Source organism: Nelusetta ayraudi, unplaced genomic scaffold (genome assembly GCF_046127955.1).
Source record: "Nelusetta ayraudi isolate G7.1 ecotype Tasmania unplaced genomic scaffold, CSIRO-AGI_Nayr_v1 ptg000190l, whole genome shotgun sequence".
Classification (NCBI taxonomy): Eukaryota; Metazoa; Chordata; class Actinopteri; order Tetraodontiformes; family Monacanthidae; genus Nelusetta; species Nelusetta ayraudi.
Window position 1 is genome coordinate 257370 of NW_027466239.1, and position 60948 is coordinate 318317.

At 45.9% G+C, this 60948-nt stretch overlaps 4 protein-coding genes across 46 annotated transcripts in view; 1 reads left to right on the forward strand and 3 right to left on the reverse strand.

Moving 5' to 3' along the window:
• Nucleotides 1-7446, reverse strand: part of LOC142881295 (uncharacterized) — a 9450-nt gene extending 2004 nt beyond the window's left edge. For 2 of the 3 annotated variants that reach the window (XM_076015473.1, XM_076015472.1), the window contains exons 1-5: nt 7282-7441; nt 4280-5431; nt 1564-1778; nt 479-688; nt 1-74 (exon numbers count right to left, since the gene is read on the reverse strand). The exon at nt 1-74 is cut by the window's left edge and continues 483 nt beyond it. In XM_076015473.1, the coding sequence (XP_075871588.1) occupies nt 1-74; nt 479-688; nt 1564-1778; nt 4280-5431; nt 7282-7419 (1789 nt within the window). In that variant the 5' untranslated portion in view covers nt 7420-7441. Of the gene's footprint in view, nt 75-478; nt 689-1563; nt 1779-4279; nt 5432-7281 lie in introns of all 3 variants that reach the window. The other variant, XM_076015474.1, reaches the window with a different exon arrangement.
• Nucleotides 7447-13419: 5973 nt separating this feature from the next.
• frrs1a (ferric-chelate reductase 1a) lies at nt 13420-25718 on the reverse strand. 2 transcript variants are annotated; one of them, XM_076015449.1, is made up of 17 exons: nt 25607-25718; nt 21765-21969; nt 21136-21278; nt 20938-21032; nt 19892-20036; nt 19080-19199; nt 18798-18869; nt 18110-18208; nt 17001-17151; nt 16701-16814; nt 16228-16343; nt 16041-16127; nt 15813-15910; nt 14683-14741; nt 14245-14388; nt 14102-14154; nt 13420-13759 (listed from the first exon to the last, which is right to left on the reverse strand). In XM_076015449.1, exons 2-17 carry the CDS (start codon nt 21967-21969, stop codon nt 13667-13669), a joined length of 1794 nt encoding a protein of 597 aa, XP_075871564.1. In that variant the 5' UTR covers nt 25607-25718; the 3' UTR covers nt 13420-13666. The 2 variants fall into 2 exon arrangements, with proteins under 2 accessions (XP_075871564.1, XP_075871565.1); XM_076015450.1 differs by lacking the exon at nt 25607-25718 and adding an exon at nt 23363-23506.
• A 4758-nt stretch (nt 25719-30476) lies between these two features.
• Nucleotides 30477-57517, forward strand: agla (amylo-alpha-1, 6-glucosidase, 4-alpha-glucanotransferase a). Of its 39 annotated transcripts, none has more exons than XM_076015592.1 (37): nt 31671-31941; nt 33897-34066; nt 35077-35280; nt 36860-37041; nt 37725-37836; nt 38724-38850; nt 39311-39413; nt 40388-40485; nt 41179-41318; nt 41878-42065; nt 43995-44118; nt 45324-45487; nt 45578-45679; nt 46232-46387; nt 46591-46741; nt 46847-46971; nt 47064-47176; nt 47618-47752; nt 48129-48259; nt 48388-48524; nt 49250-49383; nt 49491-49666; nt 50038-50140; nt 50667-50790; nt 51411-51512; nt 51942-52053; nt 52175-52310; nt 53377-53489; nt 53576-53787; nt 53870-53967; nt 54051-54138; nt 55099-55232; nt 55383-56057; nt 56117-56144; nt 56226-56282; nt 56382-56400; nt 56498-57517. In XM_076015592.1, exons 1-33 carry the CDS (start codon nt 31715-31717, stop codon nt 55498-55500), a joined length of 4539 nt encoding a protein of 1512 aa, XP_075871707.1. In that variant the 5' UTR covers nt 31671-31714; the 3' UTR covers nt 55501-56057; nt 56117-56144; nt 56226-56282; nt 56382-56400; nt 56498-57517. The 39 variants fall into 39 exon arrangements, with proteins under 39 accessions (XP_075871718.1, XP_075871717.1, XP_075871707.1 ...); XM_076015593.1 differs by having other exon boundaries at nt 56117-56135; XM_076015582.1 differs by having other exon boundaries at nt 55383-55930; nt 56068-56144.
• LOC142881337 (putative ferric-chelate reductase 1) lies at nt 57122-60240 on the reverse strand. Of its 2 annotated transcripts, XM_076015605.1 has the most exons (6): nt 59631-60240; nt 59459-59536; nt 58573-58649; nt 58138-58235; nt 57951-58041; nt 57122-57840 (listed from the first exon to the last, which is right to left on the reverse strand). In XM_076015605.1, exons 1-6 carry the CDS (start codon nt 59857-59859, stop codon nt 57781-57783), a joined length of 633 nt encoding a protein of 210 aa, XP_075871720.1. In that variant the 5' UTR covers nt 59860-60240; the 3' UTR covers nt 57122-57780. The 2 variants fall into 2 exon arrangements, with proteins under 2 accessions (XP_075871720.1, XP_075871719.1); XM_076015604.1 differs by having other exon boundaries at nt 57122-58041.
• Nucleotides 60241-60948: the final 708 nt, after the last annotated feature.

Below are 60948 nucleotides of genomic sequence, written 5' to 3' on the forward strand. Positions count from 1 at the left end.
GGGAGATGGACAAGGTGGGAGTGCGGCAGGCCGGGGGTCTCGGTGGAGATCGTCCTGTGGGCAAGTTGGTTGGTCTACACAGAGAAGAGTGAAAACAGTTTGGTTTCAGCTCATTTTAAGGTTCAATATTTGTAGATTTTGAGAAGAAACAGCGACATCAAGAGGTTATATTTCAGATTGCAGCGTCTTTCACTCTCCCTCCTCCTCCCGAGCTTGCCAGTGAACTACGGTGACCTGCGCACCCAAAAAATAATTTAACAACTTTCCAAGCGCAGGTAATCCAACTCATTCAGAAACCACAGGCGCACCACCTTTTGACATCTTAGAAATATTTATATCCTATAATCCTATAAATATCTGTCAAGTGTCCAAAAACAAGGTACCACAGAGACTGCAGTGCAGCAAGTCACCCAGTGAGCTTCCAGAGGGAATACGGAGCACCTGCTAGTGCTAATACCGCTGACTGCAGTGCAGTTACCTGGGTATAGTCAGGCCCTGCGCTATCATCCCCCTCTCTCTGCGATGTCGCTCTTCTCTCTCCAGCGTCAGTCGGATCTCTCGCTCCACCGCAGTCTCTGGTTCCTCCAGTGGGCTGCGGTAGGATGAGTCATCCAGACCCGAGTCCTCCGAACTGGGAGACATGGTGAAGGACAGTGGGGGCTCCCGAGGCACTGGTTGATGGATCTCCCTGTGGGAGGGACCGTGAGAAAGCCCACCTTAGAGAGACCCGACTTCCCACGGCTGTGTCGTATACATTGTCACGCGTGTGAATTCGTATTCTGAAGAACAGATGATGACAAAACGCAGGTATTTAAAGTATTCTTGCATTTTGCTTAATCTAGTTAAGATTTAAAGTGAAATCTGCTTTATTATTTGACAGCCAAATTGAACACTGATGAATTCATGGCGGCGTTTCACAGTAAATTACAGCACATTTTCTTTTATGATGAAAATCAAACGCGTCAGTTATGTTTTCCAATCGTTGACTTCCTGCCTGAAAGATTCTATGCACTTTGATCGAGGCAGCTGTCATGTGTCAAGCATTACAAGAAGAACAGTCGTAGATTTTTTACAAAGCAGCGCAGTTTCACACTTCTGGGACGTTTCTTAAAACGCGCCGAGGCGGATCTGGTGGAAACATGCACACTGACTTCAATTGCCGGAGTTAGATTTCCTCTTTGTCTTGCCTTCAGAGCAGTGATTCTAATTCCAACATTATTTAGTCGTGTTCAAACTAGGCCATGGAAAGTAGCCTCACATGAAAGAAGATGGAACCAGAAATTGTGCATTGTTACCATATTTACTTTGGGTTAAAGTGTAAGAAAAGATAATGCAATCATAAAACAAGTGACTTAACACTTGTTGGAGACTTCATACCATCATGTCATCATACTAAACAAACTAATAATTCAAGTTTATTTTGTTATGAGTGAGGGACGTGATCTAATTCTATCTAAAAAAAAGCCACCAAAAAGCATGACTGTCCAGTGGGAAAGCAGCCCGATGATTTGCTCTTTGGGATTTGGTCAGATGAGTGAGTCAGTCGCCTCGGGGACGTCCTACCTGTGTTTGAGTCGTGGACTACGAGTCGGGGGGTAAAGGGACGTGTGGGTGCCTTGAAAGCTCCCCTGAGCTCTGAGCCCTGGTTTGGGGATCGGTCGTCCTTTGACCTCCCCCTCCATCTTCTTCCACTGCTGGCGGGCCAACAAAAAGTCGACATGCTCAGTGGAGACATTATCGCTGAGATTGTCCTGGTGTACAGAGAAATCTGCGGGAACCTGGGGAGACGGTGAGGGGCAGTGATGTTGCTGCGTCAAATACACAAATTATTTCAAAGAAATGCATGAAATGAATAAACCTTTTGTCCAATTTCAAAACATTCAACAGATAAAAAAAAAAACAACCCGACAGCACACGCTATACCAGTCATGGACAAACTACCAGCCGGAGACCTTTTGTGGCCCATTAAGCATTTTAATCTGGCCCACTGAACTTGAAGAAATCATATTAGTAGTACGTAATGAAATTGATTTTTTTTTTTGTGTTTTAAGAGCCATTTAAATAAAGAGCTAAACAATGTGAGGCTTCAAAGGCACTGATTTTGTTGAGACTTTGCTTTTGTTGATTTTCCTTTGACATTAAGGCATCATCTACATATCCCATGATATATTTTTTTCCTCCTATGAGCTTATCACCAAAACACTCCCTCCATCTGCTGCTGCTCCGGCCCCTCTGTTACATTTTACAACCCACTGTGCCCCCATCAGTCACAAAGTTTGCCCACTCCTGCCCTATACACATCATTCACACTGTGTAGGGCCAGGCAGGGGGAACGTCTCCCCATGTCAACTTTTGAACAACAACTTTAATGAAATGTCTGGATGGAAGTGCAGCTGTTCCTAATGACATGTAAGGAGGAACAAATCCTCCGTGTAAATGAAGCGTGAGAGCAGAAATCTGGCCGTCTGAGCGTGTCTTACTCTGCTCTTCAAATTCTATGTCATCAGCAACGTTGACTTGACAAACCAAATGCAGAGTCTTGTCTGCCCCGCTAACCTCGAACCTAGAAAAATCAAACTGCTTTTGGGGTGGCTGCCCTTCATTCTTCTCCTTTCCGAGACATTCCTGTGGCTCTCTAGATTTCCCTCCAACTGTTCCCTGCTCTCATTACAGATCACAATGTCATCAGCAAACACCGTAGCCCGTGGAGAATCCTGTCTGAATCCTCTGTCACACCTCACCACTGTCTCACAGCTCTTACCCATGTCCTGCCCCATTCTAACATACTGCCACTCAAGACTTACCCATGCAATACTACAGATACTAATCTTTTCATTTGTTTGGTTATGTATCCTTAATCATCCTAACCTTCTGCACATCCACCTCTGCCTGGAAACCCTGGGTCCTACTCAGTGTCCAACCTGTCATACACGTCACTGTCCCCCTTTGCCAATGATACCTTTACCTGACGGTAAAGATGGCAAATGTCAGCGTCTCACTTGTTAGCGAACATCTTTCTGTGTACGCTTCTGTACTTCCTCATTCCACCACCAGGTCTCCTTAAGCGCATTAGCTGCAGTTGTCCAGTCATCTAGAAGCACCTCCTCACCAACCTGAACCTGTCTCAGCTTCTCCCTGAAACCCACACAGCAATCCTCCTTTTTCAGCTTCCGCCTCTTCATCCTCTGCTATTTTAAATCTTCTACACAAGCTGTAGTCCACCCATGTACTCTTGCCTCCGCTCTTCAAGTCATCCTATGTTCAGCACTCTTCTGGAAGCAAGTAATCATTTCAAGACTTTATGCAAAGTCTACCAGTCTCCTTCTTTGTTCCTCTCCTGGATACTAAACCTCTCCATCATTTCATCTTCACCAATCACCACACTCTCACCTCTGGGGAGACTGTGTCAATTTATCTAACTCCCTCAAGAATTTCTCCTTCTATTCTAACTCAACTTACCTGTTGGGCATAACCACTAAAAATACAACTTCAATTTCTAGCTTCAGACGAACTCCATCCAACACTCTTCACCAAACTCAATTCATCCTGCCAGCCACATCACTGATGATAACACTCTTGCACCCAGCTCCAGGACGTTGCTACCTTTCCACTTGGTCCCCTGAACAAAGTATATCCTTCTTCTCTGTATCAAATGAACCAACTCCCTATTGTAGTACCAACATTCAAAGTCCCTTCTCCCAGTCCTAGAGTCTCGTCAGTCTTCTCTGCCTTTGGCCACACATTCTTATGATCTTCCTTCAGTCAGCATTAGTGCGATTACCCCGGGCACAGCTCTGATGTTGAGATGTTGTTACCCTGGGCTGCACCCAACACAGTGTAACAGAAAAACTGATTCGCAATTTAGCTTAGATTTTCACATTCAATGTCCTTCCTGACACAACCCTCTGCAAAGGGTCTTGCGACTGTTTAAAAAGACGAGCATTTGCGAATGTTAATGCGTGACAGCTTTGCAACAAAAGGACTGAATGGTTTTTAGGACTGTACATCTAATCGTAATGCATCTGACTGTGACTGATTGTCTGTGGTGAGGCATAAAGTATTACTGTCCATTCAAGGCTGAAATAGTTCAATTTTAAGGCGCATAATGATATCACCACAGATTGTTTTAACATCTGGCTTTGTGTGCAGATGAAGAAAAGTCCAGAGGGACATTTTCTTCTAATTATAGACATATGAAAAGTGTTACTCTCGATGCTGAGCTTCCACTTCCAGCTTCAAGTTCCTCACTAAATCACAGAAATGAAGTGACATGTTTTACCCTTCTCTCTGGATCTATGGAACTGGCAGTAGAGCTGACGGAGGGAGACCGCAAGAAAACCTCTCTCCTTGTCCTCATCTGCTCTTCGTCATCATAATTGCGATGCAGGCTTTCTCTCCTCTCCTTTTCTACTTCCTCTTCTCTCTTCTCGTCTGTCCCGTGCGCTTCCTCCAATGTCATTGCATTGTTTTCTCCTCTCTCCTCCTCCTTGCTCTCTCCATCGCAGACGCTGTCGGAAATGGCTTCACAGTTGTCTTTCTGGTGTGTGATGTCACGGGGTGAGAAGCCCGCCCATTGGTCGTCCCCTGCATCGCTGTCTGAGTAGACGATAGCCAGCTCAGCCTGCAGACAGTCGCTGAGGTCATCAGGGTGCGTGGGGTCCTCGGCCCAGTCCTCTGGTAGCTCGGTGGCTGCGGGCGTCTTGGAAGCATCCAGAAGGTTTGAGGCTTCTAAAGGAGATGGATGACACTCTGGACTTTTAGAGAGGCAGGGGAACTCTTCAAGACTATCAGCTTTCGCATCCTCTACCCACTCGTCCGTGTCTTGTCCATCTCCACTCCCTGCATCTTCTTTTGTTCCTTCAATCACTTTGTCCTCGCTAGTATTTTTAGCCACCCATTCATCTTCTCCCTCGCTTTTTCTTGTTTCACAGTGAGGACTTCCTCTGCTTCCATTTTCAGATGCAACTTCATTTCTAATTTCATTTTCTCTGTTTGTTTCTCCCCCCTGATCTGTGTCCTCCTCCTCTTCTCCTTCCGTGCCCTTTTGTCCTCCTTCACTTTCACCCATTTTAATGTCTTCCCTTTGCACTCCGGTCTCAAAAACAAGGTAGTCGCACTCATCGCCATCTCTCTCTCCATCTTCCCCTCCTGCAGTCGTCATATCGTCTTTCTGTTGATCTTTGCCTGACTGCTGTATTTCCAGGCATTCTGGATAATGAAGTTCCTCTACCTCCTGGTCGCGCCAGCTGACCATATTTTCCCTTTCAAGATCTGTAAGTGGAGGCGACGAGCTGATCTCCATGACAACTGGCTCCGTCGGCTGTGGCGGAGTTGAGTCGTCGTTCACTGAGTTATCGCTGCTGGAGACGCAATTATCTTGGCTCGCGTCTGTCAGCTCAGCTGTGGTCCTCCTAAGTCCGGCTGTAGCTCTCTGCAGAAACACACAATGTATCACACACACACACACACACACACACACACACAACAATTTGTTAAACCCCACAGCATTAAACTAAAAGCAGGCACTGTCCTGTCATTAAAGCAGTTATTTATAGCAAGATGATGAGAAAAACTAAACGGTCCATTAGTTCACCCATTTTCAGAACTTTAAAAATGTCATGCCTGACTCCAATGGGCAGGCTTCAACAATGGATCATCTAAAAAAGATTCTGGATCTCCAGATATTTAGTTCTCGATTAAAGCCAGCCTCAGAAATGACAGTGACGATGATGTTTTAACCTCCTTGTCTTCACTGGCTGGTCTCCCTCGAGGCTGCATTGAGTGGTTACCTCAGCTCCTGGCTTGACTTCTCTCTTTCTTTGTTTTTTTTCCCTCCAATCTCCTGGTATATTAATTTAATAGTAATGCCAAATCAAATCAGCTCATTACCACATATGTGCACAGTGTAAATAAAAAGCCCTGTGCCTGCCCCCTTAATATCTGATGTGCTGAGCTGAAGCAGTCATGATGTTGCATGGTAACAGTGCGTTGGCTGTGAGTGGGATGGCAGATTATTATGGTCTGTTGTTCCAAGCATGTGTTGGTGATAGGCAGAGGGTGTTGCTATGGTAGCACTAGGTATAGAAGCGCTGATCTCACACCATGTGACGGAAATGCAAACTAATCACAAGCAAAAATAATTCCCTCTTCATCTTCTTTGCACTTATTGAGCTGCTTGAAAAGACAAATTGGAGAGAAGTACAGTGCATTTCATTTTAAGCCAGACTGCAGTCCTCAAATACTACTGATCTGCCATTAGTGAGATAAAACTAAAGGTCTGCACGAAACACAGTTTAGTTGAATGATGCTCAGGTGCATCTGCTTTCCACACTCCACTCGTAGTGAGTTGAGATCACAACATATGGGAAAGGATTGGAAGGATATCACTTCTGCAGCTCTCACTTCTAATCCTCTAATGTTGCTCACTGCCCTGCCCCCAGATGTGAACCATGTAGTCCAACCGACCCCAAAACCTGTCTCCACTTCAAACTCATTGCAAGCCGGCTGCACGTCTCTGAATAATTTCATTCAGGATGTACGGACGCATGTACGGACGCCTCGGAGAGAAATTTGCACGGCCTGGAACCTGTTTTTCACCTCACCCAATGCATCAACATCTGGAGCCCGAGTCATCAGCATCATTTAACTCAGCTAAGCCCCCCCCACCCTCCTGTGTGTGTGTGTGTGTGTGTGTGTGTGTGTGTGTGTGTGTGTGTGTGTGTGTGTGTGTGTAGGAGGAGGAGGAGGAGGAGGAGGAGGAGGAGGATTACAGAGCAGCTTTAGGCGTCATGTGTTCCATCAACAATGAAGAAGAACTGAATTCCTTCCTCCCCTTCTGTCCACGACATTTAAGCACCTCCTCTTTGTCTGTTTGTTCCACGCAGTGTCAGTGACGCGCTCAATTATCATCCTTCACGGGATAATAATTTTAGTCCAAAAAGAAAAAACAAAATGTATACAATCCATCACACTCACAGTCAGACTGGGCGCCAAACGCATGACTTACATAAGGCAGCGTTCTTAACAAAAAAAACAAAACAAACAAACAAAAAAAAATCGTGACAGATCGGCGTTGCACACCGGGAGCCAAGAAAACCGCGATTCAGCACGAGCTAAGCCAAAGCTTCACGCGAGACAAGAGGGGCCGCGTGAACCGCCGCCAAAACGACCCAAAAAACCCTCCCTAAATCAAATCTCTCTCTCTCTCTCTCACACACACACACACACACACACACACACACACACACACACACACACACACACACACACACACACACCTACCAGCAGCTTCCAGCACAGCAGCCAGAACGAGATCATCTCCAGGCGGCCGCGGCGCGCGCATTCCTCGCCGCCGCTGTTCCCCAACGGCAGCGCGAGCAGCCAGGCGGCCACCCGCTGGCGCGAGGAGGAACGCGGCATGCGAGCGAGGGAGCGTGAGAGCGAGCGAGCGAGCCGACGGTTGGCGGCAAGCGACGGCGCGTGCGAGAGAGAGAGAAGGGGAGAGGGAGAGAGAGGGGGGGCGGGGGGGAGAGTTGCGGATAATATCGACGCGCGCAAACAATATGATGTCGGCGAATTGGAGCAGAAGAGATATAATCTATATTGGCAACAATGCTGTAGTCTCTCTCTCTCTCTCTCTCTCTCTCTCTCTCTCTCTCTCTCTCTCTTTCCCCAACTACCTGCGCGCGTGCGTGCACCTTCTTCCGGTGGCCTATATGGAGGCATGATGACCATTTTAATAAGTGGGCCGTGGGACCAAAGGGAGGTCGTCCTCACCATCACTCAGAGTTTCACTGCAATAGAATCACACAGCTCTTCAGCTTGCATTGCTGTCAGCAAGAACATTGAGAATTTGATTTGGCTGGGCCGACACGGTGGTGCAGTGTTCACTTCACCGCAAGAAGGTTGTGGGTTCCATTCCGGGCCTGGGACCTTTCTGTGTGGTAGTTTGGATGTTCTCCCTGCGTCTGCTGGGTTCTATCCATCTTCTCCCTGTGTCTGCTGGGTTCTCTCCACATTCTCCATGTGTCCGCTGGGTTCTATCCACGTTCTCCCTGTGTCTGCTGGGTTCTCGCCACGTTCTCCCTGTGTCTGCTGGGTTCTCTCCAGGTTCTTCAGCTTCCTCCCACACTCCAATGTGAGGTCAATTGAAAACTCTAAATTGTCCGTAGGTGTGAGTGTGAATGGTTGTTTCTATGTGGCCCTGTGATGAACTGGCGACTGGTCCAGGGTGTCACCCTGCCTTCACTCTAAGACAGCTGGGAGAGGCTCCAGCAGACCCCCAGGACTCTGAGTTTAGGAAGGAGCAGGTATTGAAAATGGATGGATGGGATTTGTATTTCTTTTAGCTGATTTCCATCATCTCTTGGAACCCTCATGTAGGATCTCACGTTGTTCAGAAACATTAATGTGGTGTGATGTGGTCGCTGTACCGATCTGTCGTGGTGAAGAAGGAGCTGAGGCAAGCTGAAAGCTCTCGATTTACTGGTGGATCTACGTTCCCACCCTCACCTCTGGTCAAGACCTTTGGGTAATGACCGAAAGAACGAGAACATGGACACAAGCGGCCGAAATGGGTTTCCTCCGTTGGGTGGCTGGGCGAGGGCACCGTTAGGGACAGGGTGAGGAGCCCAGGGAGGAGCTTGGAGTAGAGCCACTGCTCCTCCACAGCTGAGGAGGCTCGGGCCTCCTGGACGCCTCCCTGGAGAGGAGGTCCAGGCAGGACCCACCAGGAGGAGACCTTGAGGAAGACCCAGGACACCCTGGAGGGCCTAGGTCTCTGGGCTGGCCTGGGAACACCTTGGTGTCCCACTGGATGAGCTGGAGGAGGTGACTGGGTCCAGGGAAGTCTGGGGGTCTCTGCTGCCCCCAATTGCAGCCGTGTTTCACTTTCTATTTCACGGCAACGTCATCCTGGCCCGGGTGGCCCAAAGAGGAATCGATTGAAAAAGACATGAATTCCTGTTGATACGCTAGAGCGTTCCTCACGGATGAGACCGTGACATGTGGAGCAGGCATACATTCCCGATACATTCTTTATGCATATGAAGCGACCGACTCCAAGCGTACACAGCAGCTGGATGGATGGGATATTAATTCCAGACGGCTGCAGATTAACGAAGACGGGATGCGATGATCTATCTGGCACGTCGGGTTAGACGCGGTCCCCAGGCGACGCTCCCTTCACACCAAGAATCAATTTACATCCTGAAACCAAGTGACTCCAACATTACCACGGAACACGTCATTAAACTTTAAGCACTGAACAAATGCAGCTTTTACCCCCTGTTATCTCATGCAACTCCCTTCCTTCTCCTTCCTTTCTCTTTGTCTTCCCTTCATGTTTCCTCTTTTCCCCCAACAAAAGCTTTTGACATGTGTTGTAAAACAGTATTCCAAATATTTTTCCCACCACCATGATTGCGAGCAGCAATGGGCCCTGCTTGCGTGGTGACCTCCAACCTCCAACACTGACTGACAAACCGTGCATCTGTCTTCCACAGACGAGGCTGCTGCCAGGGCCAGCAGATTACAGACAGACAGACAGACAGACAGACAGACTAATAAGAGACGGGATGCAAAGCTGCGAGTTGACCTTCAGATACAGAATCATTATTGAACTGCCACCAAACAGGACTGTTGATGTAATGACTTGGGCTTTAATCTGCTGACAATCTGCTATTAACCCTTCAGACAACTTAAAACTACAAATTGTTTTTTTTTTTTTTTTTTTTTACAGCTTGGGGAAATTTCAACGCAGTTTCATTTGTAACCACACAAATGCAATGCTACAGATTATTGCAAGGTGTATTTCTGTATTGCCTCTGGTAGGACATGCTCGACAATCAAACCTCGAGTCCAGTGGATGTTGTCCCAAGTAACAAGACTCAGCGCTTGAATGGAAAACTGAAATCCAGCATTTCCAGTAAATCATGTTTCAGTGTTTTCCACCGTTGGGCCCCGATGAACATTTGACTTTTGCTTGAGCTGTGTGTGCACGATGTGCTCCTCAGCCTGAACGCCAAAAGCTGAATTGAATCCGTTCAGCGCGGGGAATATGTTAAACTACGAGCGACAACAGTTGCCTCGGACCGAGGCAGTGTGGTTGCAGTGCACATGTTGTGCCACATTCTGACATTTAAACAACACACATTGCACTGGAGGGGCTGTGATTACATGCATTTATTACCGCTGGCTGTAGTCGTCAGAAATGTCAGGACGCAATTCTGTGGGAGGGAGTTAATAGAGCCGGAAAAAGAAAAATGGACTCAAATGTTCTGACGACGGTTCATGCTGTCGATGAAAGCTTTGTTTTCGCTGCATCGCAGGCTCCACTTGGTGAGATGAAGGTCGAAGCTTAACTCCCCCCCCCCATCGTTCATTCAGAGTTGACATCAATTCTATTTCCTGTGCTACGCACTCACCAGTCGATGATGCCACGGGTGGAACTCCCTCAAGGTTAAAAGACTCAACCCAGTCAGTGCCTCTGTAGCCTCGCTCGCACTCACAGAGAGACTTTCTGAACTCTGTCACGGGTCGCTACAACTTTAATATGTTTTAGTGAGATGTTATCTTTTGGATTATCTGTCTTTTCTCTTGCATAACTATCTAGCACATCATTTTCAGAGTGCCAGTATACACTGGAGCAGCATAATGTCACCTCAGTGTCAGAAGCCATCTTCTGGACATTTAGAGCTACAACAGCTCAGTGCTCAGAGAGATCAGAGACACTGGATATCATTCACAGGCCAATTTAGTGGGAGTGGTTTGGTTTATTTTTTTTTTACTTTGTATGTCATTATTATTATCATTAGATTTTCTGTAAGTTATTATTATGTCTTTACGTGTATATCTGTTTTGTATCTCGAGATGATGCTTTTAAAATGATGCTGCTGAAGCGACTCTGCCATTAGCTTCAGTTATGTTGTTTTAATGTAGATGTTGTTATCGCGATAATTATCATAACAATAATAATAACAAGCATTACTTGACTTAGTTTAATAAGTCGATATAAGGAAGCATTACTACGTGGTAGGACAGGCATGGGCAAGCTACGGCCCGGGGGCATTATGTGGCCCGTTAGGCTTTTTAATTTGGCCCACAGAACTTGAAAGAAATGATATTAATATTCAGTAAGTTATAAAATAGCTGTATTCATTTCAATAAAGAGCTATACACCCTGGTGGGGTTTCAGAGACACTGATTTGGTTGCAACTTTGCTCTTGTTCATCATCAATTGACATGAACAACATATCTTAAAGCTCCACATCCCAGGATAGACTGTTTCCTCCTATGAGGAGGCTCACCAAAACACTCCATCCATCTGCTGCTGCTCCGCTACCCCCCCCTCTGGCACATGTTTACAACCCACTGTGGCCCCACCAGTCAAACAGTTTGCCCCCCCCCCTCCCCCCGGGCTAGGAAAAGCCATCAGTTCCATCCCCAAGGTCCTTGTCACCCAATCAGAAGCAGGTAATTCTGGTCCCTCTTGGCAGCAGTGAGTGCAGTGCTGTGGTGGAGCGGCAGGTCTTTACATGCCCCCAACATCCCCGCCTTAGTGGTTAGTTTAGCCTGACCTCAGTAGTCAGCAGGTGAGCTCAGGTGCAGTTCATCGAGACTGTGACGAGGCTGTTTAATAACAACGTGTGAATGGCTTTAAGTTGCTTTATTGACCTTGGGAACTTCTGTTTTTGGTGGCAGCACATTTTACCTTGCTGTGTTGTGATTTCCAGTGACTGTCCCTCTAAAATAATTCAGACTGAATTCATATTGCACTCAACTTTGCACTTTGCACAGCTGGGGGGCACAGATTCCACACCAGCCCAGCGTTCAGCGCAGCATCCATGTTTCTACCTCCGAAACATTTTCAATACTGAGCACAGTTCCATGTTCTTAGTTAGATCTCTGTTCTCTTTGCCAAGCAAACCCATTGGAAAACTGGAAAAGTACAAAATCTGATTTTAGACAACAACAACTGCTACACAATTTCACTTTGCTCTCATGCTGACGAAAGAAGAATTTCAATGCGGCGGCAGAGCAGGTTCACCAGATGTCATAGTCTGGTTAGACATTAAGCCTGCGGGGGTGAAGAACGGTCAACGCACAGAGTTGTGGAACTGGCCGGACACAGAAATACATCAGTATGTAAGCACAGTACAGTAAAGAATGAAAGCGCTTTCTTACCCAGTGAATAATATCAACTGTGAAGGGTCCGCAGCAGAAGAGTGGGAAAACAAGTTTTCTTCCTCCTCATCTACCACTTCTTCATCTTCTGCTGCTGCTGCTGCTGCTTCTTCTGCTGTACAGTATTATGGTCTGTCCCCCCCCTTTATACCCCCTCACTCTCTCTCTCTCTCTCTCCCTCTCGCTCTCTCTCTTTCACGGACACATTGGAGTGTCAGCAGGGTGCATATTGAATCTGTGTGTGTGTGTGTGTGTGTGTGTGTGTGTGCGTGCTGGCAGCGGCGGCAGCCAATCAGAAAACAGCGGCTTTGGTGACATTTGTGGCACCCACATGTTCAGCCTCACCCTCTCATGCTGACACACTTATAGGATGTATGGTTAGTCACAATAGTCTCTCTCTCTCTCTCTCTCTCTCACACACACACACACACACACACACACACATACACACACATGTTAAGCACATCTGTCATCTGCAACCATCTTATCCAACCGTTCAGAGGATTAGCGATTTTTTTTAATTTTTTTTTTCTCCTTTTACATTGAAAGTCAACGAGATCACTTCCTGCTGGCTCCTCGGTCGCCTGCCAGCGTGGTTGCATCACAGGGATTTGGTACGATTGGTTGCAGCGGTTCAACGGTCCTCGTCTTTCACGGCAGTCACGGAGAAGCTGCAATTTGAGATATCATACAAATTTACATGCGGCATCACGTTGGGGTGGGGGGGCCGGGGAGGGGGGGGGGGTGGTTAAGAATGTTATGTAATCTGCCGATGTATAATGTGATGTCACAGCAGTTTAGCCTCTCCACTCGGAACGGCTACAAATAGCAAACAGCGTTGGGTGAAGGCCGATGTTCCCAGGTTTAGACGCTGCTTTCAGGGCGCTGATAGATGACTCCGCCTCCGCCTTTTAAAAAAACATCCAATGTGAACTTTTCACTTTCACTGGAGAGGAACAGCAGAGCGGCAGCTGGACGGAAATAATACACTGGAGCCGATCATCGTCCTCGTCCAGCAAGATCAGCGCTGACAGCTGCGCTGCACGTGCACCTTGAATTGCACTAATTCACGGCGTGTCTGCCAGTGGCCAAACAGCCTAACGTGCACGTTGTTCAGAGGACGTGGGAGTACCTGGAGAAAACAGGTACTCCCACAGAACGTGCAGACAATGACGGCGATGACGCTCCACTGGCACTGCAAAGTCTGATTTGCACACTTTGGATCTGACTTGGCAATCATATGCGGTGTTTATTTAATGCACATTGATGTTCTGTGTAAGTAGATTATCAGTACAGCATTAAGATTGGAATGTAAATTAAAAAAAAAAAAAATACCAACAAAAAAACAGAACAGCAAAACATACAGTAAAATACATTTGATTTCAATAAAAAATAAACAGTTCCTTTTTTTTTACTGGATATAAACGTCAATCATTTTCTATTACTATCAACGATAGGGACATTAAATCACATCAGGTCAATGCTAAATGACAGTGATGGAATGCAGCAGCGCTCCCAGCAGAGCAGTGTTGCCCAGCACCAACACTGCCAAGATGAGAGACTTGATGATGGGCGTCTGAAACAGGAAGTAGACGTCAGGTTAGGAGGGATGCTGTCAATCACTAGCAGGTTCACTAGGTTGGTGGTCAGTGTCACACACACACACACACACACACACATTTGAAATGTCGTATGGTTTGGTCTGTCAAAAATGTTATAATTGTAACAAGTGATTATGATCGTGCTCATAAAGCATGTAACTTAGTGTAGAAGTATTCACCTCATCAAAGTGAAGTAAATGTACTCAAGTACTCAAGTAATCCACTGAAGTAATGTAATCCTACTTTGTTACTTTACACATCTGATACAGATAAATAATGAAAGAACATCAAAGCATTGGTTTGGCGGTGGTACTGACCCACTTGGCCAGGCTGGAGCGGTCAGCACACTGGGAGTCACTCAGTCCGAGCACTGGTGGGTCACAGACAAGGAGCATGGTTCACTCAAGAGTACCATCGCTGCAGACCAACAGCACAACCACCTCGGTTCCAGCAGACTCACATCTGTTGACGCAGACGTGCTTGTGCACGAGGAGGAGGATCCTCAAAGACGCCAGCCAAGCCACGTAGCCAATCAGAACATGCGTGGACCCCGGCTGGGGCAGCAGGAGCGACGCCTGCTTCATCCCCACAAACATGGCGGCAACTGCAGTCAAACGCGAAGAGTCGGCTTAACGATGGATTGATATTGAGTGTGGAGTCTGTTTGCTCAGTGGAGCAGGTGGAGCAGGTGGAGCAGGCTCCAGCCGCTGGCTGTCACTTTATGCCATCATAGAACTTCTCACAACAGAGGTGAGGATGAAAAGTAAAGCAATGCCAGGGAACACAGAGTCTATTTGAGAACCAAAGGGTTCGAAGAGGGAATTGTGTGTGATGAGTGCCAGCAACATGGCTTCATGTCATCTAACTTCATCAACAGTCCACTGCGTGGAGAACCAACCTGCCATGATCTCAGTGCTGTAGCCGACTCCCCAGTGAGCCCAGTTGAAGATGAATCGCCTGGGGAGAAAAAAAAACAACACGTCAGTAATAGGAACACCAAAGACACACATTTCGTGAATATAGTCAAAATTTTGTGAAAAAAAGTCTGTGTATATAAAAGGCAAAATTTCGTGAAAAAAGTCTGTGTATAAAAAGTCAACATTTCGTGAAAAAAGTCAAAATTTCGTGAAAAAAAGTCTATGGAAAAAATATGAAATTTCGTGAAAAAAAAGTCTACGTATAAAAGGCGAAATTTCGTGAATAACGTCTACGTAAAAAAGATGAAATTTCGTGAACAAAAGTCTATGTATTAAAAGACAAAATTTCGTGAATGTCAAAATATCGTGAAAAAAGTCTATGTAAAAAAGATGACATTTCGTGAATAAAGTCAAAATTTCGTGAAAAAAGTCTGCGTATAAAAAGGCAAAATTTCGTGAAAAAAGTCTGTGTATAAAAAGTCAAAATTTCGTGAAAAAAGTCAAAATTTCGTGAAAAAAAGTCAATGGAAAAAATATGAAATTTCGTGAAAAAAAAGTCTATGTATAAAAGGCGAAATTTCGTGAATAACGTCTACGTAAAAAAGATGACATTTCGTGAAAAAAGTTAAAATTTCGTGAAAAAAGTCTACATAAAAAGGACAGAATTTCGTGGAAAAAAGTCTACGGTCGGTATAAAAGAAAATAAAAATGTAACTTCTGAGAAGTGGTGAGTTCTATACAACACAGCCTAGTGTTCCTATGCATTGGCTATGTTGCAATGCAGTTAATAAATGCTGAAATTATGCAACAAACAAGAAATGATTCCTTCACTTGAAATCTAAAGCAGACAAAGCTGTCAAGGTTTAAACGACACCACATGTGCTTCACAGTCGTGCCAGTCCAGAAGTAAATGTTTTATTCATAATATAAATACATGATATATTATTTGCAAATGATATCATTCTTATGTCAGACAAACATTCAACCAGCTCCTCTGAGTAAAGTCTTGCTGTCGCTGGCTTTGGCTCACATGTGACTCGAGGAAAAACCTCAGGTCTTGAGGGGCGAGGGAGGTGCAACAGTCACATGAGGTGTCAGGTGGGCAGCTCACCTGCTCGAGTCAGGTGACGGCCTGAACGCAGCCATGATTGGCTGAGTGAGCGACAACACCAGCACACAGCAGCCGAGGTACGGATGAACATCTGCACGCTGCACACACAAGCAAGTACTTTATATACAAAGTGCAATAAGGACACAAATCTCCCTCTCTCTCTGTCTCACTAAATAAGTGTGTGTGTGTGTGTGTGTGTGTGTGTGTGTGTGTGTGTATTTACTGTACCTTACTCCAACCTCTCCTGTAGAAGAACGGGAGGCAAAAAGCTGCGACAGTTAAAGCCACAGTCAGCGTCATCAGTCCTCGATGAACCTGCACCAAGACAACACGGGGAATTGACAAGCATTCACGTGTGTGTGTGTGTGTGTGTGTGCGCGTGTGCACGAGATATCGTAGTTTGCGTGATATCAACCTGGAACCAGATTTTCTGGCCGAGCAGAGTTTTGTCAGGCCACTCAGGTTTATAGAAGCTGGCGATGAAGGTGCCAACACTTCCTGTTAGCATCCAGGCTATCAGCATTAGCACGCCTTGAGAAAAAGACAAGACAACAATGTTGTGTGTGAAGGTTCTCAACCATGCAGCTCAGTCTACTGGACCAGAAAGGAAGCTATCTTTTGTTTTACCCAACCACACAAACTACTTTCTGCAGAGCTGGCAGCTAAAAAGTGTTTGATGCAAGTTTCTCATCCAGAGCTTTTTAACCTGTAGTCTTCCAATATTTCTTCATTTCAAAGAAAAAAAAAAAAAAAGTTTTCTTCATTCCTTAAAATCACTGCGTCCCCTCGTTGATAACATCGTGTCTTGGCATTTCATTCAAGTAGAAAACTCTCAGTGAGCGTTATGTAAAATATTGTTATGGGAAAATCAAACAACAGCAAACAAACCGTGCATTTTCATGATAATGGGACTGCGGGACCCCAGCAGCACTTCGGGGCTTCCAGTGATGAGCTTCTTCTGTGAGCTGATGAAGGGCTGACGGCCGTGTCTGCTTATTTTACCTGAATGAAAATATTCATGTTAGACAAACCTTTGTGTTGGCAATCTGTCCAACACTTTGTAGTTACCCAGAGGTGTGGAATAATAAACTCTTTTTTTTACATTATTTGATTTGCTTAATCTGTAAATTTAAAAATCCCAGTCCGTCCCTTTTTAGTCAACAACCGTTTTGTTCAAGAAGAACAAACCGTGCTGGGCTTGTCCACTCGCTAGAAACAGGAAGTAGTCCTGGTCCAGATCGAAGCGGCCTGGTTCCTGATGGCTCACTTTGACCCTTCGACTGAACCGGCACTGCATGGCGCCATCTGCCAGGCGCCACGACACTGACGCCAGAGCAGACTGCAAACACACACACACACACACACACACACACACACACACACACACACACACACACACACACACACACACACACACACAGGACGAGTTCAGGGTCTATTTAGAAGCTGTTTAGAAGCTATTTAGAAGTTTCCATGACAGTCTTTTCGCAAAATAAAAGCAATATTTCTAAAATTTCTCAGAGCACAATTGCGACTTGCATTGAATACTGTGACACGCAAAAGCCATAATTACGGGATTGCGATTGCTTTTGTTTGTTTACGTGTGTTTGCTGTCAAGAATGGGTTTTTTTCTCTTTGATTACTTGTAGAAAATTTTCTGTCTACTCCTCTGTTGTCACGAGTCACAAGTGTTTCCATGATACTTTTGCAATATAGCTCTATATGGATACTTCTGAAAAACCACCTCATGAGAGTCAAAACCTTTGAGCCTTGTTTGAGAGGTTTTTCCAAGCGGAGCCGTTCCCCTCACCAGGTTTTATTATGGCCATGTTTAGGTTTGGTGCAGTTCCAGGGGTGCTGGAAACGCAGCTGGTGAGAGTCCGATGGAACACGAGTGTCCACTTTCTTTGTAAGATTAAAATCACATTCTAAAATATCCATTAAAATCCCATTTGTGGTGGGAATGCCTTAAAGATGTCTTTCACAAACAACACTGTTTCATCATAAACATTATCATACATTTTATGCATTGTAAAATTCAGAGGCTCTTTAACAGCCCAAAGCAAAATGCTTTGCTGCACTGTGTCTTTATGAGGTCAACAGCCACATTTCTAAAAGCAATTAAATCCATCCAGTAAGTCGTGCCAGGTGACTTCCTCGTCCTGTTTTACATACAGTGTGTGTAGCATATCCTTCACATACGATGTATGCAACACAACAGACGGGGAAAAAAAGCAGAAAATAAACCATTTCAATAAACCAACATGTATGTTGTGCAGTGACAGAACGTGTTCGACCTGAGTCTGGTTTTCAGGGTGTGTTCGTCCACTGACAGAGGCTGCAGACACTGACACTCTGTCACCATCTTTTAGACAAAGGTAGACATCGTCATTGCCCTACACACAGAGAGAGAGAGGGAGAGAGGGGGGGGGAGAGAGAGGGAGAGAGAGACAGAGTGAGAGCGGGAGAGAGAGAGAGAGAGACAGAGAGAAAGAGAGAGAGAGAGAGGGAGAGAGAGGGGGGAGAGAGAGAGGAAGAGTGAGAGAGACAGAGAGAAAGACAGAGAGAGAGAGGAGAGAGAGGCAGAGAGAGAGAGAGAGAGGAGAGAGCGACACAGAGAGAGAGGGAGAAAGAGTGTGAGAGAGGGAGAGACAGAGAGAAAGAGAGGGAGAGAGGGAGAGACAGAGAGAGAGAGACAGAGACAGTGAGAGAGAGGGAGAGACAGAGATAGAGAGAGAAAGAGAGGGAGAGAGAGAGAGGGAGAGACAGAGAGAGAGACAGAAGGAAAGAGAGTGAGAGAGAGAAAGAGAGAGGGAGATCAATGAATTTCCATTCAATCAATGTTGATTTGAAGAACAGTGAAATGTCTCAAAGCCAGAAGCTAGAACTCAGTTTGGGTGTCGCCCCAACTGACAACATTGTGTTATTTTGCATAATGTTCATGTCAGTTACTGTGAGGGAGCCGTACAGGATGAGCTTCCTTACCATCCACGTGTCCCAGGAAAGTGCAAAAGAGACGTATCCTTCTGCCGGCCCACTCAGCTCAAACACAACAGACTGGGAGAGCAAGGGTTTCACAGTGTTATTGAAAATGTCATCCGAATTAGATGCAATATTTAGCTTGGGCGTGCATTTATGGCAATGAACCTCACAAACCCTCTGGGCAATGGAAGTTATAATTGAAAGTCTTGATTCCTTTTTAAAGTAGAGCCAAGTTCTTTCATCGTTTCATTGAATTCAACAAATGGGATTGGTTAAAACTCAAACTGTTTTGTCTGGTCCCTCTGTGGCCATGGACAGGAAGAAGCAGCGTGGATCAGTTTGTGGGTTACATCCTGGAGGATCTAGCACGCAGGATTTGCTGTGTCCACATCCCTGGGAGGAAAACTGGAAGGAGAATATACAGAAAAAACTTAACTAGCACACAAGAAGATTGCACCCACGCCCCAGTAGTTGACTTTAGCTCGTCTTTAGCTCATCCACCCCCAACCCCCCCCTCACCCCGCCCACGCCACCCCCTTACATGCCAACAGAGGGGAGAATTCTCGGTTATAAATTCACAGCATGGTTTTGGTTGTCTTGTCTTGCTGCTGTTTGACAGGTGTGTAATTACTTAGCTCATAGTTTTAGTTAATGAGGTCAATGAGCTGGACTTGACATGCGTGTCCAGGTGTCTAATGCACTCTGGCTCTAACGACGTGACCAGCTGAAAGCGACAGCTGAGCATCGGGCCACATTATCTGCGTCATGTGACCTGGTTATAATTACGCACGCTAATATTGTGCATATTCAGCTTCAATCTCTAACAGTTTTACAGCACTTAAACCTGCGGCTCATACTATTCACATACAATAAAAGCCATCATATGTGACGTTTTACTTGGTTGACCATGACCAGCTGTGTGGAGCTGTCGGGGTGCTCGTCTCAGAAAGACTTTGAATTAGTAACAGTTAGGTTACTGATGAGTGCAAACGGTCTGTGCCCTGCCCAGGAACCCAACTGTCCGACCACTCGACTTCAGGCACTACAGGCTTCAGTGATAATTGTGTTTGTGAAAAGCAGAGGAAGGGGGAACTCACAGGCCCGGGCAGGATGGACGGCGTGGTGGTTTGGACTGGAGGTGTTGTGTGCGACTGGGTTGTCAAAGGAGGAGCACCGCGCTGACTGATGACTGGTCCAGGCAGCTTCACCCAGTACTGATTAAACTCAGCAACAACACTCACACTGCAGGGTGAGGGGGCAAACACACAGGAGCATTGCAATGACATGGAATAAACCTGTTGTGTTGTTTACGTGTACTAGTGGCCGTAGTGGGCATACAGCTTGGTAGGGAGGTGCAAGCTGAAAGATGTCTGTGATTGATACTGGATGCAGACTGAGGTGCACCTGTTTAATCTGTTAGGTAGTTTACAAAGTGGTATTGTGTTACACTGGAGAAACTATTTTCCATCCGTTCATCTTCTATATCCGCTTCTCCTGCACTCATGGTCGCAGGCGGCGGAGCCTTTCCCAGCAGCACTACAGCAGGTCCACACCTCCAACCTTGGAACCTGACCGTTTATTGCAGAGTCACAAGGAAAGACAAACAATCATTCACACTCCTTCCTAGTTATGGGACAGTGGGAGGCAGTCGGGGATCGAACCCGCAACCGTCTTGCTACTGGCAGCCAGTGCTGACCTCTGTGAAGCGACTTTGTCCCCTTGTAATGTCTAAATGTTAATCCAGGCTCCTCCACTCGTCATGAGAGCACCTACTGTGTGTCCAACAGCTTCTTCTTCCTCTTCTGCCTTTCACACGCACACCAATTATCCATAACCCACGTGCTCAGAAAAAGCTGTGTTTCCATGACCCCCTAGAACTGCTCCAAACCTAAATATGGCCATAATAAAAACTGGTGATGGAAACGGCTCCACTTGGAAAAACCTCTCAATTATGGCCAAAGAGTTTTGACGCTCTCATGAGGAGGTATTTCAGACAGTCGTATCACAACAGTCTCCTAGGAAACACTTTTTTCACATTTAGTGAACTCAGTCGACTTTTCTGACCAAAGGAAAATGGCTGCCAAAAAAGGAAATACTAGCAACTTGTGTTTGAAACCATTCACTGAGAGAGAAGCCAACTCACAAAAACTGAACATAGTCAGGAGCGTCCACAGGAGCGTTCCAGACGACAGCAACCTCGGTCTTCTTGGCGTCGCTCCTGTGGCTCACTGCTGAATCCTAGACACAGACATGGGGTTCATTTTCAGAAAGGGCCCTTTTGTATTCGCTATTTCTTTATTATCACCTCCGAATTAGTTTGGGTTTGGCTGGGAATGTATACCTGGTGTTTATGACAGGTGAGCAGCTGTGTGTTACCCGGTGAGGTGAGTGTGAAGGTTCCAACCGTCGCAACTGAACCCCAATTGGCCGCATCTCTGGCCTCGAGAAGAAATCCCTTAAAGTAGGACTTTCCAGAGAGGATGACTGAAAGCATTAGTCACAAACCAAAAAGCAGGAGTTCAAACAAATATAACTCATTTGATTTCTTTATGTGCCATTCTGTGTGCTAGCTCTGAACATGTCACAGGCTGCGTCTCCATGACCCCTAGAATTGCACAAAACCTAAATATGGCAATAAAAGAAAACTGGCCATGGAAACACGTGAACTTGGAAAACCTCTCAAATATGGCTAAAAGTTTTATTCGCTTTCAAAAGTGTCATGGAAACACATGTTCACATTTAAACCTCACTGGATGTGACGTACGGGGTCACATGATAAGTTCTCTTCAAGTAGCTGCTCCAAAACACAGAATGTTTTGGTACCTCCATCCTCCTCAAAGTCCATATGTGCTTCACACCATTCAATGGAAACACCTGCTAATCACAATTGGACTTTGGCAAAATTTTGGAAGTATCGCTTTTATTTTGCGTAAAAACTGTGATGGAAACGCAGCCAGTGACATCAGTTACCTCTGATGCTGTCCTTTGGCCTGAAAGTGGTGCTGTTTGTCGCTAGCTGGTAGGGGCTTGGGGTGGTTTCCCCTACAGATCCATGGCGGGGCACCATACTGTCACAGGACTTGGTGACCTTGCCATTAGCATAGCCGTCCGCTGGCGCCCAGTTACGCACCAAAATGGAGATAAATAGAAGAGAGGGTAGGCCCACAGGAGACATCTGCAGAGTGTTGGACAAAGTGTTCTGTGGTGATCATGCAGGAAGTTTTGCTTGACAAGGAATCGGTACAGTATGGATTAGGGATGCAACAATATTCTGTATTTTACCAAACCGTTCGGTAGGCCCCGTTCGGTCCGGTACACGACGGCAAACAACGTTATTTCTGGACGTTTCGGCCAGTCACAAAACTTTATCAAAACGCACACATTGTGTAAGTAGATCTACGAAAGAGCCGCCCAGCCACCCTACGGAGGAAGCTCATTTAAGCCGCTTGTATCCGCGATCTCGTTCTTTGGGTCATTACCCAAAGCTCATGACCATAGCTGAGGGTGGGAACGTAGACCGACCGGTAAATGGAGAGCTTTGCCTTTCAGCTTAGCTCCTCACCATAACAGATCGATACAGCACTGCAATCCACCTGTCGATCTCGCGCTCCATCTTTTCTGAAATACTTGAACTCCTCCACCTGAGGCAGGGTCTCTCCACCGACCCGGAGAAGGTAAGCCACCTTAATCTGGTCGAGAACCACGGCCTCGGACTTGGAGGTGCTGATTCTCATCCCAGCCGCTTCACACTCGGATGCAAACCACCACAGCGCACAATGGAGGTCCTGGCTGGATGAAGCCAACATGACCACATCATCCGCAAAAAGCAGAGACACAATCACGTGGTTCCCGAACCGGACCCCCTCGGGCCTCTGGCTGTGCCAACCCAAACATCTCTCTTTGGGAAAACTAAGTAGAATATAGCAGCCCGAGATAATAACCATCGTCCGACTATCGCTAATCTGAAACCTCCTTGTTTGTTGTTGTCTGACGTCTGCGTCAGAACATACACAGGTTACATAATATATGCATTTGCCTAGCATATCAACATCAGATCGCAGAAACCATTTTTCCAATATTAGCGAGTGTAATATAAAATAATAGTGAAAGTGTCTTGACTCGGCTGTGAGTGGGTTAAAATTTTGTTCATTTGTGTTGGATAGTCATAAATCATATTTAATGTATGCGGTTTTATGTTTGTTTAATTTGATATAAAAGGTAGATTAGATATTGAAACCATATTATTACCGTGGCCCAAAAACTGTGATGCATACAGAACCGTGGGAAAATCGTACGGTTGCATTCCTAGTGTGTATTGTTACCCCTCTGAATTCATCAGCACTTATGTTTGATGTGTTATCGGAGTCAGACTGAGATTGTTTGGACATTTGGAGAGGAGGGACAGTGAAAATGGGGAGAGGGATGCTGAGGTTGGAACTGGCCAGAGGACATGGATTTTGTTGGCATGAGAGAAGAGATGGAGGCAGATGATCTGCTGGGATGAACGCTAATGGGAACAACTAATGGGGAAAAGATGATCCCTAAATGTAGTAATCACCCTCTGTCACCTTTTATGCAGCTCCTAACAGCTCCGTCCATTACACTTTGGCATTTGGCCTGGAAAACTGTTGATGTGGTGGCAGGTGCACTGTCACACTGTCTCGAACAATGAGTGGCAGTGTTGTGCAACCTGAGCAGCTGGAATGCTCCAATCTTCCAGGGCTTAGCGATGTACACCCTTTGGTCTCACTGAGAAAAAATTACTCTTATCATTGCATTGTAATTGTAATGAATTATTGAAGAAGGTTGTCAATCATCTTCCTCTCTGGAGTCAAAATAAGATGTCTTTGTTTCTGCCCCTTTCCCCCTTTATTCTGTTGTTATTCTACCTTTACGAAGACATGGAAGATCTGATATTCCTTCTACTTAACTTTTACAACACAATGTTACCAAAGCCACTAGATCTGTTTTCCTGAAAGTATATAAATGTGAGCCTTGATATGGCAGCAGTCCTTACCCCACTCAGGTGACAGTCGCTAACATCCACTTTCACTACATCCAGTAAACGGATGGTCCGTCCGTAGCTCACTCACTCACGACAAAACCATTTCATGAGAAAGATTTCAAAGCCAAACTCTGAAACAGCTGTTTTTTAGTCTCTGTCTTTCTTCTCCTCCTCATTGGTGAATAAGAGCACACAGCAGAGGTGTTAAATTCCCTCCAAGCAGAGTTGCCGGGATTGTTGGCTTCTCGCTCAGGTGCACTGAGCGGAAAGGTGGTTGTAGGCGGGGCAACAATAAACCTCTGAGGAGAGAGACGGGACGTGAAACTACCATCGGAGGAGGTGAAGCTCAGGTTGCAGTCCCGGAGGGGGAGGCGGGGGGAGGACGAGACAAAGAAAGATTCAACAGAGAGAAGTGAAGACTCAAAGCAAAGAAAAATCATTTTGCCCTCAAAGATCCTCTTGGTCGCATCTTCACAGAATGGAGCGCAGCAGTAAGTTGGTAGTTTTTCACGATAAACCAACTACATGCATTCATATACAACAATCTAGGGTGAAAATTGCATGGGGTGCCAAGTATTAAAGTTCCACCACATATTTCTACCTGATATGATTTGAATACACTTTTCTCTGACACGGCTCACTGCTCATCTGTTGCTGCTTCAAGGGGCTTTTTTACGCAAAAGAATTGTCGATAACTTTGTCATTTGCGTGTGTTCTCGACATTTAGCTCTCACGTTTAGATTTGGATTTAACAAGTTTACACCTAACATTGTCATTTAGAACTCATATTTAACATTTCCATCAAGTCTTTACATTTAACACTCACATTTAGCACTCAAATTTCAATTTAACATTTGTTTTTCTCCCACATTTGGTTTCACAGTGATGAGGACTATGAGCTCTCCCCCCCCTCTCTCCACCCCTTCTCTCTCTCTCTCTTTCTCTCTTTCTCTGTCTCTCCCCCCTTCTCTGTCTCTCTCTCTCTCTCTCTCTCTCTCTTGCTATTGTGCCACGACCTTCAACAGCTCCACCCGCCACACGTCCAAAGGCTCGTCGTAAATAAGCATATATCCATACCTAAAATGAGCATTTCAGCCTCATATTTACAACACAGTCAGTACTGCAGTACTCAGTAGTAGTCAGTAGTTTAGTTTAGTGTGTCTATAGTATGGACAGCAGTGACAGATTTTTTTTTTTTTTTTAGTTTGTCTACAGTTTGTGTATTCTGTGTTTGTAGTTTTCTCTGAGTTAATCTGTTCTGCTTGGAGTTAACTTCTGACTTTATTGTTCTGATTCATTTTATCTGAGTCAAGCTTTGCAGAAAGATTGTCCACACACTGCGCTAAGCATCAATCACATCATTCCAAAGGGGCCAATAATCCTGGAAATGATTATTTTGTTGTTTCAATTTCAATTCCAGTTTGTTTTTGCTCAGCCACTAACACGTACACTGACAACTACACATCTGATCAAATCTCACAAGCTTCCCCTTTGTTATGACACCAGAATTGTTCAGCCTGCTAAAAGCAAGAGAATCATGGAGAGCATTTAAAATGAGACTTTTGGTCTTTGGAAAGGAACGCAATCTCAGGTCACCTGGTAGGAAATCTCAGGTTACAGCCTTTGTGTGAAGAGCAAAAGTGAGAGAAAAAAAATACAGCAAGGGAGAGCAGATTAAATGTAAACAACTGACAGCAATCACAGACAATCACAGTAAAACCCTCTTGTGCGAACCACAATAGCCCCAGCTGAAGTAGGAAGACATGGTTTGTGCTCAAAGGTTCAGTGGAGCTCAGGCTGTACTCACCCCTTGACCGCATGGAAGGAAAAACTCACAAACATTTCCAAGTGTGATACATATGGGTGAAGTGTCATGAGTTATTTCCACTGTTCCAATGTCCTCTCTCTCTCTCTCCTTCTCTCTCTCTCTCTCTCTCCTTCTGTTTGTGTGTGTGTGTGTGTGTGTGTGTGTGTGTGTGTGTGTGTGTGTGTGTGTGTGTGTACGCACGCCCACGAGTGTGTGTAAAATGTGGTATTATTGCAGCATTTTACAACCGGATGGATGAACTGAAAAAGCTGATAGGAGTTTTTCCTGGCTGCCTTTCTTTCTTTTTTAGATGAGTAAAATTAGAAGAACAACAACACCTTTATTGGTTCCACAGTGGGGAAATTTACATCAAGAAAGTTAAATTTGCTTAAAGGTGCAACGTGTAAAATTTGGTACTATTTATTAGCCAAAGCTCAATGTAAACATGTTTATGTAAGTTCATAATGACTGTCAAATAAAAGCAGCTCCCAGCCATAGGATTGTTCATTTACATATACATACCCATCCCCCATGGTTGCTGTCGCAGTGCTTACAGTTATAGCTCTCGCTTATACACTTCACTCACACCAGCATGTCCACCTGCATTTTCTTTCTATTTATTAGTAGTTATGAACTACCAGAGAACGAGAGAGAAAGGACTGAGATATGCATTCCAGCCACAGACTAGTTTGAACAAAGAGGACATCCACATTGAAGGCTTGCTGATCTTTTTATAAACATGCGCAATGCATAAAAGAACAGTTATGGATACTGTATAGCCAGCGATCGACTCTACCTACCCCCTTGCCTGCACGAACGTCATCACACTTCACTGTGGCACTAGCTGGTTTGATTGAAATTTTAAAAATGACTCTTGTTTATGAATGAATCACTCAACTTTATTTTTATTTTATTTTTATTTTAGGTAGCCATTCGTGCTCCATCAGTCTCTTTTGTGCTTCTGCCATCACAAACATACAGTTACTGAGGCAACGTGAGCTTTGGTTCATGACCAAAAGGAACCTTCATGTCTGGAGGAAGCAGTGGCTCGGGCGTGTGGTCAGGAGGCCTCCTGGACACCTTCCTGGGGAGGCGTTTCAGGCACACCTGACCGAGACTGAAGAGTGGAACTTCAGATTTTTAGGTTGCTGCCATCTTGTGGTACAGTTTTGAAGATACAAGAACCTTCAGTGACATTGTGTCGTACGAGGCCGGTGGATCATGAATGGCTTATAAAGAAATTTAAGCGTTTCCTGAATAAATAATGTGACGTTTGTACATATTATCTCCTGAAATAGATTAGAGTAATACAAAAAAGAAGCAAAGAAACGAAGTAAAGGTAAAGTGAATGCAAAAAGGATTGAGAAAATAAAGACAGAATTGTTTATAAAAAAAAACAAAACAAAAAAAAAACGATTCAATTGTTCATTCTACAGTTTAATGTGTTTCTAAAAAAAATAAATATTGATGTGTGGTTCAGAAAAATGCTCCATACTTCCGCCGTTTATTGAGAGAAAAGCCTGTGGCCTTCGGGCCTGGCGTGCAGCTCTCTGTGTTGCAGCTGCACTGCGGTGCCAGGTTACGCAACTCCCGTCTGTCACACTGTGTGTACGTGTGCTGAGGTAACGCTCAGAACTTGCGCAAAAGGAATGATGCGCTTAGCCTACAAAAGGTAGCTACATAATACACAAAATATGTTTATAAAATGCATTTTCTCTATAGAATGTTTGTGAATAATATTCACGACGGTGAAGTTAATTAACGCTGTGGTGAAGTTAATAACCAGTGGATATCGGCGCAATAAATAAGCCAACAGTGAAGACGAGTTAGAGATTAAATATAATAAATGGGCTAATAAATGTCACTTAAATGTAAAAAAAAAAAAAATTGTATATATTTTTTTTGTACTACACGAACACAAATGACGTTTTCAACTTTACATCACTGCGGTTGGCTCGCGAGGGAACAAAATGTTGTTTTCATTCGCGGGTCCTCTCTACTCCAATCATTACGGTAACAGATACTGCGTTACTCCACCCCCTCAGCTCCACCGCCACTGTCCATCCAGGAAAAAAAAAATAAAGCTGCAGCCTGTTACAGTTCGCACTGACTGACTGTCCTCCTGTAGCTGTGACTGGGCGCTAACAACATCGAACAGGTGAGTGGAGCTGCGCACGCAAACGTGATTTAGCAGGAAGTATCACCGTCAAAAATAAATAAATAAATAAATAAATAAAAAAGACCCCCGACTGCCTTCATGTTTGCAACGGTTGGTCGGAAGACGGAGTAACGCTGAGGCTACACGCCGGCTAGCTGGCCCCAGCTGTGCGCTGTCTGCTTCACAACATTTAGCCTGACTGTGTAAACAGACACACATTGCACTTGTCAAGGCAGCTTTCAGCGACATCAACGAGGTAAACTGGTGCTGGAGTGTCTTGTGGCAACACGGTGACATGTTCTGCCCCTGCTTGTCTGAGACACGCAAACACGCCAAGTTGTTAAAAGTCAAGACACGTTCAGTGGTGAAAAAAAAGCGAGTTTTCCCAGAAACGTTTCAAAGTTGGAGGGCGCCGCCCACTGCATGGCACCCCGGAGGAAGCGGCTGTTTAAAACACGGTGACCACAAGTTAAACTAAAGTAAACTTCATTAAATACAATTTCTTTGTCAGAAAACGATAACGCCGAATTGTTGTACGGGTTCTTCAGTTTCGATTGAGCGATTGGCATTTTTAATGTGTCATCTGCGGATGGGCGCATTAACGAGAAGAACTTTAAATGTGGCAGATTTCAAACGGAATTCGTAGTGTGACGGAACGGGACGTTAGCTCGGCGGGTTTACTGGCGTTTCACGCTCGCCAGCCTCTCCATGCGAGGGGTTGGTTGGTTATTGTGGAGGTGATGCGTGTCGTGCTCACTTGTTGACATCAATTTGCCCAAAGGACGGAGATGTAAAAATAGAAAGAGTGACATTAAAGGGCTGGATTCCTGACCTTGCTCCCGTCGGGGAGATAAAGCAGTGCGCATGCGCGGAGACTTGACAGGGTTCAGCGACTCAGGATGCAATAACCCCGTGCTTATCTCAGACCTTTTGCTAGAATTCTCCAGATGTATTCACGATTGCAAATTAGAGCTTTGGCACAATGTTAATTTAAAAAATAAACTGCGAACGAGAGGGAAAATACACATTTACTGCTGATTCATCAAATCCCATTTAACTTTATCAATACCAATATCAAGACAGAGACCGTGGTCTGTGCTTGTTCGTTCAAATTTGTTATTCCAAAGGGAATAAATAATCTGTTACAGGTAACGGACGGTGTCCTGTTGCAGCCTTTGAATTTAAAGCCCACTTGCCAATACAACACCAAAGGCAGTTTAACACCAGCAACCACTGCTGTCCGCGCTCATCTACTTACTTCATAAAGTTCCTCTTCATGTGTGTTTTACAACACTTTGCACAATGTGTCTTTAGCACTTGTTGCTAACATTTAGTTCCGCTCAGTTGACCAACACTCTCTACCAGGATGACGAGGCTCTTTCAGTCGGTTTGTGCACTTAAAGTGTGGGATCTCGTTGTGTTGGCTGTTTTTTGTTATTCTTGTTTTTGTTTTTTATTCCATGTTGGACCAGTAGATGGACGCCATATGTATGCAGCTATCACACCACAGACACTGCCATTCAAAAGATAAAAGAAAAGAAATGCATGTATGGAAGCTGACTTGCACGTTTCAGAATATTGTTACTATCAGTCCCTCTAGAAAATACACACACCTTTGTTCCTCAGTTGCAGATCGTTTGATCCCGTCAATCAATAAATCAATCAGTCGGTCGGTCGGTCAGTCAGTCAATCAACTTTCCTAAGGATCCAAGAGAAAGCCAAGTGAACCCTCCAGCAATGTGCACAGGAAGAACTCCTCAGTGGGAAGAAACCTGGAGCAGACCAGGTCTGTGGAGGGCGACCCTCTGCTTTGACCTTTTGAGGTGAAAATGAAATATAAGAGAAGAAGAGAGAGAAGTAGAGTCAGAGTGGCAGCCAGCACAGAGCGAGTTGCAGCGAGAACATCAAAGTGGGATCCAGATGGATTTATTCCTCTGAACTGCACCTCATCTCCGTCACCAAATCCACCCACAAACAGTCTAAACCAGGGGTGGGCAAACTCTCTGACTGCTGGGGCCACACTGGGTTCTATAGAGGGGGGTAGCGGAGCAGCAGCAGATGGATGGAGTGTTGTGGTGAGCCACCTCATAGGAGGAGACAATCCATCCTGGGATATCATGGAGAAAACATGTTGCTGGAATGACAGTTGACATTACAACTAAATCAGTGTCTTTGGAGCCCCACCAGGGTGTGGCGCCGTGGAGCTGTACAGTGCTACCCAGAACATGAGACTCTCCTGAGAAGGTTGTTGTATCTCCCCATGTGTGAACTCTTCTGAGCCAACAACCTGAGACAGACTTGTTAAAGGCTCAGGAGCTTTTTTTTTTTGCAGGTGTTTTGGATTCTTTGGACTCTTTGAAGCTCCAAAACTGAAGCTTTTCACGGTATTCGAATTTTCTGAGTGTGTGGTTTTAATCAGCTGAAAATCTTAAATCAGCAAAGTTACAACAAGGAACTGCTTGAGATGTCAACGTGCGTGGTAATGGCAATTGTTAAATTGTTAAATTGCCAAAACAAAACAACTTTTACTTGGTATTCTAATTTTCTGGGTGGTACCTGTAGTTTGCCCGTGCCTGGCGTAAATACCAGGGTGTAAATACCAACGGTGCACACATCTTATTGGAAGAGATTGCAATGACTTAGGTTGCCCCTACAGTTTGTAACCATGCGGTCTGTATTTTGTCTTTGCAGGAGGTTTGGTTTGAGCTCACTTCTACAGAGACTCTCCTAATATGTTGCCTCAACACCTGAAGCAGATCCGCCTCCTCATGCTCAACGACAAGGAAAACCTACAGAGGACCTTGTTCAGGCTTGAACAAGGCAAGTCCTGGAAACTGATCAAGAACAACCAACCAACGCTGCTGTGCACTTATTATTAGCCCTGTGTTTGATTTGCATAGCAGCATCACTAGCTGCGGTTCCATCACCCTTAGAACTGCACAAAACCTAAATATGGCCATAAAAACTGGCAAAACCTCTCAAATAAAGGTTTTGACACTCTATGTAGACTAGAGCCAGCTCAGGGGTCTGGTGGTAGAGTGTCCTTCCTGTCCTGAGGCTTGGAGGTTGTGGGTTCAATACCCGTCTGAGTCAAACCAAAGACTGTGGAACCCATTGCCTCCCTGCTTGGCACTCAGTGTTCGGGGTTGGGATTGGATGCAGAGGACAAATTTTTCATCCTTCTGGATGAGACAATCAGTGGGACTTTTAAAGTGTCATGGAAAGACTTTTTCCCATTGACACGCACGGGGTCACGTGACCAGTTCACTGACCAGTGAAAACCGTGCGTTATGATTGGACGGAGGAGGAGATGGAATATTTTTTCCAAGTGATTAAAGAGAAAAAATGAACAACCATTCTTGACATCAATGCACATCAAAATGCAGATTTATACGAGGAATTAGAAAGGGAAACGAGGGGGAGGGGCTTTTGAAAAGCCGTGGTCTGGCTGGACGAGATTTGACGAGAATTGCGGCTTCAAGATCGAGATCGAGATAAACGTTATTGTTATTTATTTGTTCCTTGTTCCTTGTTCCTTGTTCCTTGTTCCGGCTTCACACCATTCAATGGAAACGCCTGCAAATCGCAATTGTGCTTTGTCGAAATTTTAGAAATACCTCCTTTATTTTGGGAAAAATTGTCACGCAGTTGCAGCGACTCGTCTGCTGATTTCAGTGCAGCAGCAGCAGCAACAGGTTTTGTTAAAGGGACAAGTGTACCTTCTGACATTTACAGCACACTGAACCCGAGAGGGATTCCGAGGGCTGGCTGTTTAACAGCACTATATATAGCTGGCTGTGTCACGGTCCGCACCCGTCCATCAGGAAGTCTGACATTTTTTTTTGGGGGGGGGGTATTCTTACTATGAGTTGCTATTCTCTCCCAGCAGAGCTGCCGGCCAGGCACAAAGCGTTGGGATTTCACCATGAAATAACACCGTCGGCCCAACCATGTTTGTTTGGCCAGGTTTCGAGCTCCAGTTCCGCCTCGGGCCCAGCCTGCAGGGCAAGAAGGTTCACGTGCACACCAACTACCCGCTTGAAGGGCAGCCGTTCAACAGGAACAAGTTCTACGCTCTGGCGTGGAGCAACCCCACGGGGAAGGAGGACGACTCGGACAAGTTCTGCTCCTTGGACCTGAAGATAGCCGGGTCCTACGAGTACTACTTTGGATATGGGTAAGGAGTCAGCGCTGAGTAATTGTGATCTATGCTAGCAGTCAAAAGGTTGGACACATGCTTCTGATGTCATGGCTTTTTCCTTCATTTTCATGACTGTTGACATTGCAGATTGTCACTCAAGGCATCAACACTACGAACGAACACATATGGAACAAAAAAGTGTGAAATGACTGAAACAAGTTTTATATTTGAGATGATCTGGAATCACCACCCTTCATATAAAATGTATAGAACACAACATGTTTAGGTATTTAACTTTTCTTTTGCCACATTAATCCACATCTCTTGGTCATGTAGTGTGTAGTGTGTATCTACAGTGTAGACAGTAGTCAAGATAGAGAAGAAACGGGTGTGTCCACACTGTTGACTGCTAGTCTATGCCCTTTTTTAATGAGAATGTGCCACTTTTTACAGTGTATTAATTACAGATCAATAGCTGATTAATCAGCTTTTCACACATATTTCCCCCTCAAAAATAAAACACACAAGTCCACGAGGAACACTGCACTAAGTGTGTACGCAGTTCTAAATACTGCTGAGCGCAGCAATGTGATGTGTTCTGCAAAATGGATCAGTCGGCACCAAACGTCAGTCTCCAATCAGTCGCCCCTTTGAAATGATGCTAACCATTGGGAAAAGTCAAGCCAGGAGAATTTGCTTGTAATCCCCACCCCTTGTTTTAAAAAGTAAAGCGTGTAACTGTGAAATTGGGAATATGGCGGTTTGTTCTCTGGGAGCGCCACAGCCAGAATGTTACCAGAGTCACATTTCAAACATGCTTGCAATCCGAGGCCGGGAGCCTGACTGTGGCTCCACCGCCAGAGACAATCGTTGGCCGCTCAGACCAACACAGGAGCAGCGATGGCGGCAACTAAACCTTTCTGTTGGCTTTAAGGCAGGACTGTCAAACACAGGTGTCCAACGATCATAGCCTTAAACAGAGTTGGACGCCTATGATTTAAAGACTAAAAGCCTTGCAGATGCTGAGCATTACTGGGAGGAATATAGCAGTAAGTCCAGGAGTATTCCAGATTGGAAACACAATTTAGGAGGTGGGCTTGGTTGTGTTACATTCTTTCTATTGTTTTATTACACAATCGTATACTTGTGCTCATATACTTCACCTGACGTACTATAATGACCTGAAGAGTGTCGTTCTTTTCCGCTTAGCAACAATGAGATTGTATTTAGTGGAGGTTAGTAGCAGTGTTGCAGTCCTGGAGGTGGGTCCTGGTCTCCAGGAGGCATTTTCACTGGGTCTGGTTTCAGTGTGGGACTGGACGGACTCGGGGGTTTTGATCCAGACCAGTGGAGACTCAGCCAACACTGTAATAACACGATAATAACAGAGAATAATCCAGCTGCTGCTGTTTTTCTCTCTGTTGGTGACACCCAGAGTGACACCCTGCACCCTTATTCCCAGTTCAGTGATTATTTTAATTTTATGAAGCAAAGTTGTTTGAAAATGGTTCAGAATAGTTGGCTTTTGCTGTTATTTTTCTTTGATGTATTCAGTCTTGGTCTGGTCTCCATCTCGATGCTCTCTGGTCTTGATAAGGTCTTGGTCTGGTCTCCATCTCGATGCTCTCTGGTCTTGATAAGGTCTTGGTCTGATCTTGGTCTCGATGCTCTCTGGTCTTGATAAGGTCTTGGTCTGGTCTTGGTCTCGATGCTCTCTGGTCTTGATAAGGTCTTGGTCTGGTCTCCATCTCGATGCTCTCTGGTCTTGATAAGGTCTTGGTCTGGTCTCCATCTCGATGCTCTCTGGTCTTGATAAGGTCTTGGTCTGGTCTTGGTCTCGATGCTCTCTGGTCTTGATCAGGTCTTGGTCTGGTCTTGGTCTCGATGCTCTCTGGTCTTGATCAGGTCTTGGTCTGGGTCGGTGCCGTCTGGACTACAACTCTAGTCGGGAGTGATGAACATCCTCCCCTCTGTCATGTTTTCCTCCCCAGAGACTCGGAGCAGATGGGCAGAGGCTACATTGTGGTGGACCCGGTCCTTCGCGTCGGAGCGGACAACCACGTCCTCCCGTTGGACTGCATCACCATCCAGACGTACCTGTCCAAGTGTCTGGGACACCTGGAGGACTGGCCAGACAGACTCAGAGTGGCTAAAGAAGCCGGTAGGTGGTGCGGCAGTGGCTACCTTACTGGCACTGACATCTACAGACACTGTCTGTAGATTGTAAAATAATGACAACTTGAGAACTTCACACTGCAGGCATTTGAAAGCCAAATTATTAGATCATTATTGAATGAATTAATACATTTATTTGGAACGTGTACAAAATATGTAACCAATTTTACATACAAGAAACATAACTAAACACTGCACATGGTTGGAAAAAGCAGGAGGAAGAAGTAAAAAACTTCTTTTTTTTAAATTTCCTGCCCCTTGTAACTATTCATCAGTTTGTAGCAAAATATTTCTACACAGATATCCATGTAAATACATAATATATGAACACCCATATAAATATATATTAAAACATATAATTATAAAAAATAAAAACATACCACATACATATCCTTATGAATATAAATATAACACAATATTACATAATATAACATGTTATAGTATAATATATATGCACATACTACGCAGATATCCATATAAATACATAAGATATACACATACATACTACATAACTATCCTTGTGTGTATATATATATATATATACCATATACTAAGCTAACTGCAATATAACTATCAACACTGTTCTATGTATAGATTTATAGATTATTCCTCTTATTAATGTTGTAGTATTGTTATTACTATTATGGTATGTACCTGTTGCAGTCAGCTGACTCATTCCCTTGAGCTGTGCACTGGGCTGATAGTACTCGGCTCAGTCGGCTTAAATACCAGACTTCCCTGAAGGTTGCTGGTGCTCGACTATGAGAAGCATCCTGAGGGATGAGGACAACCACACGACTTTTATTGTACTGCGACTTCTATTCATGTATTTATGTGCAGTGTGTTCAGCTTCCAGCAATATAAAAATCATCAATCAAGCCAAATTCTGCACACTGGACCTTTAAAGCCTCATAGGACCAGCTATGCCATCCACCACTATTATCAAACACCATGATGTCATCACTGAGAGCCTCTATGTGGCCATTTCCATCCCAGGATACAACATGATCCACTTCACGCCGCTGCAGACCCTAGGAGAGTCCAGGTCCTGTTACTCCTTGGCCGACCAGCTCACCTTTAACCCAGAGTTCAGTCCTGAGGGGAAGAGCTGCTCCTGGCCCGACGTGGCCGCCCTGGTGGAGAAGCTGAGGGCCGAGTGGAACATGCTGTGTATCACAGACGTGGTGTACAACCACACAGGTGAGTGAGTGCCCCCCCCCCCCACGTCGTCACTGACGCTGAAGCGGTGCTGATGAGTCTGTCCCTCACCCTGCACCCCCGTGTTCCTTATCCCAGCCAGAGTTACCTTGCTCTGTGTCCAGGGTGTTGACACTGTTCCCCAGGTTGGAACTGGTTCCAACCAGTTGGCAGTCACTGGTGTGTTGTCCTCAAACTGGGCCAGTAAGAATGCAACAATGAGGAGAGTGAAGTGGACAACAACTGGTATTTAGTGAAAACTCTTACTCCAGACAGAACAGAGGACCTTTTCATATGGAGCCAAACACTGTGCAATAAATAACTTCATATTGCACACATTTCCAAAGCAAAACTCATTGAAATTAATAAAAATGTAAATCGAAATCGTGTGCCCCTTTTTAATTTGCAGCCTTCTCATTTAAATTTCCACAGTAAACTTTTTCCACCGGCTGATATACAATACATTTCAAAATAAAATAACAACACGTCCTTCAACGAACCTCCTGCCCTGATTGCCCTACCAACATAGCAGCACAGCATTCTGGGACTTGTCGTCTTAACGGTTACATGTGCTGTGTAACACCAGTGGGCCAACATGCTCCAGCAGTGATCTTTGTATTGGCCTCGCGGGCCGAATACAATGCTACTGTTCCCCCTACGCTGTTGTAGAGCTTTTGCTGAGTCTGATCTGGCTGTCATGGTTTCTTCCGAAATTAGAATTTTCTGAGACCAAACGTTTAGAACACGCAGCAGCTCTGTGCCAGTAACTCAGTGACGATGCAATATTTCAAAAGATAGCTCTTGAAAATGAGTTTCTGGTTTTGGCTCCTTCACTTCATTGAGGGCAATGCAGTGCAGTGCAGCCGAGGTAGAATGACTCAGCAGGTTTGTGTTGCAGCACCTGTCTGCTCTCATCCCACATGCCGCCTCTTGCGGAAAAGGTCAATAAAGGTCAATAAAGGTCACCCAAAGGTTAAAGATTGAATGAGGCAAAGATTTTTTGACCACCGGTGAATCTGCTTTTAGTTCTTTGTAAAATGTGGAACTAATAATGAAAATAAACTTGATTAATTCTATTTTTTTATGACTGATAAGAGACATGACATGACTGTTGTGTGTGTGTGGTTCCTCAGGGATGACCTACAGGACCATGGTGGTGGAAAGGTTGCGGTGGTTGGGGATGGAAATAGAAGGATGGGAGAGGCTGGTGGCGGGGGGGGGGGGGGGGGGGGGTTGGTCATTCCCCAGTGCTTCCACTAGGGCAGGGAGAACTGTACTGGAATATAGACCCTCTGGACTTTTATTATTGTATTGGACTTGTATGTTTTGTTCCCCCCAAAAAAGTCACCAATAACAAAACACAGCCTGCAACTTGCTCCACAAAAGCTTTGAATTACACGTTTGTTTCTTCATTTGAATGTCTTTGACCTCTAGTCATATAGTTTTGCAGATGTTTGAGTGAATCAAACCCTCTTGTGTATGCAGTCTGTAGCCCCACCTGTCGGCTCCGGCGCCGATAGAGAGAAGAGGAGTGGACGATGGTTCCTCTGATTCTGTGTTTTCCTCTCTCTCTTCCCTGCAGCTGCCAACAGTGCCTGGATCAGGCAGCACCCCGAGTGCGGCTACAACCTGGTCAACTCTCCTCACCTCAGACCAGCCTGGGTCCTAGACAGAGCCATCTGGCATTTAACCACCAGGGTGGCAGAGGGTCGCTATAAGGAAAAAGGTCTTCCTGTGGACATCACCAATGAGAGCCATCTGAATGTGAGACACGAGTGTGAGATAAGGTTCTTCTGAAGAGGCAGTTGGACTGAATACCCCCCCCCCCCCCAACCACTAACCCAACAGAACAATGCAGTAACTTGATTTGACTTTTTTTTAACAAACATTAACAAGTGTTGCCATATAAGGAGGAGGCCACTGTGATGGCACCAACCGACACCAAGACCTGGTCAAGACCAGCGAGCATCGAGATCCAGTCCAGACCAAGACGTTGTATAACAAAGAAAAATAACAACAAAACAGACAATAGAAAAACAATCAACCAATGAACCAGGAATAAGGGGGCAGGGCGTCGCTCTGGGTGTCACCAACAGCAGCAGCTGGATTCCTTTCTGTTATTATCGTGTTATTACAATGTTGGCTGAGTCTCCACTGGTCTGGATCAAAAATTCTGAGTCAGCCCAGTCCCAGACCGAGACCAGACCCGGTAAAAAATACCCCAGAGTCTGAGACGAAACCCGGACCTTTAAACAGCGGTCTGGAGACCAGGACCAACCCCCTGGACTACAACACTAGCAGCTGTAATAGTGCAAATCCAGAGGATGGGGACTCAGCATTATAAAAGCTTCACCAGCGGGTGACTGATGGGGTTCCCCTGGCTTGTTGAGGAGGGGACCGTGGCGTGATGGTCTGGTGACGCCTCCTTGCTGTGCTCTGTGTTTCAGGCCATCAGGAGCGTGATGTGGCAGGACTTGTTCCCGCAGGTCAAACTGTGGGAGTTCTTCCAGGTCAATGTGGAGAGCACCGTGGAGCACTTCAGAGGCCTGCTGCAGAACGGTGTGTGTGACACACACACACACACACAGTGTTCCAATAGCCGTGCCAACCATTGTCATAGGTGGCGGCAGCAGCAGCAGCAGCAGCAGCAGCAGCAGCAGCAGCAGCAGCAGCTTCACACACTGGCCCGTTGGCAGGGGTGCACAACTGTATTGTATTGTTTGCTTTGGTCATAGAAATATAGAATTAGATAGATAGATAGATAGATAGATAGAATTAGATAGATGGATATAGGTGATATAGATATAAACATGGATGATATAGATATAGAGATAGATATAGACTTACATGGATAGATGGATATAGATATAGACATAGATAGATATAGACTTAGATGGATAGATAGAACTAGATAGATAGATATAGATATAGAAGTAGATAGATTTAGTTGTATTTAGATATAGACATAGATGGATAGATAGATAGATAGATAGGTGGACAGATATAATTAGATAGATGAATATAGATATAGACATAGGTGATATAGATATAGATATATAGATAGATATAGATATACACATAGATATATAGATAGATAGATAGATAGATAGATAGATAGATAGATAGATGTATTTTATTGATCACAAATTGGGAAACTACACTGTTGCAGCACTAAAACAACGGTACAAAAAATAAACTACACAGTAGTTACAGTAGTTCCAAGAACATTTCAATGCATCTATGTACAACAAACAGCCAAAGCAGGAGTGCAGGAGACAGTCGGACTGCAGAAGCAGGGATAAGCAAGGTTCTCTAAACCATGAGTGCAGTGTGAGCCATTGAGTCCATCAGATGTTGGCTGGTCTCATTTTGTTGATGTTTTCAATGGTTGTTACGACAGTCTTATTAATCACATGAGCTGCGTGTTCTTTTCATCTGCGTGTCAGGCACCAAGCCAGACAGCAGCAAAACCGGAGGGAAGAAAGGCGTGAAGATAATCCAGGACCCGCAGTATCGCCGCTATGGTTGCACAGTGGACATGGACTTTGCCCTGGAGACCTTTAGACCACACAGGTCAGTGGCAGAAACCCCAGCAACATTCTGCAGTTATAACAAAGATCAATACTGTCTTTTCAAATGTTGCATTTCAATCATTTGGGAACGTTGTTGATGTTTTTTTTAATAATGTGCAGTAGATGTTAACATGCTCCTTCTGACCTTTGGACTTGTCCAGCTCATGCAGATGAAAAGCACAGCAGAACTCTAGAGACTGTCTCGGGCAACTCTCAAGAAGTCACTCACACATTACAATTTGACATGATCACATCTAGAGAGAAAGTTTGATGTTGAAGAGAGGCAGTGCAGCATTGTATTTGTTGAAAAAGTGAAGCCAACAGCGAGGGTCGAGATTCTCCTTCATATAACAGCGCATTCTTACAAGCAGGAGTAGCAGTGCGGCTTCAGCGCAGTCACGTCGGTCATGGTGTCTTGAAGGGCCTCAGGACGCTGTGGTGTTGTCTCTCCCTCCGTGCAGTTCCTCTCCACAGCACGTAGAGGAGTGCTGCGGCTGGATGAGGGCCAAGCTCAACGACCTGAACAAGGAGCAGCACCACATCGTACATCAGCACCAGGAGCAGGTGAGCTTCACTCTCACCAAACGCCAAGCTGGCTCCCTGCTGAACGGTACCTGCACCTCTCAGTGGAGCTCTGTCTGAGATGAATGGAGAGGATGGATGATAGATAGATAGAGATAAACACAGAGATAGATATAAACATAGAGATAGACATAGACATAGACATAGAGATAGAGATAGATAGATAGAGATAAACATAGAGATAGATAGATAGATAGAGATAAACACAGAGATAGATATAAACATAGAGATAGACATAGAGATAGAGATAGACATAGAGATAGATAGATATAGATAAACATAGAGATAGATAGATAGATAGATAGAGATAAACACAGAGATAGATATAAACATAGAGATAGACATAGACATATAGACAGATAGATAGATAGAGATAAACATAGAGATAGATAGATAGATAGATAGAGATAAACACAGAGATAGATATAAACATAGAGATAGACATAGACATAGACATAGACATGGAGATAGAGATAGATAGATATAGATAAACATAGAGATAGATAGATAGATAGAGATAAACACAGAGATAGATATAAACATAGAGATAGACATAGACATAGAGATAGATAGATATAGATAAACATAGAGATAGATAGAGAGAGAGAGATAAACATAGAGATAGACATAGAGCTAGATATAAACATAGAGATAGAGATGGATATAGAGATAGACAGAGCTAGATATAAACGTAGAGATAGATATAGACATAGAGATAGATAGATATAGATAAACATAGAGCTAGATAGATATAGATAGACATAGATAGATAGACTTAGAGATAGATAGATATATACCTAGAGATAGATAGATAGATAGACATAGATAGATATAGACATGGATATAGACATAGACCTAGATGGATAGATTCATAGATCTCTATAAATAGATATCTACAGATAGAACTTTTTTTCATTCCCTATGGCAAATCCAACCGTCTGTCTTCTTTCCTCAAGGCTGTCAGCTGCATTGTTGCAAACGTGGTGTACGAGCGTCTGGCAGATCACGGCCCTAAGCTCGGCCCCGTGACCACGAAGAACCCAATGGTCACCAGGTAATAAATATAGCCAAGGCAGAACCAGTGTTCAAAGAGGGACGACCAATGCATGAGGAGTAGGTTTAACAAAATAGAAAGTGAGGGGTGAACGTTTCCTGCGTTCATTTTTATAGTTTCACCTGCCCAGTATGACATTACTAAATAGATAGAGAGATAGTGAGATAGATATAGAGACATAGAGGTTGATATAGATAGGTATAGGTAAAAAGATAAATACTATTGTTCCAGGTACTACCACCGAAGATTACAAACCAGACAGATGGATGTATAGATATAGAAAGATAGATGGATGGATGGATATAGTTGGATATAATTAGATAGATGGATATACAGTATATGTCTGGATATATTCCACATTCCCAGTATTTATTGATGGCAGGGTATAGAATTCTCCAAACTGAAAAACCAGCCATTTCTTAATGGTGAACATGTGTTTTCTGAGCTGCACCAACCAGCGCCAGGACACCAGAACACACAGACATTGTTGCACTTCAGTTCTGTTTATTTGGATTGGACCATAAATGTAAATCCGTTGATGCATTGCACCAGGATTACTAAGACTGAGTCAGTGTTAAATTAAAACACCTGAGCTGCGTTTCCATGAGCCCTAGAATTGCTCATGGATGATGTGAGAGTGAAGTTGCGTGAGAAAGGAGGGTGTCAGTATTATTTCTCCCCTTCTGCCCACAGGTATTTCACCTTCCCGTACCAGGACATGACTCTGGAGCAGGAGATGCAGTTGTTGGAACAGCCTGACAAGATGTGCCACTTCCTGGCTCACAACGGCTGGGTGATGGGTGACGATCCACTGCGGAACTTTGCTGAGCCCGGTAAATATCTTTTTTTTTTTTTTTTTTAAGATGTGCCGAACCATAAAGCAAAACCAATAGGGGGCGTTAGAGGGTCCGATTGCTGTGTGTGGACACAACAGAGGAAAAATCACCCAACCAAAGAAAGACCATTTAAATCAAGCACATAGAATATAGAATATAGAATATAATATATAGAACGGCTTTATTAATCCCACAGGGGGGAAATTTGCATAGCAACCGCAATGTTAGAGTGTAAAAAAGATGGAAAATGATATTATAGAAAAAAGAAAAAAGGCAATAAAAAACAAAAATAAAATATTGTAGGGTATAGAAGGAAAAAAACAAAGACATTTACATCTTCTGAACAGTTGGATTTACAGCTGTCTGTATATTGACGTATAACTACGTCTCCATTGCACCTTTATGGAAAATGCAAAGCGGTTTGGAGGATGCCCCTGAATCCCCTCATATCCCCCGAACACTTCATTTATTGCATCTGAAAATATGTCACGTGTCTGCTAGAATGTAAGAGTGTTCTGAAGCGTGACTGGGTGCCGGCTGTTTGCGCCGCCTACAGGCTCTAACGTGTACGTGCGGCGAGAGCTGATCTGCTGGGGCGACAGCGTGAAGCTGCGCTACGGCCAGGGCCCGGAGGACTGCCCCTACCTGTGGGCCCACATGAAGAAGTACTCTGAGATCACAGCGCAGCACTTCCACGGAGTCCGACTGGACAACTGCCACTCCACACCGCTTCATGTGGCCGAGGTATCGACGTTCATGCACTGCGTGGAAACAGAGATGACAAGATTTCCAATTCCAAGGACAAACTTTCATTTGATTTGGCTTGATTTTGAACACCAAAAGATAGAAAAAAAGAAAAAAAAATACAGCAATTTACAAAAAAACCCAATACAAACGTGTTCAAAAAGGAGTGGGAAGAAGTTAAAACTTATTAAATCCCACCCCTTTTCCCCGCACCCAGGTGTCCGACAACATTCCTCCTCTTTCAAAGAGTAATAAATGGAAAAAATACATCTATTAATAATACTGGTAATGATAGAGATAATATAATAGTAATCACCTCAATTATAATAATTTGAATAACTAAATAATAATAATAATAATAATAATAATAATAATAATAATAATAATAATAATAATAATAATAACAATAATTGATTCCTTTCAAATATATACCTAAATGCAACTATATTTCTAGAAAAGAACAAAGAAAAGGACCAAACAATATTAACACAAAATTTTGCTTTAAACTGATCTATGTTTATACATTTTTTTTAACTCAGATTCTCTTCAATCTTGATTTAAAAAAAAAAAAATTTATGGCAGAGCTGGCAAGAGCATCGTGCTCCTCTATTAACAGTCACACAAGAGTTGTTGATTTGCCATTTATTTCTGAACATGTCATCATTTTTTTCACTGCTCCTTTGAGATCTGTTTTCCTCCACCTGAATCATCTCCAGCTGAGAACAGCTGACGCTGAATGTGGTGGTTGGTAGTCAGTGACTCTACATGTTGGAACCTGATCCTGGTTCCTGCCTGCACACCCGGTTGCTGGCAGTTGGTGCTGGTCATGACATACTGTACAGTGACACAGTGAAGAAGTGATTGCATTTCAGACTGCGTTCTGCAGGGCAGGCTTGCACATACATCTCTCGTGTGGCAACATTAGTGGATGACGCAAGTGGGTGTGTCAGAATGGCCCGGGAAGCCATGGAGGAAGTGCATCCACTCTGCAACAGCTGTTACACGACTGGCACATCAGCCACCACCTTCTCAGAAGGTCGACGGTCCAAAGAAACCAGACAAAAAAAGTGAAATCATTTATTTATAATAGTCTCTTTTATGACTTTAAGCAGTATTATAATTTCTGGCCCCCCGGGCCGTAGTTTGCCCACGCCTGGTTCTACATGCTTGTGATGAGTGAGAGCGAAGCTGAGTGTTGCCCTGTCCTCTGTGCTGTGTGCTCCAGGCCATGCTGGATGCAGCCCGGGCAGTCAGACCCAACCTGTACGTCATCGCTGAGCTCTTTACAGGCAGCGAGCTCATAGACAATGTCTTTGTGAACCGGCTGGGGATTAGCAGCCTGGTTCGAGGTGTGTACTCTGACAATCTGTGCATCATCCGTTCATTTGTTTTTCAAAATAAAACCAAAGCCAAGTCCGTCGGGAAGACGATTTGTTATCGTTTTTTCATTTCGGTTGTCGAAACAGATATTGGAAAAACCAGCGGCTACTTTATTATTATTTTTTTTTTACTTTGGTTTTATTTTGAAAAACCAATGAAGGAATGATGCATGGATTCCTGAGGCATGAACTGACTTTGTGTTTTCTGTTGTCTCCTCTCTTTGCCCTCCCCCCATCCCCTCCCCCGCTGCATCCGTGGTTGCATGTTGCGGCCACGCCCACTAACTGGCTGCATCCTTCCTCACTTTACTTTCTCTCCTCCTCCTCTTCCTCCTCCTCTTTCTCCTCTTCCTCATCCTCTTCCTCCTCCTCCTCCTCCTCTTCCTTCTGCTCCTCCTCCTCCTCTTCCTCCTTTTCCTCCTCCTCCTCTTCCTCCTCTTCCTCCTGCCCCTCCTCCTCTTCCTCCTCCTCCATCCTACTGTCCAAACTCTCCTCTCTGGCCAATGCTTGTGTGGTGTGGTGGTGCTGCCCTGCTGTGGCTGTGGCCCAGTTCATGCTGAACGTGGCCAGAGAGATTCGCCCTAACCTGTATGTGGTGGCTGAGCTCTTCACCGGCAGCGAGGAGCTGGACAATGTCTTCGTCACCAAACTAGGGATCACGTCGCTCATACGAGGTACCGTCAACCCTTCACACCCTCAGAGTCCACATGTTGATGCAGGACCCTTGGAACTAATCAAGCACCACCACTAGTGGCGCCCAGTCTCAGCTCTGCTGTGAGCTGCTGGTCCAGGAACCACTGAAGATTACTAACAGAGTAGATGGATGGATGGATATAATTAGATAGATAGATGGATGGATAGATAGATAGATAGATAGATACTAGATAGATACTAGATAGATACTAGATAGATGGATGGAGAGATAGATGGATAGATACTGTACGTAGATGATGGATGGATAAAATTCGATAGATAGATAGATAGATACTAGATAGATGGATAGATAGATAGATGGATACATTGATAGATGGATACATGGATGGATAGATAGATAGAGAGATAGATAGATAGATAGATAGATACTAGATGGATGGATGGATAGATAGATGGATACATTGATAGATGGATACATGGATGGATAGATAGATAGATACTAGACAGATACTAGATAGATGGATGGATAGATAGATGGATGGATAAATAGATGGAGAGATAGATAGATAGATACTAGATAGATGGATGGATGGATAGATGGATGGATACATGGATGGATAGATAGATAGATACTAGATAGATACTAGATAGATGGATACATGGATAGATGGATGGATAGATAGATGGAGAGATAGATAGATAGATACTAGATAGATGGATGGATTGATAGATAGATGGATGGATAGATAGATGGATACATGGATGGATGGATAGATAGATGGATAGATAGATAGATGAAACTGCAGTGTTGCAGCACTAAAACTAAAACAGAAAATAAACTATACAGTAATTACAGTATTAGGAGCAGAGCAGAGAGCTCAGCAGGGGCTCAGAAGGTGGGAAAGTGTCCTAAAGAAGGTAATTATATATGGAATGTTTCAGTCAGTGACTCCAAAATCTGAGATTTGATTCCAACAAACGACAGACACTCCGCTACACAAAGACACACACCTGGACGGGTGGTCACCAGTGACATCTGTTTACGCCCTGGTCGTCCAGTTGCGTGTAGCATTGGAACATATGGAGCCAAACGCCTGCAGCTGCTCTGCCTGTGTGTGTGTGTGTGTGTGTGTGTGTGTGTGTGAGGTGACGTGTGGCTCGGCGCTGCACTGGACTGCGTGCCGGGCCTGGGTTGTCCTGCCTCTCACGGACTCCCTGTGTGCAGAGGCCATGTCGGCGGGCGACAGCCACGAGGAAGGCCGTCTGGTGCACCGCTACGGGGGCGAGCCGGTCGGAGCGTTCGTCCAGCCCAGTCTCCGCCCACTGATGCCCTCCATCGCACACGCCATGTTCCTGGATGTGACCCATGACAACGAGTGCCCCATACAGGTGGGGTCCGGGAATGACGACGCAAGGGAACACATTTTCTTTTGACCGATGATTTTGATTTCCTCTGAATTTCGTGTGTTTCAAACACAGCTGCGCTCAGCTCTGGACTCCCTGCCGAGCTCTGCCATGGTCTCCATGGCCTGCTGTGCCACCGGGTCCACCAGAGGATACGATGAGATGGTGCCACACCAGGTCAGCCATCAACACACACACACACACACACACACACACACACACACACACACACACACACACACACTCGCGTATGTAAATATATGCATACATATATATGTATATATACATACATATACATATACGTTTACACACACACATATGTATATAAATATATGTTTATATACATATATACACATACACACACATATATATAACATATACATATATATGTTTACACACACATACATGCATATGTACAGTATATACATCTATGTATAAATATATGTATGCATATACACATATATACATACACACATGTATATGTATAAAAATATACATATATAAGTTTACACACGCATACGTATATGTATATACATTTATGTATGTATATTTGTATACATATGTAATACATTTACTTATACACATACAGTATATATGTATAAAATATGTGCATATATATATATATGCACACACAAAGCTATATACAGTAGTAGTATACAGTGTGAGTCCTGCTTGTCTGCGTCACCTGTGTGTGTGTGTGTGTGTGTGTGTGTGTGTGGCGGTGTGCAGATCTCGGTGGTGAAGGAGGAGCGTCTCTATCCCAAGTGGAACCCTGCAGCCGTGCCCAGCTCCCTGGGGGAGGTGGGCCCTCGGTCTGGCATCATCGCTGGGAAACTGGCTCTCAACAAGCTGCACCAGGAGCTGGCGGCCATGGGATTCATACAGGTAGCATGATGAGCGTCTGTCCAGTATACAGTGTTCATATCCAAGAGTGTGAAAGCCTGTTTCCTGTACTTTTGCAGCTTGTATGATGTATGAGGTGAAAGTGCTGCAAGGGGCGAGGGGGGAATTCACGTCTTTTCCTTCTTACCTGCATACTGATGTTTGCAACCAGGGAACTCTCTCGTCTTATCGCGTCTTCTTCCCAGGTGTATGTAGACCAGGTGGATGCGGACATTGTGGCAGTGACTCGCCACTGTCCCAGCACACACCAGTCTGTGGTGACGGTGAGCAGGACGGCCTTCTGGAACCCCAAACACCACCAGTATGGCTCCGACGTGCCACCCATGTTCATACCTGGTATGTGGCGACGCGGTCAGCGTGTAGGACGGAGTCCACTCCATTGTTTCTCCTTTGGTCCAAATTTCTGAAGGTGTTTGGTGCGTATTCCTCTGCCGTCCTCAGGGAAGATCGAGGAAGTGGTGCTGGAAGCCAGGACCGTGGCACGGGACGCTGGGAGCTACAAGAAGGACGAGCGCTACATCAACGGCATGCCAGAGTACACTGTGGAGATCAAAGAACACATCCCTGTAAGCACTCCCGCCTCACATTCAGCCATGACCTCAATCGACCGGGCCCTCCATTCATACGCCGCTCCGTGTGCACTCTCACTCCTGCGTAGCTGGAGGAGAGCGCGGTGGTGAAGAGGGCTGGAGTCACCTCCAAAGGCAGATCAGAGTTTGTTCAGGAGATCACCTTCCAGAACCTGACGCCTGGCAGCGTCATCGCCTTCAGGTAGGACACACCGCCTTCTGCACTACGCAAGCGTGTCAGCATCCTCCCCTTTGCTGCAGCACTGCAGTCTCCTTTAAAAAAAATATATATGAGAGAGAGAGAGAGAGAGAGAGAGAGAGAGAGAGAGATCTACCTGTGTTACCAGGTATAACGCATGGTAACACAGGTAACTCGAAACAAGTGTGTATAGATATGTATATATATATATATATATATATATATATTTATATATATATATATATACATAATAAGTAATAACTGAAGAAGAAGAAGGAGAGAAAAGGGGGAAAATACAGTGAAGCTGTTGTCAAGTATGACATCAAGTCATCTGCAATGATTTTCGGAAGCGTCGCCACTTCCTCCTCCTGGTAGGTATCTTTTTTCAGTGGTTGTACAGTCATTGGGAACTACGCCACTGCTTCTGTGTCCTCATCCCCACAGGGTCAGCCTGGACCCCACGGCCCAGAGGATGGTGGGGGTACTGCGCTACTATCTCTCACAGTTCAGCCCAAAGTACAAGAAGGGCAGCGTGGCAGACGACAGCGTCCCGGAGGCACTGCAGAAACCACTGGCGCAGTGAGTCAGCGCCTTTCAACTTCCTGTGGAACTGGACCTCCTGTTTTCAAACATGCACCCAGATCCTCAAGCTGGAGGCAGGCAGGTCAAGATGGTACAGGAAAGCTTTGGAACCACCCAGTAGGTCTGCTGGGCGACCGGCTGACCCACTGTGGAACCAGGCCCACCGTTATAAAAAAAAAAAGCTCCTCAAAGCATCAAGAACCTCTTATTCCCCAAACTCAAACCTTTACACATCAATCAACCAATCAACTCTTCTTTGTACAGTGCGAAATTACAACCACAGGCGTCTCCAGTACTACAACTCCAGCTGGTCGTCTAACAGCTCAGCAATGAACCAGAACAATGTCTGTTGTGGCACCATTCTTCTCCACAGGCTGATGTCCACGCTGACGCTGGCCGACCTCAACGTCCTGCTGTTCCGCTGTGAGTCAGAGGAGCAGGAGGACAGTGGTGGCTGCTACAGCATCCCAGGGTGGGAGACCCTCAAGTACGCTGGACTGCAAGGTAGGAGGTGAAGAATGAGCATCCGGTGGACAGTTTGTTTCACCTGATGGTGGTGCAGGGAAGAGCACCAGTGCACACTGGGCTGCTGAAGAAAAAATAGTCCTTGCCAAAGACTGTTGTGTGTGCAGGTCTGATGTCCGTGCTGGCTGACGTCCGGCCCAACAACGACCTGGGCCACCCGCTGTGTGCCAACCTCAGACAGGGCGACTGGCTCATTGACTTTGTCTCCAGCAGACTGGTCCACAAGGAGGGTCCAGTGGCTCAGGTGAGGTGGTCCACTGGTCACTGTGAGCTGCACCTCTTGAGGGCTGCACAGGCTGCTCATGTTTCCATAAGCAGGCTCAAGACCCTTTGCTGTCTTCATGTTGAGTTTATCATTAGCGGAGCCCCTGTATTCGTCTAGTGCAGGGGTGGGCAAACTACGGCCCGGGGGGCCATATGGGGCCTGTTAAGCTTTATAATTCGTCTGAATTCGCCAACCTTGAAGAAGTTCTATGAATAATCAGTAAATCGTGAAATATCTGTATTTCCTCCATGTTTCCAGTGTTTTCAGAGTCATTTCAATAAAGAGCTCAACACCCTGGTGGGGCTTCAATGACACTGATTTGGCTGTAGCTTTGCTTTGGTTCATTTTCCATTGACATTAAATCACATTTTCTACCCATCCCATGATAGATTTTCCATTGAAACAAAGTCAGTGTCTTTGAAGCCCCATTTGGCTCTTTATTGAAATGACTCTGAAAACACACAAAAAAAAGTGGTTGCAGCTATTTTATGACTTACTGACTATTAATATCATAATTTCTTCAAGTTTGGCGGGCCGGCCGCATATGGCCCCCGGGCCATAGTTTGCCACGCCTGGTATAGATAGACCTGTAAAAAAATAAAAATAAAAAAAACATTTTCTGAGACCTCGACTGTTTACTACTGTTGTTAGCAGCCAATGGTTTGAACTCATGTTGGCCTACGTGTGTCCCTGGGTGTGTGCAGGTGGGCCAGTGGTTGGCAGCCATGTTCACCTACTTGAAGCACACCCCGCGCTACCTCATCCCTTGCTACTTTGACGCCATCCTGGTGTCCACGTACACCACGGCTCTGGAGGCCACCTTCAAGCTCATGTCCAGGTGGGTGAGGAGACCGCGGCCCCGGCGAGCCGTCGGCGGTCCCGCTCAGACCCACTCGCTCGCTCGCTCACTCGCTCACTCGCTCACTCGCGGTCCCGTTCCAACAGCTTCGTGCAGAACGGCTCCAGCTTGGTGCGCCACCTGGCGCTGGGCTCGGTGCAGATGTGCAGCGTGGGCCGCTTCCCCGCCCTCCCTCCTCTCTCCAGCAAGTTGGACGACGTCCCCTATCGCGTCAGTCCAATCACAGACGAGAAGGAGCAGTGCTGCGTGTCGCTGGCTGCAGGTACTTCCTCAATGAATGAGTGAATGATGTTTTATTTGGTGTGAATGACAGACAGACAGACAGACAGACAGACAGACAGCCGAGGCTGATGGTGGTCCTCCCCTTGTGACTATTGCATTGACAATCAGTGGTGGTGTTGGAGGCTGGGACGACATGCTTTTCTCCTGATCCCATCCTTGTACGATTTTTTTGGACCCCGGTTCAATTTAAATTGCGATTCTTCGGTATTGTGTGTGTGTGTGTGTGTGTGTGTCTGTGTGTGTGTGTCTGTGTGTGTGTGTGTGTGTGTGTGTGTGTGTGTTGTGTTGTCAATGACTTGTCAGCTTAAAGTCGAGATGACCATGAGTGAATGTTCTCCTCGACTGTCCAAGGTCTTCCTCACTTCTCGGCTGGGATTTTCCGCTGCTGGGGCAGAGACACGTTCATCGCCCTGCGAGGCCTGATGCTGCTCACCGGGAGGCACACTGAGGCTCGGTGCGTACGTGGCTCTGCAGCTGGCTCAATAACCGTTGGTTTATGTGACGGGATGGAGTGGTTATTATTTGCTTACAGCAGAACAAAGGTGCAGTTTTTTTCCAGACAGCTAAGAGCTGACCTTGTGAACTATGTGTTTAATAACCTGCCTTTCCATCCACTCCACTCTATCATTGGAAACTACATGTTCTCCAAAGGCCTTGTATTGAAACCCAAAGGTCAAGTGTGTAATATTTGGAGATTTTTCGGATAAACAGCGACGTGAAGTGGTTACATTTGAGACTGCAGTGCCTTTCACTCTATCTCCCTCAATGGAGCTTGCCAGTGAACTACAGTGGCCTGCGCACCCAAATCTGAATTCCGTTTTTTGTTTCTTGTCCATCTTCTTCTTTGTTGGTTTATTTTAGGAAGTGAGCGTTCACTCTAACTACCAAACGTGCTGTCAGGCAGCTGGATTGTACGTTTCTATCCTGCTGTCCTCGTCTCTTTGAGCCGCCCTGACTCTGAACTCCTTCTGCCACCACAGGAACATCATCCTGGCCTTCGCCGCCACACTGCGCCACGGCTTGATCCCCAACCTGCTGGGCGAAGGCCGCTGCGCTCGATTCAACTGCCGCGATGCCGTATGGTGGTGGTTGCAGTGCGTCCAGGTGAGAGGCTGCTGGGGAGGAGCCTGTGTACTCTCCCATGGTTGAGAGAACCTGGCTTATCCCTGCTTCTGCACAGTCTGACTGTCTCCTGCACAACTGCTTCGGTTGTTTGTTGTACTTGGATTGCTCTCTGTGTTTTTATAACTGCTGTATAGTTGATGATTGGTGGTTTGCTAGGTTTTTTTTAGTGCTGCAACAGTGTAGTTTCCCATTTTGGGATCAGTAAAGTACATCTATCTATCTACATCAATATCTATCTATCTATATCAATATCTATCTATCTATCTATATCAATATCTATCTGTCTATATATCAATATCTATCTATATCAATATCTATCTATCTATCTATCTATATCAATTTCTATCTATCTATATCAATTATATCTGTCTACCTATTTATCTATCTATATCAATATCTATCTATATCAATATATATATATATGTATATATATATATAGCTATCTATCTATCTCTATATGTCTATATCTATATTTACCTATATCTAATTATATCTATATATCTATACACATATATCTGTATCTATCTATGTACAGTCTATCTGTGCATATATCCAGATGGCTCTGAGTCCTCTGGCTGACTTGTTGTGCTGGTGTGCAGGACTACGCCAACCACGTCCCTCAGGGCCACGACATCCTGCGCTGCCCCGTGTCCCGCATGTACCCAACCGATGACTGTGAACCCTGCAAACCTGGAGAGGTGGTAGGTGCAGCACACACACACATACACACACACACACACACACACACACACACACACACACACACACACACACACCGACACATTTTCAAGCCACCAACACGAATGGATTTTGTGGTTGTATAATTCAAAAAATATATATATAGAACACATGTGCATTATGCACCTGTGGTCCATCATAGGACAAAGCAAGCTGGAAATGAGGTCTGGGTGAGATGTTGGCCAATGGCCAGGATCAGATTTGACCAGAATTCTGCCTTATGTGCTTCACACCGTTCAGTGGAAACTTTAGAAATGTGACTTTTATTTTGCTAAACACTGTCATGGAAACGCAGCTCCTGAGTGGAAGAATGATCTTGCATCCTATCACCACTGGCTCAGGTAAAGTGCATCCACATTTACACAGATTTCTACGATTGTTTGTGGGCACAGGAGCAGCCCCTGTATGATGTGATACAAGAAGCTATGCAGCGCCACCTGGAGGGAATCTGCTTCCGAGAGAGGAACGCAGGACCCAAGATTGACATGCATATGAGAGATGAAGGTAGAAGACCTTCACATTTTCTTTAGGTTTTTTACTTTTCACAAGTTGTGTTGGTCAGTGGAATGCTGCCGGTCTCCAGCCATCAGTTGTTGAGTGCCGACTCCTCTCTGCTCCTCGCCAGGGTTCAGCGTGACGGCCAGAGTGGAGCCCACCACCGGCTTTGTGAGCGGAGGAAACCGCTTCAACTGCGGCACCTGGATGGACAAGATGGGAGAGAGCGAGAGAGCCAGGAACAAGGGCATGCCCGCCACGCCACGGTAGCACACACACACACACACACACACACACACACACACACACACACACACACAGTCACTCTCTCAACAACATAAACCTCCTACGTTATCCGCTCGCACAATCACTGCAGATTATTACACGATAATAACTAATTATTACACTACATTGCTAATCTGACACACAGCGCCGTAACTGTTTGACTGTTGGGTTGTAAAATGTGGCTTGGGGGGGGGGTAGTGGAGCAGCAGCAGATGAATATAAAAAACACATCATGGGACATTTTTTCTGTTTTGTTGTGATTTTCCTCGGATGTACAAAGTCTTGGTCTGGTCTTGGGCTGTTCCTCAGTCTAGTCTCTGCATCCTTGGAAGGCTGCATTTTGAAAGGAAGTTGAGTCACAGCACTGCACGAAGGCTCCTCCCACTTCCCAAAAGTCCGAAGGACGCTCCAAATGCGTACTGGGAATGCGTCCTACTGTTAGCCCATTCCAAGGCTGCACCGCTACTATCCTTCACCTCCTGCTGTATCCCAGGATGCTTTGCGTGCTGCTGCAAAGCATCCTGGGATCCTGGGAAGTCAGCTGAAATTAGCGCCATCTACTGGCAAAGACACCACGTATAAATTGAAGTATTGAAATTTCACATCAAGTATTCAGTTTTTAACGCAGGGTTTTTACGCGTTGGCGCGAACCAATGGTTAGCTTGATGCTATGAAAACGTCACTTCCGGGGTTGGCCAGCAGGAGGGAACGGCGGTGACGCAACCAGGAGATACGCCGGAGGCTAGACCGTCCCAGGTGGTTACCAGAGGAGGCAGGGTTTGGTTGGTCCTTCTGGGCCGGGTCCTTGGGAGGACGCTTCCTTCAGACGGAGGATGCTTCCTTCGAAGGATGCAGACCCTGAATGGAGACACAGCCATGGTCTCCAACCCCAAATGTCTTGGTCTGGTCTCCATCTCGATGCTCTCTAGTCTTGATAAGGTCTTGGTCTGGGTTGGTGCCGTCCTGACTACAGCACTATGTCCCAGACTAAGAGATATTAAAGGGCTCCATCGGTGTGACTGAGTGTGTGTCCTCTGTGCTGTCCAGAGACGGAGCACCGGTGGAAATCGTGGGCCTCAGTAAATCGACCGTGCGCTGGTTGGTGGAGCTCCACGCCAAAGGCCTCTTCCCTTACGACGGAGCTCAGGTTCACAGGGACGGTACGACCGGCTCATAACCACCCAGACACCTCGGGAGAGAATCCGAGCACGCCGTGTGATTAACGCCGCCACCGCCGTCCTTCCAGGTCAGCTGGTGTTCGTCTCCTACTCCCAGTGGGACCAGCAGCTCCAGCAGTCCTTCGAAGCAGGGTTCTGGGTGTCCAGGGACCCTCACGACCCCAATGAGAAACGCCCTGACCTGGTGCACAAGAGAGGCATCTACAAAGACACCCATGGAGCGTCCAGCCCCTGGTGCGACTACCAGCTGAGGCCCAACTTCACCATTGCCATGGTGGTGGTGAGTACTGGTCGGGCCGAGGTCTCCCAGTGTGGATCCAGTGGGCTGTGGCGTGCTGCTCACCCTGCCTCTGTGCTGACAGGCCCCAGAGCTGTTCACCGTGGAGAGAGCCTGGGAAGCCCTGGAGGTGGCTGAGAAGAAGCTCCTGGGACCCCTGGGGATGAAGACCCTCGACCCTGAGTACTGCACTTACACTCGTATACACGCAGATTTGTCTGAGGGTGGCGCTCTCGCTCACCACGGCCTCTGTGTTGTCCCGCCAGCGACATGGTGTACTGCGGCGTCTACGACAACGCCCTGGACAATGACAACTATAACCTGGCCAGGGGCTTCAACTACCACCAAGGACCAGTGAGTGGAACAACTACGCTTCTACTGTAGCAGAGAGACCATTAACAGTACTTCTATCATTAGCACTATTTAGCTCTCTTTCAGTTTGTCATTATGTGGAACATAATGTAAGGGGAACCGTCACATGCAGTCAGGGGAACCAGCAGTTCTAGAAGTTCCTCTGAAGCATTACAGAGCTGCTGCTGCTGTTGGTTTAAAGGGCCAGCGTGTGATATTTGGAGATTTTGAAGAAGAAACTGCGACATCCAGTGGTCACATTTTAGATTGCAGCCTCTTTCACTCCCGGTCCCCCTCCTGAGCTTGCCAGTGAACTACGGTGGCCTGAGCACCCAGACCTGGACACCTCGTCCACCTTCTTCTTCGTTGGTTTATTTGAAGACTGGAGCAGTTGCTCTAAATACGAAACTCTATGCTGTCAGGCAGCTGGATTGTCCACACCAGGCTTCCTTAGAAATATGGCAGTGCAAGATGGCAGCTAACTGGGAGCACTGGGACCCTTATTGGTCTATGGAGAGTCTCATATATATATATGACAACTGTGTAAGGCAAGGAAAACCAAATTACTTCTACTGTACTGCGATTATATACCTATATTAATGTATTTATGGACTGTATGTGAAGTTATTCCAATATAAAAATCAGAAATTAACCAAAATTTTACACAATGGACCTTTAAATGTAATTTCTCATTTCATGCTTTCAAACTCATGACAGCAAACACAGCAATGCAGTTCTAAACATTTTTACATTTTTAAAATGGTGTTTGACATTTAATTGTTATAAAAAAATATATATATATTTTTTTTTATTGGACATCCAGATGTTTTTGCACACACAAAGCACCTTGAAGCACGTGCAGCTTAGTGGACCTTGTAAGTGGACCGGGGTCCATCAGGTCCAAGTCTGTCCTCATGCATGCAGTGCGTGGAACCAGACCCCATCGTCTGCGTGTGTTTGCAGGAGTGGCTGTGGCCGGTCGGCTACTTCCTGCGAGCCAAGCTCTACTTTGCCAAGAAGCTGGGAGACGACGCCTACAACGCAACCATCACCCTGGTCAAGAACATCCTGTCCCGACATTACACCCACCTGGAGAGGTACGACCGCCACACGCAGACTCCTTCACACAGGAGAAAGTCCCGACGAGTCCGGCAACCCCCTAGTGGTTAAATGGAGAATTTATTTCCCTTTGACTGAGACTGAAGTGTGTGAGAGTTGACGTGTGACTGCGCTCTGCTCCCTCTCAGGTCTCCATGGAAGGGTCTCCCAGAGCTGACCAATGAGAACGGCCAGTACTGCCCCTTCAGCTGCGAGACCCAGGCCTGGTCCCTGGCCACGGTGCTGGAGGTCCTCTATGATCTCTGAGTGGCTGCGGACCCTCCAGGAGCCCCCTACCCCACCCCCACCCCCACCCCCTCTGTCCTCTGTCATCACTTGGCTGTTGTCTTGTCTTGAGCTGCCAGCACTCACTCTCCTGCAGTATTAATACAGATACTTGAAATATTATTATTATTATTATTTTTATAGCTCTGAAACAATGGTCAAACCACTGTGGGTGCAAAACTTGAGCATTTTAAACGCTTCAGCAACCCCGACCTGATGCTGGCATGTGCACAGCGTCCATGTCACTGGTCACAGATCTTTTTAATACACTGTACATATCATTAAAAATGGCCCACACGGTGGCGCAGTGGTTAGCAGCACTGCCGCCTCACAGCAAGAAGGTCCTGGCTTCCATTCCCAGGGTAGTTTGCATGTTCTCCCAGTGTCTGCTGGGTTCTCCAGGGTTCTCACTGTGTCTGCTGGGTTCTCCAGTGTCTGCTGGGTTCTCCAGGTGTTCCCAGTGTCTGCTGGGTTCTCCAGGGTTCTCACTGTGTCTGCTGGGTTCTCCAGGTGTTCCCAGTGTCTGCTGGGTTCTCCAGGTTCTCCCAGTGTCTGCTGGGTTCTCCAGGGTTCTCACTGTGTCTGCTGGGTTCTCCAGTGTCTGCTGGGTTCTCCAGGTGTTCCCAGTGTCTGCTGGGTTCTCCGGGGTTCTCACTGTGTCTGCTGGGTTCTCCCAGTGTCTGCTGGGTTCTCCAGGGTTCTCCCAGTGTCTGCTGGGTTCTCCAGGTGTTCCCAGTGTCTGCTGGGTTCTCCAGGTTCTCCCAGTGCCTGCTGGGTTCTCCCAGTGTCTACTGGGTTCTCCAGTTGTTCCCAGTGTCTGCTGGGTTCTCCAGGGTTCTCACTGTGTCTGCTGGGTTCTCCAGTGTCTGCTGGGTTCTCCAGGTGTTCCCAGTGTCTGCTGGGTTCTCCAGGGTTCTCCCAGTCCCTGCTGGGTTCTCCGGTGCCTGCTGGGTTCTCCAGTGTCTGCTGGGTTCTTCAGGTACTCACTGTGTCTGCTGGGTTCTCCAGGTTCTCCAGCTTCCTCCCAAAGTCCAAAAACATGCATGCGAGGTGAATCGGAAACTCTAAATTGTCCGTAGGTGAGTGTGAGTGGTTGTGTGTCTGTGTGTGGATAGAGATAATGAAGTGGCCAAGGCCGGTGTGACCCTGCCCTCACTCTCTGACAGCTGGAGAGGCTCCAGCAGACCCCCGAGTCAGTCCCTGCTGGAAGAAGCTGGTATTGACGATGGATGGATGGATGTTAAGAATTGAAATGCCCTGCTGATGTTCCCACACAGTCTTCGCTCCAAGCTCCACGCCTGCCTCCACTCAGTGACAGCCGTTACCTCATTAGCACCGCCTCCCGCCTCCACCCAATGCCTTCATGCGGTCTTCCAGCTGCCTTCTCCTTCTTCCACCTCTCCTGCCCCACGAAGCCTTACGCTCGACTCTTTCATTGCATGTGTGTAGATCTCTGCTGCAGACACAGGGAGGTGGGTTGTGACCCTGTGACGGTGACTTTGTGTAGCAGCTTGGTGGTCAGTGTGAACCAGGAGAGGTCTCTGGTCCCTGGTGTTTGCGTCAGTGTGTGTTTTTGAAGAAAGATCAGTCCACACCGCTGCCGTTTCATCTTCTCGTCATACTTGGACAATTTTAATGGACACAACAAACAGAAACGAGCAATGCAACACGTCTACTGACCACGGCTCGCTCAACTCTCGCTCAACTTTTAACAAGTTGTTACGACACATATTTTACTAAGGCATCAAAGCAACGATCAGAAAGCAGGGAATTCGAGAACTTGCAGCACTTTTCTTATTTTTTTTTGCAATGTGCAATTGGTGTAGCAGTGGGGAAGATGTCCAGTAGCAATCTGGAGCCCACGCAGCCCTGTAGGGGGCGCTAGAGCTTCACCTCCCTACCCCCGTGTTGTCTCATCAGTGTGTCTGTCCTGTTGTCATGCTGTTGGCTTTGTGTTGCAGTTGCCGTCAGCCCAGAATAAACTGTTGTGAGACTCTGACACCGACGTTTGCTCTTCTCTCTGTGTTCATTTCAAGTCACAGTAGACTTGTCAACGGCAGCAGTCCCACTCCTGCCAAATAAACTGGATTATTACATGACATCATATTAGATTACATTGTATCGTATTAAATCATCTTGATGCAGAAGCCGCTGCGAGTAGAAATCTCCCAACAGGAAAGTAAGTCAAGGAAGGCCTGAGCATGAGTCCGGAGGATTCACCGTCAGGACGTCAATGCAGCTCCAGCATCAACGGCAGTGTTGTCAGCAACATGCAGACAGACTCAGAAGACTGATGGAGAGCAGCGCCAAGGGGGAGAGCACCTGAAACCAGAAGAGATCTGTGACCTTCCCACCAGGGAGGCAGGGTGTTGATGACAGCAGGGACCTCCAGCCAACCACACGGCAGCGTTCAGTCTGCAGGCGTCGCTCACCGCAGCCACAGAGTTCCCACTGCTGTCCAGCCTCAGGGTGCTGCTCTTCAGCTGGGTCCAGAAGGTGGTGTAGTCCTGGACCACGCTGGCACTGTGGATGAGGAGCAGACCGGTTGGTGATGAAGAGGCAGAACTGATGCAGGCTCAGACCTCCCGGGCCTGGACCACCGCAGCGGTCACTCTGTACCTGAAGTAGATTTCTCTGTAGTTGGTGCTGAGCGGAGCCTCCCAGCTCAGCTGGATCCTCCTCCTCTTGGCTGCTGAGGCCTGACTGACCGTCGAGTTCTGTGTGGGTCCACACAACAACTGTTAGTGTCTCAAACTCCAGCTTGGACCTTTAACTGTTGCTGTGATTAATGTCAAAATATATAGAATAAGCCAAAGAGGAGCTGCCATATACAGCAACACCCAGGACACTGCAGACAACAGATTAAAAACTGAAAAATGTCCTAAATGATATCCAAAAAAAAACACGTTATTACAGATGATTTCAATTAAATTCAACATTATTTATTATTTATACCCTAAAAGCATCCATATCTGACAGCAGATGTATTTGGTGCTAGTGTTTGAATGTCTTGCAGTGTTTTCAGCTCTTCTGCAATGCAATGTCCAGACATACTTGCATGTTTCTACAGTGGAGGGGGGTGAACTGGGTGGTGTTAATGTTGCAGAACTTTCCAACAGGCCACAGCGGATCTGGAACCACAAAGACAAACATCACGTCCTTAACTCATCTGCGTCACTGCAGATTATCTTGAGGGGTTTTTGTGCTGGTGCACGATGATACATTGTTTTTTAATCTGTTGCCTGGGTAATCACACAACTGATGTTTGCAGTCAATCAATCAATCAATCAATCAATCATATTTTATTGATAAAGTGCTCAATCCAATCCAAACGTTGATTACATAACCAAAGAGAAAACAGTCAGGGTATTAAGATTTGGATTATTTTCCGTGCTCTCTCTCTCTCTCTCTCTCTCTCTCTCTCTCTCTCTCTCTCTCTCTCTCTCTCTCTCTCTCTCTCTCTCTCTCTCTCTCTCTCTCCTCCACTTGTGTTCTATTACAGATCCTGGTCAGGTGGAACCAGCTGCAAACGATCTGCAATCAACACACCTGCTACTACAGGTGAGCTGAGACACTGCGTCCCCCCCACCCCCAGACTGCAGCACATCCTGTCGAGTCAGCAGCGGCTGTTACTCCTCATGCTTCTGAACGGTGGATCAATCCTGCCTGCCTGTTCTCTGCCAGGTTAGCCAAGTGTTGACAAGTGTTGACTGCTCATCTGGCTGCCTGCTGGTGTTTGTGTTTTTTACTACGTAGCTTCGACCTCTGTCTCTGCTTACTCGGGTTCAACACAACCACCTAACAAATGGTTTGAATGTGAGCACTTTGCATAGCTGGCAAGAAAAGTGCGATATAAAATCAAGTCATTACTATCATTGCTTCTCTTAATCAAAGAGCAAAGCGACGCCACAACCGTCCCACAGGCTGGACTGTGTCTTACCGTTTCCCTCCATACTGCGGGCCTGCAACATGAAGCCCTGAAACTCTGCAGAGACGCCACCTGACACCTCCAGGGTCACTGCAAAGAGACAATAAGTTGACCCTGACTCTTGAGCATCTTTCTCAAAGTATCAGCGAATGCAGTTGGGCAGTTGATGAAGAGAAAAACCCACCTGTGATGATTCCACCAGGCCTGAAGGTGGCACTAGAGGTGGACAGTGTGAACGGTGGGGAGTTGGTCGAGGGACTGAAGGGTGGATGATAGGGCATCATGTCTCCACAAGAGAGCGCCAGTGAGCCGTTAGGGAAGCACTCACACACCTCCCCAAACATCCCACAAGCCATCAGCAGCAGAAGCAGGATGGTGTGAGGAGACATCTGAGGAGACGTCTGAGGAGACATCTGAGGAGACAAAGACACTTGGTTAGCAGCTGAGGAGATGAGTGCTGGCTGTGAGGGTCATTCTGGCTGAACTGTGAACCTTCAGTCAGACACAGACCTTGTAGAAATACATACAGTATGTTGAAGAGCTCCCATACGTGCTCTCTACAAAATGATGAGGCACTACCTTACAATAAAGCAGTTGTAGGCGCCTGATGGAACGGCGGTGGTGGACACCAGAGGCGTAGAAAACTGCTCTTAGCTTTCAGGAAGGTCTGGGAAACCTTGAGACTGCCCAGAGAGGAAGGCATGGATACACCGGACAAAGACTGAAGATGTTTTGAGGCAATGGAAGGACCTCTGAGAAGCTTCTGAAGCTGTTGTAGAGGGTCTTTCAACCTTTCCATTGAATATTCTGAGATATTCTGAGAATCACTGGACTAATGCAGTATCACAATCAGGCATCACAGCGACCAGCTCAGCTTCTCAAACAATATATTGGAGGTTTTTGGGTTGTTTTTTTTTGCCCACGTCCAAACCAGCTCTGGTAGGAACTGAAAACTGTTTTTCTAACAAAAGTGCTGGTGAAATCAAAACAAGTTGTACTTGGTTAACAGCTGTTCTCTATCAACTGTCTATGGGGTTCACTTACACATCATCGTTTCACAATTTAGTGTCATGAGCGTCACATTAAGCCTCCTACAAACATCTTTCAGCGTGCCATTAAATCCTAATTAAAACCTGAATGAGGTTTAACTCAGCCAGAGCTAAATGGGAGCATTTGGATGGCTTACCTTCTCTCCGCGGTGGGCTGCCTCTCCTCTTCCCTGCCGACAGGCTGAAGATGTTTTCACACCCGCCGGTCCCACTCAGCTCCCTTGAAGACACGCAGCGCCGTGCGGAGCAGAGAGCCGCTCAGGTGAGTAATCGCTGTTCAGTCACGTGCGTCGCACCTCAGGGACTCCGCCTCTTGTAGCCGTGACGACGCTCACGCTGGCTGAGAGGAGTTGACCGTTCCAAACGTCGCTCCAAATCGGCTTCCACCCAGAAGCACAAGCAGGTTCCCTTTTGCCACCGTGCCACCAGCGTCCCTGGGTGTGAGCAGCAGCA

What these genes read in the sequence shown, in the direction of transcription:
- frrs1a (XM_076015449.1), bottom strand. Translation starts at nt 21,969, where the DNA reads ATGTCTCCTGTGGGCCTACCCTCTCTTCTATTTATCTCCATTTTGGTG. An exon ending in TCACCTGTCATAAACACCAG is followed by an intron (nt 21,033 to 21,135) that starts GTATACATTCCC and finishes GTCTGTGTCTAG; the next exon opens with GATTCAGCAGTGAGCCACAG. An exon ending in CAGCACTGAGATCATGGCAG is followed by an intron (nt 14,389 to 14,682) that starts GTTGGTTCTCCA and finishes GTTTGACTGCAG; the next exon opens with TTGCCGCCATGTTTGTGGGG.
- agla (XM_076015603.1), top strand. Translation starts at nt 30,497, where the DNA reads ATGTTGCCTCAACACCTGAAGCAGATCCGCCTCCTCATGCTCAACGAC. An exon ending in CCTGCAAACCTGGAGAGGTG is followed by an intron (nt 51,513 to 51,941) that starts GTAGGTGCAGCA and finishes TTGTGGGCACAG; the next exon opens with GAGCAGCCCCTGTATGATGT. An exon ending in AGCTCAGGTTCACAGGGACG is followed by an intron (nt 53,490 to 53,575) that starts GTACGACCGGCT and finishes CCGTCCTTCCAG; the next exon opens with GTCAGCTGGTGTTCGTCTCC.
- LOC142881337 (XM_076015604.1), bottom strand. Translation starts at nt 59,859, where the DNA reads ATGTCTCCTCAGACGTCTCCTCAGATGTCTCCTCACACCATCCTGCTT. An exon ending in GCCTGGTGGAATCATCACAG is followed by an intron (nt 59,537 to 59,630) that starts GTGGGTTTTTCT and finishes GTCTCTTTGCAG; the next exon opens with TGACCCTGGAGGTGTCAGGT. An exon ending in CCGCAGTATGGAGGGAAACG is followed by an intron (nt 58,650 to 59,458) that starts GTAAGACACAGT and finishes TTGTGGTTCCAG; the next exon opens with ATCCGCTGTGGCCTGTTGGA.